Raw genomic sequence first — 58626 nt, forward strand, 5'->3', positions numbered from 1 at the left:
GGCAAACATTTTATTAAAAAACTTTTGTTTCACCCGACTAGCGGGCTGGCAAGGACCTTGAGGCCTCGGCAAAAGTTTACACATAGAAATATGATTTTACATTTGCTTTTAATTTTAACTCTTGCAATCATTTTTCGGCCTGGCCACCTTTGCGAAAAATATTATAATAAAAATAACTTTTGCTTTTGCTTTGGCTTTCCCAACCGTATTCGCCAAACAAAAGCCATAAATGTCGGACCGGCCGCGTAATTGATTGTTGCAAGTCGGCGAGGCAAAAAAAAAATTTAATAAAAACTTCGGAGAGAATACATGTGGCGCGAGAAATGCTCTAGTCAACAGAGCAATATTTATTTGAGGAGGAAAAAACGGAAATCTGCTAGTCAAGTCTCACAGGGATTTGCTCGGATGAATTTTACAGCACTTGGCGTGAAAAATTCAAATGCTAATGAGCTTTTAATTGCTCACTTCAGCTACGGAACTGTGTGTGTGTGTGTGATACACGCATCGGGCAGGCAAAGTTGCGTATGAGTAATCTGCGACGTGTGAGGCGAGAATTAATGAACCTCTTGAGTGTGTTTTAAAACGTGCAAAGATAAATCATGCACATCCATCTAAAACCCTTCACAATGTTAATTACCGAACCCCGTCACATGCCGCCCACCCCTCACAAAAAAACCTGGATAGAGCCACTCGTAAGCGGGCGAAATCCAAACACACAACAATTGCAATTTCCATTGCAGCAACTTGATAAAAACTTTCCCAAGAAAACTATTTGCATGGAAACTCTGGCCAAACTAAACTCAAACAGACTCGAAACAAAAACTTCGAGCTGCTCGAACCCAAAGGGTGGAAATCCGGTGTGCGTGTGCGTGGCCAGATAAAAGTTTTAATTAAATAATTAACAGGTATTGTATATGCATCTATATCGCCCACTTGTTGCCCGGAATAGAGGAGCTGGGTCCGATAGCCGTTGCCCATAATTAAATACCCACACAATGTGTGGTAAAGGTAGTCAACAATGAGATAAAATGCAAAGATAGAAACCCCACTTGGAATCCTTAAGGCTCATTTAATTATGACAGAGATGGAAATTGAAAAAGGTGTATCAGATGCTTGGTGGCACCTAGATTAGTTTTGGCAAATTGTTTCAATATGGATAACCTACAAAGTGTTTTCGAAGTTGTAGGTGTTCTTTGTGTGAAAGTTAGGTTAAGTTATATAAATACGCCTTACAATTATATTCTTGTTTCATGCACATCTATATTAAGAAAGATCGCTAGCTCATAGTGTATTTGTTTCATATATAAATCATATTTTAGACAAAGGATTTTCTGCGGAAAAAAATGTTAAAATTTAATTTAGTTCAAATAAAAAAGAAAAAAATTAAATTAAGTTGAGTTAAAAAAGAATAATAAATTTTTGATAGTTAATTTTAAAGAAACTAAGAAATATTAGTCGATCGAAATATTTGCGAGCGATTCCTTCACTGGCAGAAAAGTAGTAAATTTAAATATATTATGTAATCAATATTATTTGATTTGATCCTTTGTAGTCAAAATAATACAAGATAAAGATATTACAATATTTTTTATTATGTATCACTTAAATAAAATGCATTTAAATCAAATAGGATATACTTTAAATCTTACATACCGATATTAAACAACTTAATGAATTACATTTATTATTCTGAAATGTATTTAAAATATTGAATATACAATTTTTATCAGTGTTAATCCTAGTAAATTCTAAAGGGAATTATTTATGCCGCAGCCCATCGATCATCATTGTAAGCCACTTTTCTGTGCACAAAATAGTTTGGTTTGGGATTACCTATGAGTAATTATTAACAATATGAGGTATGGTATAAATTTTGCCCTGATATATAATGTGTATCAGGCAACGGATTCCGCAATTTGCGCTGCATAGTTTGGAACTGTCGACCGCCGTTGAGCCTGTCCTGGCCCATCATCATCACCATTATCGTTATCGTCGTCATTCCGGGGATGCATCATCTGGATGCATTCCTCGAGTGCATTTGCAGCTCTGTGTGCTCGCTGCATTTCGGCGGTTGTCGCTGAATTTGCGGTCCGTTGATATGCGTAATAACGCAATAAATACAAATTAAACATGCTTGAGTGCAATTATGCAAATTAATGGAGTTCACAGGGCGCGACACCAATCGCCCCACATATATGTATAGTGCATATGCACAGGACGGCCCTCGAAACGGATTACGGATCGATTGCCGAGCACTAATCTCTTGTAATGAACACAAATATGTAGAACAGGGCGATAATCGCACTTGTACATTTAACAATAAAGTGCTTACGAGTGTAACCCCTGACACCCTGACACAGGCTCACTAATCGCAGACACAATTTCTGTCCGCCATTCACCATCCACCATCCACTGTCACGTTATGTTTAACGTTTATCTGCGAACAATTTCGATTTAGACGGCGACTAAACAAATACTCGTGCCCATCTCAACTTTTATGGCCGTGTCCTGCGTCAGCGGCAGCTGTTGGTCCTTGGCGAGCTGGCGAACTGGGTAACACGGGACAGGCTATTTCTTCTTAAATTTCTATAATTGCTTGTGATTTGTTGGCCACGAACGTGCCGGGCAACTGCAATTTGTTCGCACTCACACACAAACTCCACGGTGGGTATACTATACTATAGTATAGCATAGTATACAAGATTTCCGCTCACATTTGTCTTTCCTATAGATTTTGCCATATATTTTTATTTGTCTCACGCTTTCAATAATTGCCAGTATTACACGTGGCTCTAATAAATTAGTCTTTCTACTACGCTGCCTGGGCTTACGACTAAACCGAGAATAACAGACGACAAACTTGGCAACAGCTTTTGACTATTTTGGTGCGTCAACCATACGCCCCATTGTCTCGTTTGATATGGGCTAAAACTTCGCTGGGATTGCCCATTTTAATTGTGATTTTTACAGATATTTGCATAAAGCATTTACCATGAGCCCCGGCAGCTGCGTCACTCACAACCACGATGTCCAAAATTATGCAATACCGAAATGCAAAATGATGCGCCACATCAATATGCAAGCCGCTGCACATTTAAAATTTCTGCCCCCACGAAACAAAAATCAAATGAAAATGATGCGGAAACGGTCATATATAATGGCTAAAATTCTGTTTCCCAATATCTCGTCCGGATATTGAACGGATTTGAGCTGCATATGTGACGGCGAGGAATGATTGAAGCCATTGTCAGAATATCACACATTGCATTTCGAATAGTTGTTACGGATATTGATGGAAGCACTAGCAAATAAACTTGATATCTATAAATTGATCCGAAATTACCGTCTGCAATTGATGCGAAGTTTATGCTGCAATTTAGCTTAATATAACTATTCAGTTCGATTACTTATTCAGCTATATTCCCGTTGTAGTTGCTTTTCAAGTGATCCTTAGACAACGGCGGAATTTAAGAGGTTGCACGCTTAATGGCACATTAACTCATCAAAGCAACCGCAGCTTTTCCCCCACATTTTCATCCCACGCATTTTCACAGCCCCCACTACTTCACACTTTACCCCGAATCATACAACATTTTAACAGCTGTCAGTTTTATGGCGCGTGACTTTTACGACAGTAGAAGGTGAATGGCGGGATGGAGGGGTGGATTGGTAGAGGGGAAAACACACAGTCAGCTGCCGGCAAATTTCAGAAATCGGTTTTAATTGCCAACTAAAACAAAATAGCTGTAATAGCAATAACAATCAGCAGTACACCAAAAAGTGCGCTGAAATTTTTGGCAACAAAACATGCATAAAACAGAAATGGTGGGGAAGCGTAAAAATAGTTTTATTTTAATGTGTTTTGCGTGTTATTGATGTAGCCGTGTAAATGTTTGAGTGCTGCGTTTTATTACATTTTACCTACTAGCTAACAGCAAAACAAAACTCGTTTTGATATGCAACTCGAAGCGAGTTGATTGGTTTTTGTGACATTCCCCCCCTGAAATGCGTGAAACGATTTTCGGAAAATGTTGCTGCTGCAATTGTGGGAAGTTCTTTGGCAAAAGTTTTTAAATGCATTTGCCTTTGCATTTATTTTGCAATCAGGCGACCCCTTCCCCTGCCGGCCGACATGCGAGAATAATAAAAGTTTCTTAGCAATTTTGCAGTGCGAGGCGCAAGAACAAAAAGGATTTTACACCCTCAACTGAGTCGTGGGCATGTTGGTTAACTTAATGAGTTTGTGATGGGTACTTGAGGGCCATTAAGAAGCCTGCAAAATCAAAGAAACATTTTAAGCACGTTAAGAGTTATCAATTAAAAAATTTTCAATTTTTGCCAACTTTGTTGCGAAAGCTACTTAGTAGAGTATATTAGTTTTCCGCTTCCGCTGCAGCCTTTCCTACATAACACGGCATGTTCTTCGTGCTGTTACTCGCACTTTTCTCCAGCGCACAAACTTTAATATTATTATCAATTTTCGCACAAGCTGCAGAAAATTGCATGCAATTTCCACGGCAGCGGCAAATCCTCTTTTCCCAGACCTGCGAGAGGCAACAAAAGGTGCAAAATATTGCAACACATTTGGCGGACGGCATAAGTTATGGCCCCGACCGCAGGTAATTAAATACCAGGCAGCATGTAGTGGAGAACTGGAAAGAGGTCCTTGGTCTTTGGCTTTTGGGCGCTTTCAAATTTCGCTTAGCTTTCGTTTAACTGCCGCTGAATTGCATCCTGTGTTAATGAGCGACTAGATGTTGTTGCTTGTCTGCGGTTTACATGCGCCTTGTAATTGCAAATTCATGGAACACCACTATTAATTTAACTAAGAAGTTTCTCTGTACAGGTTTGTTTGTGCACCGAAAATAAAAATCACACTTTGATTTTAATTTAAAGTCAGATTATTTTTTTTAATTATATTTATAGCGCCAGTCACAAAAAGTTTTATGTATTAACTATACGCAGTTTCAAGTAATCGATGTCCAAAGTAAGAACGGAAAAGCCATTTTTTACCATTTTGCGTTAACTGCTTTAGTTTATTGCTTACCATTTTGTCAATTTTTATTTCCAGAACATTTGGCTTTAGTTGAATGCCATTCCCTGACAGAAAATAAACTGCACCCAAAGAATGCCCCATAATCAACTGCAGAAGGAGTGAGCGGGGGTCAATCGAATTCGAACCTTGTTGCGCACTAAATTTTCAAGTGTCAAACTAATGGCCTAAGAAATACTTTATAGCTAAAATTTTAAACAATATAGAATCCGTACGAAACGCATTTCCAAAGGCACAATTCAATAAAATATCCATTGTCCTGGCGCTCAGCTGTAGGATGTATCTGTGTCTTTTGTACTACTCTTGTATATATGTATGGCACTGTATCTGAGGCGGTATTTGCAGGTTTAGCTATAGATGTATCCGCATCTGTATGTGCACGCATCATTCATCCGGCGGCCATATTGAGGCAACATATCCGGCGACAGGATGCCAAGACAAGAAAATTTCATGCTATGCTTTGTACGTTTCCGCAACGCCCCCCTTCGCAATCCGCCCTCCGCCTTAACCCTTGGCTGGCCACCCGGCCCCTTTTCGACCCTGCTGCTGCCCTCGCAGGATTCTTGTTGTTGACTGCCAGTGCTTATATTTTATTTCATGCCAACAGCACTGTTTAATTACACACAAAAGACAACACACACACACACAGACACACACACATACAGATGCAGAGCGGGGGAAGATGCATGTTAGCCTGCCACACGGACACACATCCTTCTTTCCCTTTGTACGAGTGGCTATGTGTCTGTATCTGTATCTATAGCTGTATCTGTATCTGCAAATGTATCTGTGTGCATCAGGTAATAGCTGCCCTTGCTCGCATGCAATTTATATTTTCTGCTCTTGCTGTCGCTTCTCCTGAGCCTGAATTCGGTGCAGAGCAGGTCCTGTCGTTGCTCCTGGCCAATGTCCTGGATGTTTTCGCCCATTCCCCACCCATTCCATAGCAATTAAGTTCGACTGCAAAACAAAAGGCATGTTGTTTGATATCAAGTTGCCTTTCTTCTGCTCTCCGCCTTGGCCAACTAATTTCCCAATTGTTATTTTTATGGGAAACAATTTCACAGCATTACAGAAGCATATAATTGCGATTCGCGGGATAATAACTGATTAAGGGGTTTTCTCATAATAAATGGGATTTCTTTGGAATAAAAAGCATAAAGAGTTCGGCGATTGACAGCGCTCACTAATTGATATTTGGCGAGGACACTGAACTTTGAACGCCATTCATTCGTTCACACACGCTCATCAGCTCTCGTGTGTGCTCGGCAATAACAATAATGCCCCTTATTAATGGCGTTTTAATACTCTTTTTTGTGGCCAGCGCTGTCCCATGGAATCCATTGAAATTATTTATCCGATTCTTAACAATTGCATCATAAATTTTATTAAAGAAAGAACTCTTTGCTGTACAATTTATCATCTGGTAATTGATAATGCCAGCGCCTAGGACTATGCCGCCATGTTGATTAATTATCGCAATGACAACAGCAAGAACAACAACGTAGCACAATGCAAAGTTATCGCTGCAAAAATATTTTTCAAAATTTCAACGCCGAGCATGATTTATGTTGAATCCTTGGCCTGGAGTGGAATGGGGGAAAACAGGCTCGCTGTAGCAAAGGATGGCAGGATGGGTTCGGGGGAAAGGCATTGAAAGGTCTTGACGCAGTTTTTGCTCTTTGATTCCGTCACTGTTGCTGTTTGTTTAATTAAAAACGCAAAACTTTTGCGGTTCACAGCCAAATTAAATTATGTTCAATTTAACTTTACGGCCCCTTCCATTCTGCTTTTCGGTTTCTTTTATTATTTTTCCAGTTGGGGGTGGCGGCGGCGTTGGCGGGAGGGCAAAACCATTTTGCATTTGCAATAAGTAAGTATTGAGTGTGACCCAACCTGAATTTGTAAAGTTTTCAATTTCACGAGCCTCCAAAGAAGTGGCATCATCAAATGTGTCGAAAGCGAAACAATGGCGCAAGTTTACCACAGCAAGCAGAGCTTGACTTTGGTTTTATGGTCGGAGTTTGTTGCCGAGTTGTTGACAACGCGGCGTATGCGCAATTTGTGACAAGTTGCCCTTTGTAGCAACTTTCTTTTGACATTGTTTCAAGGTTCTGCGAGCCGAGATGGAAAACGAGAACTTACCCAACATTCTGCGTGAAGTGTTTGTTAAAAAGTTACAGCCCCTGGCCAGGCCAGCGGTTTAAGCCGCTTTAAGTGGCCCAGCTATTTGATGGAAATGATTGACATTCGCCCATACAAGCCAGTGCCAGAATGAGCCGTAAGTTTTGGCAACTTCGGCAGGCCTTGCCAGTTGGTTACTAAGTTAAGTTAACCGAACAAAGTGCAAAAGTCGTGCCAAAGTTTTAGATTTGGGCTTAGCTGTTGCAGGTAACCGAGCAGAACTCTATTCAAAGTCAAGGTGCAGGCAACTAATTCTCTGAAATGTTTCGGAAAGGTTTGCCATCGAAGTTGATTGACAACGGTGAAGGAAATATGCCTACTAGGCACATTGAAACTTTAGAAAATACGGAAATTTATAGATGGACCGCTCTCTATAACTGGACTACCACATCTAGGGCCATAGGTCCCATTAATATTGTAATTCGTTCCCCTCTAATGATTTTCAATTAACTTTTTGAGAGACGTACCTTACACTGTTTGTTGCTTATTGCCCTGAAAATCAACATTGCTTTGCTCAGCCCACAAATTAAATCGATTGATAACTTTAGGGCCTTCAGCCTTGTAGCCTTCTCGAAATTTCATAAACTTATCTGGGAAAGTGATTAAAAAAAACGAAAAGCTTGTAACCATTACTTTTGGTTTAGTTTTTTGCATCTATTTTTTTTCATATTGTATCAGTTTTTGTCATTTGTATGCTTTTAAACTGTATAAAATGTTTGAAGTAGGCTTTGCGCTTGGGCTTACCACTACAATCTGAATCGATAACCTTTAAAAGTTATGTTCTATAACTTTTCGATAGCCATTCAAGGCTGAAACATTAATAACCACTTTCGCGTGGACACTTAAACTCCACTTCACTCGGGATTGGTAGTAGGTAAATTTTTGTTAGCTGATTGCCTGGCACTCGAAACTACCGCAAAATTGCCGCCACTCACGTGTAATTGCGCACAAAAGCTAATAATGCGATGCCGATATGGCCGATTCCGACTATGGCCATTGGCACTGCAACAAATGCTGGCCAATTGAAATGGCAAAAATCGAGCAGTCATTGCTGCTTTCTCAACCTCCATGCTCGCAATGCGGCTATGTAAACTTATATGGCAAGGCAAACGTTTATTTATAAATCATTTTATTGTCGGATTTTATTCGCAGTTGGGCGACCATTGAGCGTCGGAGTTTCTATGCCAATAAGCAGCTTACCGGAAGTTGTAATGCTGTAAATTTAGATTTCCGGCCGCAAGTGGCAGCGCCATGGCTTGGCAACATTTGTAGCCCTTGAGCACAAAAAATGTAGGAGAAAAGTCTGACCAAAAAATAGGAAAACTTTTCCATTGAATGCAGGCCACTCCCCCCGTTTAGAGCTATTTTTTGTAGAAGGTAAGCAAGGACAAAAAGTTTGGTGGCTTTGCCAGCCCCGATTGCGAAAACCGCAACTCAAGCGAATCCTGTGACCGATTTGCAAGCCAGAAAGCTGTCGCAGAAAAAATAGTTGCACCAATAAATGGAGAAGAAGGCAGGGCCAAACACCGACTGGGTACCGGGTAATTGACCAGGAGCAGAGCTGATTGTCCAGTCTGGAGTTACTGTCGTCATCTGTCCATTAATCACGTCCTAATGTCGGGCCACACGAGTCTGTCGGAGCACACTAATGATCTGTGCTTTACACATGTAGCCTCTATATGGATGGCATGGCCTATGGATGTGCTCCTCCTCTTGGCCTGGTCAACGTCTGCTGGTCTCAACGTTCCACTTAACAAACGTGTTTCATCTTTCTCTGCCGTCTCCGATTGCTCTGGTTGCCCCACAATGCCATGCCACTATGCCACCATAGCAGTGCCACTGTGGTGCAACGTTCTTTATCGATAAAGTGCAATCAATTTTTACAAATGGGATTATTTTCTCGACTCCCTCTGTCTCTCTCTCGGCAAACGAATTGTAATTTGTTTTCCCATGCATTTGTTATTGTTCTCCGACTGTATGTTTGCCTTGGCTTCCCTGTCGCAGGAGTCTTAGTGAAGTCGCCGCATTATCTTACGGGTATATCTGCAGCTACATATGTACTACCACCACCACCACCGCCACTGCCCCTACCACTGCCAGGAAATTCAGGTGGAATGCTCCACACGATGGCAATGCAAAGCAGCTTTCGATAGAGATTTATGCTTGTTGGTAGTTTTGCTCATAAAAATGCATTTTTATTGCTCTGGCTGCGCTGCTTTTTGGCTTACCCTCCTTGATTTTCCCTCATTCTATTTTTTGTGGTCTTGTTTTTTTTTTCTGTGACTTTTGAATATTGAGTTAGGTTTTCGGTTGCTGCGCCAAAAGGTATGCAGCATTTTCCGGCTTTCGCTTTGTCGCCATCGCCTCGTAAAAACTGTAATCAGGCAAAATAAATAGCGCCATAAAATAAGTTTCTATCGTTTATTGCCGCCGAGCCGGGGCGGTATAAGAATTAAGCAAAGCCAACGAAACGGAACGGAACGACAAATAAAAATAACTTAACTCATACAATTTGTGCCTAATGGCAATGCAATGTTAATGGATTTTTAATACTTCTTCTTGCTGGAGGTAATTTTATTTAATTGTTTTCGCCGGATTTCTGGCCATAAATTGCGCCTAAGAGGTTATAAAGGTGGACATTAATTCGTCGGGAAAATACTCCTTTTGTATTTGGCTAAAGCTCATCCTGCAGCCCATCTTAAAAATCTATATTCGCTGCTGAATCAGCGTGCCATCTAAATAATAGCTAAAAATCAATTGATATCCATTTTATCAATGCAGTTGCCGTTGCAGCTAAATTGCATTTATGGCTTTGCGCTTTTATTTAATTTAGCACATGCAATTTGGGCTCCTTTCCCTTCGTCCCATCTTGTTCCCAGCTGCTTCTTGACTGTTCCACCTACGCACACCGAATCGCATAGAAAGAGAAATCCTTTCAAACATTTTTCTATACAAACCACCGCCGTGCTGCACAAATGAAGCAACATTTTCTCTCAAGAAAATGCGATTTGTGCGCTTTTGAATGCAAGCGACGTACTAGCCACGCCCCTACTCCTGCCAGATTCCCTATTCCCTATTTCCTGTTCCCTATTCCCGCCCCCACAGGGACGCTTATCCTTTGATGATGAAAACTGCACCGGCAAGCGAAAAACTTTGGAAGCTCAAGACGGCGGCTAATAAAGAGGCGTGCCCCGCCTCCAGTAAAACGTGTGTGCGTGTGGGTCTGCTGACCGGGCACAATTGAAATGTTTTAAATTTCGTTAAGCTATTTTAATCTCTGCCCAAATCGGCAAAAACGATATTCCTTTTTTTGAATATCCAACTCAACAGTACACTTTTATTTGAAGTTGAATTTGTACATAACATTTTTTTTTCATGCGCCTAAAAAAGAAACACACAAAACACAAAAATTTATGGAATTTAATATTTGCAATTATTTTTATTGCACTTTTTAGAGATTCAATTTTTTTTTTTCCTAAAAATAACAATTTGGATTAAAAATTTCAACAAAGTAAAATAAACCTATTGTGTTGATTTCCCTTAAAAAAAGATACAATTTTAAAAGTTTACATTTCAAGAAATATCAATTTTATTTAGTATAGTAGTATAGTATAGGAATAGTATATATAGGAAAGATTATCAGCTTAAGATAATTATTTTTATTTAACTAGTTATACAGTTAACTTTTAAAAAAAGGAGAAATTCAATAATTATACTACAATTGATTCCTCCTACAATCTTTATTTATTTATTTGCTCTCTCTTTACTCGGAGCTTTTATTGTTATTTAAAATTTAAAGCATTTCATCTTCGGTTATTTTTTCAACAGCTTTCTAGCTACAAATAAAGCCAATTATATTCAATTCGTCACAATCTTGATGACAGTTCGTTCCAACAGAATGCGTTTAATAACTTATTTCCCAAACAAATAAAGTTAAAATGTTTTATGGCATTACTTTAAACAAAGTAGGTATTAAAGACAGCTTCCCAAAACCTTTAGCAATATGGAAAACCACCAGGTAAATGCAATTTTGGCAAGGCGCATGTGGCTGGCATAAAGTTTTACAAGTTTAATTATGCAGACAGCAGCTCAATGCAGACAATGAAGTCCAAGCAGAGCGGCCATATGGATGGCCAATTAAAAAAGTTAAGTTTTTCGCATATTCATATCAAGGACGGACCCACAGAAAACACAATCCGTGGCGGTACTCAAAATGAATTTTTTAATTTATAAAAGCGTTAATTGCAAGCGGCCGGGACAAAAGAAGAGGTCTTCTCATTAACTGCACAAACGGGGAAAAATTAAAGCCCTCTCAGTCCATTGTGCCGGTTGCTCCCTTCCCTTTTTGCCATCCTGTCACCCTCACCTCACATACAATTAAAAAGTCAACACCTTGAATTGAACTCACACATTTAATGGCTTGAGGCCACGGGCTGTGATGTCCCACCTTCGAAGAAAACAAAAAAGTCGCACGCTGCGAAAATTTTCACAGTAATTAGCAAAGTTTTGCGCCTAAAAACAAAAGGGCATCCGGCTTTTTTGTAGGCGCCTGTCAGACGGGCGGATCTAATGAAAAGCCCTCTCGACCCCAAGTACGAGTGAATGATAGCCCGGCTATAGTTGGTTCCGACCAAACCGAACAACCAACAGCAGCCAGGGCTTAATCCAATTTATTTCAAAGAACTTTGAGGGCTAGATGAGGGGAGAAATTTGCATAACTTTGATATGAGCAGCCATGTGTTTTTGGTCTGCGATAATCACATCCACTCCAGACTTGAACAATATTTTCAAGAGCCACTCAGTCAAACTGATTGCCGCTGAGAATGAATTAATTTATTGCATGCACATAAAGAAAAATATAATAATATAATACTTAATAAGTGGCTCTCTAAGTAAATTTGTATGTATTTTAAATATTTTTCATCTAAAAGTCTTCATAAAGTAAAAAGAAAAGTAAAAAATACAAATAAAATAACACAATAAAATAAAAGACTTGATTTTCTTTTTTCTACAAACTGTCTTTTAAAACGCAAAGTCAAATTATAAATGATACATATTTAAAATATTAGTTGGCTTTTATATCCATAGATAAAAACGTTTTAAAGCTTATTACTTGCAATACAAAATACTTTGAATAATTTTTTCTTATAGTGTACGTTTCAAAAGTATTACTCATTCAGTGAGGCGACACCTCTAGCCATATTTCAATTATATAAGGCCGAGTCACTTCCATCGTTTCGCTTCGAAGCGCCAACTTTCAAAATGAATAAATTGCGAAGAAAAAATGGCTAGCTTTTACCCTCAAATGTATGCAATGGAATTCATTTATTTACGCCTACGAAGCAATAAAAAATTCCACAATATAACAAATTAGCATTGAAATGGATACGAATTTTTCATACAATTGACAGGTTTTTATCGCTCAAGCTTGAGCCAGGGGTGACGCATCAGGGAGCACGATCTGAAGCTGGACCGCCGTGGGTAAACATCACAAATCAGAGGGAATGTTTATGCATGAAGCCAAAAGAAGAGAATTTCATAAAAATTAAATTGTGCATTCGTGCAGATTTGTACGCTGGAATTATGACACAATGTGCGACAGTAATAAATGCTGGGGCAGACAAAGGGCAGTCGAGGGGTGAGCGGTGGGTAAAGGGTTTGGTGTGTTGCCATGGAAAACCAAAAACCAACTCGGGCAAAACAATTTTCACACGTGCAAGTTGCAAGAGGTGCAGGCAAGCTCATAAATTGCCACCGCCATGCTGATGATTATGATGATGATGATGATGAAGGGGTGGCAGTGGAGTGGAGTGTGTGGGGCACAGTAAAATCCTTAAAGAGCCGCGTCTCCCTTTCAATGTCTGTTCTGCGGGTTCCCTCTGCTCAAATGCAAATGCAAATGATCAAAATAATTACATGTAGAACACTTTTTTACCGCTCCTCGCGCACAAAAGACAAACGCAGTCGCAACTCCAGAATGATGAAAATGAGTTTTCTTTACAAACAAAATTAAAAGTAAAAGGGCGAAGGACGAAGGACGTAGGACGATGGAGATGGAAAGAAAATTGCACACCAAATTCAACGATGTGCAAAGTTATTTTTCACAAGTGCTTGCAGCCCGCCCATGTCGCCTGCATGTGGATGTGGCCATGTGGTTCTGTGGATTTCCGTTAACTTATGGTTAGCAGTCTCTATGTGTGCATCCTGCCCCCATCCTGCTGTTCTCATTCTCATTCTCTTTCCAGAATTTTCCTATTTTTATGCTGTGCAAATGACAGCAATTTTTCATAGGGCAAAGCGCTTGCAAAACTCCCCCCAGATCTCGTTTGCCATCGCTGTGCCCACTCCCCGTTGTTTCCGTTGTTGTCTTTTGCGAGGTGCCAAGTGACAATAATTTTGTCTTTCCCTGCCAGCCGAAGAGACAAGCCAGACCCACACGCTAACCCTCTGTAGGGGCTTTTGTTTCGCTGTCACTGCCTAATTGCCAAGATTTTGTGCTGCTTGGTAGACCGAGAGAGGAACCCCGGTTCAGGCCAACGGCCCCAGCACCAATCCCCCTGCAAAACCTTAAATCGTGAAGTTCAGAATACCCCAAAGCGCAGCTTCCTTAGTTTATTACACATACGCCCTGTGGTTTCACAAAAAAAGTATTTAAATGGAGTGCAGCGTAATCACATTATTTGTAATCGCAAGCTGCTATCATTTGTAAAGCGTGGCTGCTTGGCTGTTTTTATTTCAAGCTGTTATTACATTTAAATGTTTAATACTATGTAAAGCAAAAAACAAAAAAAACACTTTACATAAAGCTATGTACATTCCGAAAACCCTTAACTAATGCTTCAAAGTAACACCCACACCCAAATTCCCTTAGCTTGTTATTTACAGTTACGAATCTAATGCATAAATTGTCATTATTACCATAGATTAAGAATGTGTTTGTTTCCAAACTTTCTGCACACTCAAACCATCCCTGACTATTGAAAACTAGCATTAAGCCACTTTAGCTTATGGTCCCCTATTAATTTATATTTCTATTTCGATGGATCTTTTAAGCCCTAGATCTCAAAGATCTCAAATTAAAGCAACAACTTGTGCGTTATTTTTATTGAATCATCAAAATCAGGCGCTGAATAAGTCGAACGCTTAAATCGCTGGCTCGCAACTACTCATAACTGTTTGGCTTGCTGTGAAAATATCAATAAAGAAAACTAATGAAGTGCGCGCTGCCTTAAGTGGCTTATTGTCACTTTGACACCCACACATGCAGTGGGTCCTCATATATATACATATATGTATGCCTGTGTGTGCGTAATGTCAAAGGGCAGACGCATGTCGAGGACTCAAGGGGAAGAAGGCAATAGAGTCACGCTGTGCCTGTGTGTGCGTGTGACTGTGACTCGTCGCATCATAAAATCCGCACTTATTACTCCTTTTATGCAACTAAATATGTACACACAAGTAAATAGCCAAGGGGGTGTGAGTGTGTGAGATTGTTCGCCTGTGTGTGTTTACTTACTTTCGGTTAAGTGGACACTGTCACTGGCTTTCTTCCTTGAAGCTGGATGTACTGAGAAAAAGGTTATCACTTTGAAACTAGCTTTGAATAGTTTGGTATAGTAACAAATTTGTTTACACATATAAAGGGACAATGAAATATAAAATTAGTAAGTAATATTTTAAAAAATCTTTTTATTTATATTTCATTAGGAACGGATTTTTTCGTAAGCAATTAAAGAATGCTTGTTAAATGCAGTGTTATATATTTTTTTCACAAATTTAAATCGGTATTTAAGTGACTATAGCCATTTCTTTCTTTTAAATTTATTTTAGATATTACAGATAATTCAAGTGTTAATCAACTTTAAAATCAAATCCATAATAAGAAGATTTTCTCACAGTGTACCTGCCCTTCTGCTCTTAAGTTTTGGGGCTATTAGCAGCCAGCCAACATCCTTCGGGGTCAAGAAGCCGCCATCCTGTGGCTCTTGTCTCGGTCCTTCCACACAAGGACTCATATAGTATAATGGCCGGTCAAGTGCTGGCAAAATATTTGCACTACGTCATTGACTGAGTAAATGCAATTCATTGGACTCATAAATTGCAAATCGCGGGGTATAAAAAGAAAAACAAATAATTAAGAAAGGCGATGGATTTAAAGAAAACAGCTTTTCGTAAGAGAAAAGCTTGTCAGGGAAAAGCTTCAGAAAATCCCTTATCTAGCTTTTCCGAACAGCTAAGTTCCATTTAAAAGGTCGTTGTCTAAGAAACATTTTTTTTCGGAAAAAAGCCAAATGTAGATGGCGCTTCACCATAAAGAAGTCCAAAGGGGCTTCCTCAAAACTGATCTGTCTAAGAGATTAAAACCTGGATTACAGCCAAATTACTTCCGCATTTACCATGATTATATTTTCCGCTTAACATTTCCATTTCCTCCACCAACCCACCAAAAAAACTTATTCAACAGTTATTACGCTTAATTTGAAAACATTTAATTACCATTAATTATATTTTTGTATAATTACATTTTCTGTTTTATTGTTTCATTTATATGCTCATAGTGCATCATATATTATGCTTAGTAAAATCACGCAAATGTTTCATTAAAAATTGATGCCTTCATTTTTGTAACGTTGTAAAGAGAACGACGTGATGTTTGGGGAAGTCGTTATTGCTTTTGCTGTATCCATGGCTATTGTTGCAATTATAGTCGGGCAGTTGATGATTTTGGTTGGCCTTTTGTTTTAGTCAGCTTCCCCATTGCGGTTTAATTAAAATTATGAACTCGCTTAGTTGGCATTAAATAACAAATAAAATAAGATCTACATGCGATTTATGTAAAAAAGTTCATTTTTTGTTTTCGTATTTATCCTCTCATTTGTGGTTCTTCCTCCTGGTGTATACACTTAGCAAAAATACGCATTACAAACTATTAGCAGTGTTGCCCTCAAGCGGGCGGGGGGCGGTAGGTGGAGGAGGACGAGGCGTGGTGTACACACATTTAAAACCTAAGAATATCATTCGCACTCGATTTGAGAGAGGCGGAGCATTGGTGATCCATGCAAAGAAGAAATTATCCATTGTTCTTTGAATTTCCCACTGTATTTTAGTATCTAAACTGTCCCTTCTTCCCCCTCTCGTTGTGGTAGACCCTCAGTGGTGAGTAGCTGCCATTTCCGTTTCCATTGAGTGACGCTCCGGCTCCGTTTCCGTTTCCGGCTCCATTGCCATTGCCAGCCCCGTTTCCAGTTCCGGTTCCAGTATTGCCAAAGTTCTGGGATGCTGATCCGGAGATCAACTCCTCGGAATGCTGTGGCTTGGCGGTGCAGCGTGGAGCCAGCACCAGGTTGTAGATCCCGAAATAAACCAGAGCCACGACGCAGGCCACCACGGCCAGCCATTGGTAGGTGCAGGACCAGGCCCCCAATTTCGGGTCTCTCTCGTCGCGAGCTAATCCAATCAGAGCTCCAAAGCCTTTGCCTGAAATGAGTAATAGAAGTTAGAAATAAGTATCTCAGAAAAATAGATAAACAATATTTGTATACGGTTTTGAGCATTCCTTAACTTTGAGAATGTTCAAAAATCAGATTATAAGCTCACAAAATAAACATACCGAAACAAATAAATTTATTTTTTTCCAAAACTAAAATCATTAATATCTCTATTTTTTTTTCATTTTCTGATTTATAAAGTATAAAACCAAGCCGGGTCATTAACATTTCTCTGTTTATACATTTTACTAAATTTTAATAATGGGTTATTACTTTATTATTATTATTATTTTAAATCATATTATTTATTACTTTTCAATACATTAAGAGTAAAAAATCTTTTCTTAAATATATATATATAAATTTCCCTTAAATTTCCGGCTTAAATATTTTGAAATTTTTGTTTTTACAAAACTTACCCAATCCGAAAAAGGCCAAAACAGCGATGGCCTGTCCAGTGGCAGTCAATTTCCTAGGCATGGCATGACGCATGTACAGGATGATCGTGATCCAAATGAGACCGATGGCAGCCGGTTCGATGATCTCCATGATGACGGTCAACCAACGAGTCTGGGGATCACTCAACGCGGTGAATCTAATGACATAGATAGCCAAGCCGCCGATGAAGATATTCGAGTGGCCGCAGTACTCGATGAACTTGTCCACATTGAAGAAAAGGACCACAATGAGGAGTAAGCCCGAATAGCACAGGGCGTTCGGATCGTAGAAGGTCCAGCGCAGGAAGCTGTGAATGCTGCTCCAGAAGGTGCCAAACAGAATGGACACCATTGTGAGAACAAAGATCTCGGGACTATAGCGCCGGATGGCGGACATGGGCACCACCAGCATTCCGGTCTTCGTGTGCCACCACCATTCTGGAGGACTCAGTGGCATCTGAGATGCACAGAGCAGCACTATGGCACCCAGAACAAAGCTTACAATAAATATTATAAGAGCAACAAGAGCAGCATCCTGATTCGGTTCGTTCTCGAAGAAGATCAACTCCAGTGGCGAGAAGAGCACCACATAGCCAATGGCACCCCAAACATACTGGCGGCACACCTCTCCCCTGCCCTCGGAAGTCTCACGCACGGCGATCACGATGGCTGTGTTCAGCAGGGTCAGTGCGGCCATGGGGAAAATATCCCCAATCAGGCGAATGGTTGTATAGCCCACCAGGGTTTCCTGCACACTGCCAGTGGTCTATTGATTTTGGACAAATTAAATTAAATTTTTACAAAAATTAAATCAAATACTCACATTTGTACACTCGCTGTCCGAAAGCACACTCTTCTCATGGTAAGGACTTACCACCTGGCACTCGATCATCGGCTTGCAGTTACTGTCGTTCAGGCTATATTGTTTAAAGTCCTTCATGTAAGTCACCTGCTCTGCAGGAATGTGGCATTGGAAACCCTCTGAAAAAGAGAACATAAAGTTAAAATTATTAAACAAAATTTATACAAAATTAAAATTATTTTATAGATTATAATTTTCAATAAATGTGGCTTTTCTTTTTCCTTTTAGCGATTTTTTTTAAACAAAACCCAAATTGGAAATTTCTTGATATATCTTTAAACTGGTTTTACATTTAACTCACCCAGCGGATACTGACACCACCCTTCATAGTCATCATAGTGCTCCTCCTGACTGATTGCCGAGCCCATGACAGCATCCATGACCACGCTGGTGGTGTCCTCGGTGTAGGCGTGGCAGTGCTTGACCACATCCTTGCCGTCCTGGTTTCGCTGAGTGAGACAAACGTGCGGGGGCTGGACGTAGACCTTGGTGGGGGGCCTCTTCACCTGTCTGGTGGACCGGTGGAGTGGCAACTCGCCACTGATGCTCTCGACGCCAGCACTGTCCGCGGGGTCCAATCCCTCCAAGTCCCTCCTGACGCGCAAGCTTTCCGTGACCGCAGTGCTGCCCTCGTCCTCGTAGTCAAACTCTGAACTCTGCTCCGTGGAAGGGGCCACCGTGGGCACCTCCGCCAACCAGGCAACATACAGTGGCTCATAGAGCTTGGGATTCTGGCAACTGTAGGTGCAACGGGTCAGGTTGATGGCACCCTCCTTATGCTCCCACATGCTGCAGCTGGAATTCGAGCCACAGCGCTCTTGGAACAGGAATCCTCCGGTTTCGTCGCAACCAAAGCTGACCAGTGGCTCTCGGATTTCTCCCCGCCGGCTGACATCCGGGACAGCAAACAGAAAAGCATAGATTAAGGCCGAGATCAGCAGGAAAACGGCAGTCATCACTCGCAGCGTGCGTCCAAATGTATTCGGGTTCCTGGCCGCTAGGCGATCCGCCCAAGGACCAGCGATCAAAGGACCCAAAATGGAAACAAACGGCGCCAATATGGTGATCGTGCGGTACTCCGAGAAGTCCAGACCCAAAAGCAATGGCTTTGTGGAATGCAAAACATGCAAAGCTGTTAGGCCTGTAATATATGAATGATTTTAGTAAAATATTTAACAACATTTCATTGCCAATTAATATAAATTGGGCCACCGAAAAATTTTTTTTATAATTAATTGAAGCCCACCGACATTTGCATACTTAAATTATTAACTATATGTTGAAATTGTTTAAGTGCCAGCTTAAAGCTTTTCTTAAAAACTCACCGGTGATGACAAAGAATACGACAAATTTGAGCGATATCAACGTTCTGTTGACACGCGGTTTGTGCGCCGCAATGAAACCCATTTCCTCGATTTGGGTGTCTACAAACTATGTATAGATAATCTCAGTAATTAAGCCACCTCTCGGGGGTCTCGTTCTTCCTCGTTAATTTCTTCTTCGTTTCGTTTGGATTCAGTTGCTCATGTTAAACTCGATGGGTTCTGTAAAAAAAAGAGACGCAGTTAATAATAATTACCTAATAAGAAAGATAAAATGTCTAACAATTTCTGAGATGTAAAGAGAAAACAACAACACATCAAGACATTGAAATAGTAGGGCCTCACGCAACCACAAAAGTCACAGACACCAACAGTAAATAATACCAACTTGCTGGCTCCCAACTGAAACCGCATAAACAATAAGATATCAGAGGCTGTAAGCCCTATTTATGCACTCTCTACCAAATTACACATGAAGCTTCTCTGCCCAATTTGTGGGGATATCAAAAAGCAATCAAGCCATTTGATGCCACCCATCATCGATGATAATCGGCGGGCAAACACAACATGCTGAAAATCGTTCGAGAGCTCGTTCAGAGACCCCCCGTTTCAAATATAACATAAATATATGCGTGTCACAATGGGGTGTCAAAAATAAACAAGTGTCAATAGGCAATAGGCCACAGTCGACATTCATAACACACATACGCACCATTGCACAGCAGCATTCGGGGCAACAACATAACTAAAATAACACAGTAATTGAACACAATGGCAGCAGCAAAACAGTAATGAAATCAATATTGTATCTGCCCTAGACATAAATTTAAATTAACTGTCAACCAAATTGTCAATGACACGTAGCTTTAATCATCAGCAAACTATTTGCTGGAGATTATAGTTAAAGGAAAGGCTTCGGGGGTTATTGTGCTATAAACAGCTGCAATCAATGTTATAGCACTTAAGATGCCTTCCGCAAAATGCAAATATCTTGCAAATTGTATTATATTTTTATGAACTGTATGAGTTATTATCAGGATAGTAAAACATGTTTGAGTTTTTCGAGTATACAGAAATATTCTTAAAATTAATCATAAATAACTATAACTTAAAATCTTTAAGAATTCTAGACATTTAAAGTGAAAGAAATGTTTTTTTTTTTAATTTTACTTTTTAATTTTACAGATCTGCTTTCTATGAGTAATTGAACTTGAATTATTAAGTGCTGAGAGTGACTTCTTGTTTTGTATGCTATTTATTGGACCCCTTCTGTACGCTTAATGCAACCACTAGACAGTGCGTTAAACCCACTCGACAAGTAAATTGCTTGATAATGCCTAAAACGCATGTGTCGAGAAAGAAGCCCACTCTTTCGCCGTCTGAATTGCAATTTGCAAGATGATACTTAAAGTGAGCTCTGTTCCTCAACATTGACAATGGGACTCGGAAAGGAAAAGGAAAGTGCCAGACGACGGTGATCATATTTGCCAACTGCGCAGCCCCGCGCGAGAACTCAGATGGCAAGAAACGAGATTTAAGTAGTTTGTGGCAAAACCGGTTGTTTGGCTTGTCGGCTAGGCAAATTACATCACCCCGAGCAAAAAGCGAAACATTTGACTGACTCTGCGTGTGATCTACGCCCCCAAAGGCAACAGCCCAGCCCAACCCAAGCGGAGGAAGGTCAGGCAGATGGACATCCATCCAGCTGCCATCTGCAAAATCTCACAGCGACCACCAGCTAATTGAACAACTCACACAGACTCCAAGGTCTGATTTACATACAATTTATAAAGTGCTAAGCTCTTAATGCTACACCGCCGCTAGGGCCAATCAATAATGTAAAATACGTCTGCCTTGCCAAAGGTCAAACTAAACAAAAACCAATTGATAAGTAAACAAAACATTTGGACCGGTCAATGAATCATCTAGTAATGCTCTGTTATCTTTTAAAAATAGATGAACACAAATCTGGGTTATCAGTTGATGGCTGCTAAAAATTTCCCTATCAACAAACATAAATACAAAATATTGCCGGCTTATCTAAGCATCAGTATTGAATTCAGCTGAAGGTACTACAAAAAGGTCAAACTGCCAAACAAAAGCCAACAAACTAGCAATGCATGACGTAATCCAAATAATAACGAAAACAATACGAGAGCAGCTATAAAAAATGTCGCTGTGTTTGAGACCGAAATTCAAATTAGTAACCAGCCAACGACCAGCAGCAAAAAATAAAACAACAAAAATGAAGCTTCAGTTTCAACTTAATGACAAAACGCCCCGCACGCACACACCCAAAAAAAAACAGAGCGAAGAAAAACTAAAAACCCCAAACAAAACCATCCAAATCCGAGCTCCACACACACACACACACCCCGCACAACCTGGACAGCCAGTGATTGCCCCACATGGGCACTACGTATGACACAGTGCGCTTATTTATGACCTAAGGTAAACTTTGGCCGGCGCTAGCCCCAGAAATGCCATAAGCTGGGAAATGGAAAAACAAAATGGCTGGCATTTCCCCATTGCGTGTTCGCTTGGGGGGCTTGAGATCGGTGGAAGAGGTGCCATCGGAGCAGTCCAAGGGAACTAGCCCCAGGCGAACATGCCCACGGGCATTGACAATTAACCATGCTGTATATAGTACACTATGCTACACATATGCGCAGGCGACAAGCATCTGGAAGTTGCCTACGAAATTAAACTTTTCTATTTTCAAAATAAATAATGCTTAGGCTTTTATAAATCCATTTCGTTATCTTTGGGACTGCGCTGCCCTTGACGCCTACGCATCTTTCAAGAAATTCAGCGGTGCCTTTCAAAATAATTTCATATGAGTTCCTCTTACAAAAAATATATTTGTTTTTTTTTTCTTTGAAATAAATAAAATGAATTTTTCCTTATAATAATTGAAATAGCTTAACCAATTAAAACCGAATTAAAAAACAAAATTATTGAATACTATCCACAAATAAAGCTTTATAATTTTCTTTATAACATTTCCATGATGGTTTTTACTGGCCATTTAAGTTGTATATTTTACACTTCAAAAATTGAAAAAGAGGTTATTTGTGCGTTTAAAATCACATTTATCATCTTTAACAATTCTTTTGTTTTGCCTTTTAGTTGGAGTATTTTCCTATCTGGTTTCCCAATCGACGGCTTTGCCGCCTGAGCAAATTATCCGAGTTTTCTTTTCGGTTTTTCGCCACACGTCCGCTTGCAACTTTTCCGCTTCGGTGGCGGCAGTGCCTCTGCCTTTTGTTTGTACTGCCAAATAAAAACCAACTGTGAGAACTCTGCGTGCATGTTGAGTTTTTTTTTTTTGTTTTTGGCGGGGAACTTGGTGTGGTAATTATGTACGAATGTGCCACCATGTAGCCACCCGAAAATAGAAATTTAATTACAAACGACGACAATCAGCATGACCCTCTGTTTATCAGTTGCCTAGTAAATCACTTTGTAAATGTCAATTAGTGATAAGGCCAAAGCCAGAGACCAAAAATCAAAAGACAATGAGGCAATATATTTGCGCATGCCTTATGCAAATCCTATTTGTTAGCATCGAATTGGCTGGGTTTGCAGTTGTTTGTTTATTCGTATTGTTTGCACAACAATTTTTAACACCTTTACGGGCAGCTGGAAATTTCAGTTTTTGGCAGCGACTAATATTTTTTCTTGGGTGCAATGTTTAGCCACAAAGTTGCGCCTTTTGCATTAGATCTCTCAAGACATTGTGGGTCAATTGGTTTTTATTTAGAATTTGTCTTTTTTTGGGGCTTGTGCTCAGACAGCGCGCCGCCCGCTTAATTATGCGTAACACGACTACAGAAAAATAGAAAAGCCGCAACAAAAGCCGCAACAAAAGCCGCTTGCATTTGGTTAAATTTATGAATGAATGCAGTGGCCTGGGCACACTGTGCCGGCTTTAATTAACATTTAAAATGCATAAATTGTGCGACCGTTCGAACTGTGTCAGCAATTTGGCTCCGAACATGGGCGAACAGAGCCTACGTGGGCCGATCGCCTCGGCAAGTGCAGCGTCATTGAAGGTCTAGACTCTAGACTCTCGAAAAGGTTCAATGAAAGTGAGGAAAATTTATTGGGGAACATTTGCATAGTTTCCCCTGGATGTCTGCCAGATTTTTCGGCCAGTCAATACACTGTTAATGTCTTGAATCGCCAGTAAACGCAACATTAACATTTTTCCCCATTTTCATTTCGGTTTCGCTCGAGCGTACAAAGCGTTAATTTCAATTGCAAACCAAATGGTGTATTTGCACATTTTGTGACACTTGCCTTCTGACATTTAGTCAGCATAAATTTCCCAATACGCAAATCAGTTTCGCTAACTTAGCTAAGCAAGTAACACATAATTTTGGATTTTCTATACTATTATACTTTGATTTTTTTTTGCATTTGTCTTCAATTGTATTGTTAGGTTGTACGTTTAATTGGGGCTCTCCGTTTGTTTACATTGTGGTCACGTAGCGAGGTTCTGGTTTATTTTCAGTTTTACTATTGCATTGGAACAACCTACACTCATAGACCCACACATTCAAAAATCTATAGTTGAATGAACGAATAAAGTACCGCACCGTTAATCAATTGGGTAAGTTATAGAGTGACTTATTGATGAATGCGTCGGGGAGTTTTAAGGCGAGGCGACATCGCACGCCTTCGGGACAAACCTTGGCGGTAGTTTATAAGGCCCATTTCCGTTAGGGCTCTGTTAATGATATTGTGCAATAGCTCATTGTTTTTGTGTGTGGTCTTTTTGAATGCGAGATTTGCATTGGCATTGCGAGTCTCAGTCCCCTGGGCATTATGGAAATGCCATAAAGACATTTTCCTGACTCACAATCGTGTGTTGACAACTTGTCTGGAATGCTGCCAGCACAGATCGGCCTTAACTTTTACACGTGGCTACAAAAAACAGTATTTATTAAAAAAAACACTAAAGTAACTTGAATAAAAGATTTACGAAGTCAATATTATTATACAACGTTACAATTCCATGACCTTTATTTTGTATTGTTTGAGCCAGTCAAAAATATATTGCAATGTTTTTTGGCACTTAAAATATTCCTTCATTTAATTTTACTTAATATCCAACTTTTTTTATTTAAAATCTTTAAAATTTATAGGTTTATTAATGTTTTTATTGCTCTTAGTATTGGCAGATCAAAGCGTGTTCAATGTACGAAGTAACTGCAGTCCAGTGTTATTGGTAATTCAATGTTTAGATACATCATGGCTATTTATAGTCATCCCACCCACTTGTCTTCAAGCAAATTACAATCTACTTAGCATCTTTCGGCCGCCTGATATGCACTTAAAAACGCATTCCCATTAACAATATAACAACATAGCCGGACTCCCCTGAGGATCCATTTGGTCACGCCCCAAACTGGTGGCACACGCAATCCCTTCTCCCCTGGTGCACCTCATATGTTGGCTCGTGTTCGCTGCCGGCTAATTAATTAAGCCGAAGAAACTGGGTCAACACACACAGACCAAACAGAACAGAAATAAGGCAAGTGCATATGGGGGAGAACGGATGGGGTAGTGACCCGACCCTCTGAGATCTTCATGTTTCCTCGAATCGGAAAATTCGTAAAATTTCCTACAGGCCAACAAGAATTTATGTGCAAATGCAAAACCAGCGGAGCCCATGATTGAGCAATTTATAGGGCAGTCACACGCAAGTCACCATTTCCCGGGGCGAAGGGGAAAACTAGACAAGTTCCGTTTTCGAGGAGTGGAGGGGCGGAGGTTAAGTTATGCAGATGAACAAATCCAGTGGAGAAATAATTTCCACATAGTTTATGGCGAAAATTCTCTCAATTAGTGCCAGACACAAAAATAGAAAATTTGTCTTCGCCGCCAGGCAGAAAAATAAATTCATAAATATTTCGGTCTAGCATGAATTTATTGTTGTTTATATTTGAATTGAGAATCTAGTTTCAATATGGACCACAAGCCCCAATTTTATGGCAAAAATAACTAAACAAAGCAGATTGCTGAAAAAAAAATTTATTTTATTTGAATCAAATTCTTATCAGGTATTTAATTCAATATCAGGTATTTAAAGGAATTCCCACAATTGTTTGCTTGAAATTCGTTCGTTTATACACAAGATATAAATACAAACATCAAAGATTCCCCTGCTGCCAGAATAGTGAGTCTTCCAGACAATTTTATTGTTATTTTTAGACCACACAATATGGGAAATCTGTGGCACATGTACGCTTTCAGGTGAGCCAATAGAGGAATTAAATTCTTGTTTGGATTATCGTGGTGAGAGGTGGAGGCCATCCAGCACTTGAATGCAAATGGGCCGGCCGGCAGCAACTGCAACTTGTTGCCTTCCAATGCACTTTTGTTTACATCACTTGTTTCTTGTCTGTTTGCCCATGTCTGCTCAGTCAGCTGTCCGCCAAACTGGTCAGTCGAGGTGGGTGGATAAATTGCAAAGAATATATTCTCATTTAATTTGGGTTGCTTTGGGTTGCAGTGCCGTCAGCGGTGAAGCAAGTCCCATTAAACTGTCCGAAACTTATTTCAGCTTCAATTTGTTAGTGTCATGACCCCAACGACAACGAAAACAACGCGAGATCGTCGACGTTTCTCTAGAGATATTTGGAGCGATGCCTCGATGACATCATCTGGCTGTTTTGACGCAATATTTTTCGGGGCGATCTATATTTAAAAAACTTTTTAGCACTCAGATCATAGAAAAGCAGGGGGAGAAGGGACATGTATTTGAATCACATTCGAGTGGTTCCAATATATTAATATACTTATCTTGAAGAACGTGCTAGCCTGGCATTTTTTTAATCAATTTTCCACGACGACTAAGAAAGAGAACTTAAAATAAATACGCATTAAGGTACAAAGGCTTATTTATTTCTCATACATTCATGTGCATGCCCCATTTCATATTTCTTTCTAAAACAATTTTCTACCTTAATGTATCCACACCGCAAAGTTCTGATAAACTTATTTACTTTTCACGAAGGACGTTCATGCCTTTCAGATTTTCTAAATCAATTTTCCGCCATTAGGCAAATTATGATATCATGCCCCGGAGCATGCTGACTCAACGTATTAGATATTTGCATATAACCTCGTATTTTCCCATGCATTTTGAACGCTCCACTGCAGCGTGAAAATATTTGTGCCGGCCAACCCCCCTTTACCACTTTCTAAAACTTTTGGAATAGTTTTGCAAATTGATATTGCAGCATGTGATAGGAATTTAATTGAATTGTAAGCGTAATGGTTTCTGTTTGGGTCTCAATTAATTATTTAGTGCGCTAATTGCCTTTATCCGAATACAGAATTAAAGAGACAGTGCCGACAATTGAGACATCAGTTGCGCAGGCGCATTGTGGGGCCACCATAAACGTATGACAACCTGGGTATTTACAAATTTGGAGCCAGGGAATCGAAGACAGCGAGGCCCAGTGGCGCTGACACGACCCAGAGTCCCGAGGAACGGACAAAGTCAAGTCACGCACTGCAGACATTTCCTCAAAACTTGATTTCCAATTCAATGCCAGCAAATGCAATTCTCGAAACCGGCCCCCAAGAGCGGCAGTTACAGCTCCACAAAAGGAGGTACCTAGATACATTTGTAGCTACAAGTTGGCTTTGACGATGGCCTGTCACTCAAGCGGCAGATACTCGTAAACAGGAAAACATTTCCTCGAACGCAGCATTAACTTGAGCATGTTCTTGGTTCTTGGTTCACAACATTTCCTTTGTCTGTTTTTCGACGCCGAAAAGACATAGCAAATCCCTTTTCATTCTGCGTGGGCTGTTCTCGACTTCACAATGGCGCCGTCTGACATTGAAATTTTCTGTCATTTAACTGCCTTACTTCTTTGGTTATGTTGGTCGCCAAAAATCAAGACAGAACAAACAAAAGTTTGCCCTAGTTTCGTTGGTCCGCCAAAATAGTGGTGCGTCATAAATAAAAACAAACGGAGCAGCTACTGTAAATGCTTGGGGGTCCATGACAGTTGCCGAAATAGCCCGAAAGAATCTGGCTCTCGGTGCATACATATATTTTTAGGTATATTGCTTTGACACAGCCCGAAGGAGGCGTCGTCGCCTCTGAGTCATCAGAATCTTGCAAAAGCTTTGACACACATAAATAAAAAGTGTTTGCTGCATGTATAAGAAGACAAGACAATCTAAATTCAGTGTATGCTAAATACAGCAAATAAATCGATCGAAAATTGTTTGCTATGTTTATAATTTCGACATGATTATTATCTAAAACAAATCCTACAAATATAAATTCATAGAAAATAAATTTAAACAATTTAATTATGACAATATGTTCTATGTGAATACATAAAATCTATAATATAAATATATTTAAGACCAAGAAGATAAAAGACCTTCTTTACCATTCTCTGCATATCATCTTACCATTTGGAAATCTGTTTATGTGCTCAAATGTCTATTTATTTATAAAGGGATAAGAAAGTTTGAAGGCCACTGAAGAAATTTTAAATATTTTTGTACCAGTTTTGTGACAAAATCCCCCTAAGCAAAACAACTTCTTCAACACAAACAATTAGTGATCCAAGGAAAACAATCGAAATTTAAATGTTTTCTTCCGTTTTTCGTTCCTCCCCTCTCTTTATTTACATTATTTTTATTTATGTTTTGCAAATTATTTTGGTCACTGTGGATTCGTTTATTTGCCCACATGCCTTGTCGTTTATATAAAAAACACCACACATTAAAAGTATCCTCAACAGATGTGCGGACGGATGAGCTCAAAATGTCGACAATATAACCCACAACATAATACACATACGTACACATAGCATGTGCAATTTGAAATTCTGGAAAATCAGCACAGAATTTGAGTTTAGCTAACATAATTTCGATACGAGGGCAAATAAACTGACAGACTAGCAGAGAGATCAGCAGAAGATCATGATGAGGTTATCGCTGATGACGCCAAAATGATGTCATATTCGGCCGACACACTCGAATGCCTTATATCTAAAGCTTGTTTCGGGTTTTGTGTTTCAAATTCAAACACACACCAATAAATTTAGGTACCGCCTGTATATATATCTTATGTGCCTTTATGACGCCCCCCTCTGGTCCATTGATTGTGTTATTTGTATTTGTGTAGCTCCATTGTTTGCCATTAGAATGTCTTGTCTGCCGGTTTTAAGCTCTGAAGTTGTTTGTCGGGTTTTTGTCTGCACAGATCGGCAAACTACCTCATCGACTGTGCTGCTTTCTGCCAAATTCAAGTTCAAGCGACAGACGATGCGGGTGTATTTTTTATTTTACTCTTTTTGTGTATTGAAAACATCAAGAACTCGTACAGAAAGTATGGCAAAAACAACAATAGCAAGGTGGAGATATCTTGAAGTTTCTACGCTTTCTTAGAAACAGGGTGGTTGTCTAACGTTTTCCTATAAGGGTGGTTCCCGACACTTTCCACCTTTCGGGGTGGTTTCCCGCCTCTTCTAACAGCGCTTCTTGGCCTTCTTTTGCTTGGATTTCATTTTTGGCTTGATTGACGGCAACGCCTGGCGTGTTTTAATGCCTTTTTCCTCATTTTATTGCAAAGGGTGGTTGTTATTATTTACGTTTTACGTACCGGCATTTGTTCCACCCTATCGGCATTTTTTTCGAAATCTCACACGCATAACTTCCTTACTTTTTTGGCTACTTTATGGTAACTTAGGGTGATGATAAATTGCTTAATTCATTGATAGATCATGAAATATGTAAGAGTATCTGGGTCAATGGATTGCAGAGGGCTGTTAGGATTTCCATACATTAAAACAACGACCCATTTCTTTCTTATGATTTTTTTTCGCTACATAGAATTCTACACAAAGGGCAAGGGCTAGATTTGAAATTTGATATACCATTTATGCAGCAAATAAGGAAATACACTGTATGTATGTACATAAAACTCATTCATTCAATTCATAAATTTAAAATTTATTTAAATTTCTAGCCTTTTAATTTTGTTATTGGAATAACAATATTGTACGAGCTCATAAGACCATTTATTCGATATTAGGTCATTCCCATAAAAAGACAACTCTACAGGGGCCCGTCTGCCACTGGCAGAAGGCATAAATGGGCTGAAAGAGAGTGCAATTGTAGTGCGCCAAAAAGGAAACGCAACAGTTGCAACATGGTAAGTAGTAACGATTGCCGACGTCATGGGTGGAAAATAAAAATGTCAATAAAAATTACAGCAAATTGCTGCCTGCCGCGCCCCCTATCCACCGTTTATATTAGGGGGCGGCAAATGGTAGCACGCAGGGCACATGGTTGTGGGACACTTTATGTAGTTACCAAGGTTACTATCCTATCCCTAGTGTCCTGGCGTCAATTGAGCGCTCGGCTGATTAAATTACCCGAATGCACAGTGTGGGTAACGGACAAAAGGACAATGGAGAGGGGGATTGCATAGAGCATTAAGCAATTGTCCTTTTTATATATGCCATGGCCATGTCGCCATTCGGTCTCCGCGTCAGTGAGTCGCCGCGAAAATTGCACTTTGCAGTGCTTCAACCCAAAAACTTTGTCCCCACAATTTCATTGATTTTCCCTTCTCTGAGCTGATGATTTCATTCTCAGACCAAAACACACAAGAATCACGAATATCCTACAAAGCAAATGCAACACGTGACGGAAGGCAAACGAAGTCCTACTTTGAGTTCAGTAAGTCACATCATTTTCGCTTTTAATTTCGCCCTTTGGCTGCCACCGATGACCGCAGAAGCCACCAAACCAGATGACATCACAATTTTTTGAGTGGGTTTGATTGTGTGTCAGTGTGTTGTGTGTGCGAAAAGATTGATGAGTAAGCCTTAAAGAGGACTTTGGGGAGTGCTAGGAAGGATATTCAGAAGAGATATAAGAAGACATTTAACTTAAGTCCTTTTATAAGTATTATACGGAATTAAAAAAAAAAGTTTTCTATCAACAAATAAAGGGTAATGTATTACTTTAATAACAATACCTTAATTACATTTTTGTTGTTAATTATTTAAAGTGCTACCTGTAAATTTATAAAAGAAATTGTAATTTTTAATGCTTTCCAAATGTATTTAAAAATAACAATAAATTCATTAGATGAGGTTCCTTTCTTGTCGATGTGCAATTTATTTTCTATTTCAAAACTAAAATTTATATGAAAATTAAGTTTTTACTGTCCGCAATTCCATTTCGAAATGCAAATAATATATATAATATTTTTATTTAATTTGCTTTGTTGCCTTTAACGTTTCCAAGTTTCGGTTAATAATGTTTCCGTTCTTGAGGCAATTGCTTAGGATAATTATTCAGTTAATCACCAATTGGAAGCTTTTTATTTGTTACGGGTTCATTATTTGCTATTTATACATTCTCCATTAACCAAAAGCACACACAACCAATCACGCATATAGAGTAACAACACGGGCACTTGTTCGTATGCGGCCAAATGTCGCCAGGGAATTCGAAATCGTATTTGATGGTAGTTTTATTTCTCTCTTTTCTTTTCAAATTAAATGAAAATATTTTAAATTCAACACTGGCTGGCACAAGAATAACAGCGACACTGCCGAACTAAACGCGCAACAATTTCTAAATGCGAAGTGTGACTACAAAAATAAGTTTTGAATAACAGCAAGGCAAAGGAAACACTATTATTATGTATAAGTAGCTAAAGGAAAACACACCGAAAAGCGCGAGTCGCGCGGCTGCTTCAAATAAAAACGTCTTTGTTTTTATTTTATTTTTTTTGGCGGCAGCTGCCAGAAGTCAAAAGATGCTCTGGCGTGGGTGACTTCGATTCACGATTTCGATTTCGATTTCGATTTGATTCCGTCTGGCAATCCGCGTGCGCGTCCAAACGCCTCGCCGTTCAAAAGAAAACTAAACCCAGTGGTCGGGTCGGGAAACCAGAGAATATTCAGCCAGCTGTTCCGGTCCGCCGGCCTTCCTACTCGCGGGGACGCGACTGTGACTTAAGAGCCGGTCGAGAAATAGCATTGCATACTTTCGGCTGCCGGCGCAAACGGTTAGCCCTCTATTTATGCTACGGCTTTTGTTGCCAGCCACTTTGGCATTCGCAAAGATTTTCCCGGCTAACGAAATGCTTTCTGTTTTTTCGGCTGTCTGGAATTTTCAACCCTTAGGCACAGTGCACACATTTGCACGGAAACACCCCCACAATGGGATTTCCTCGGGGACACACACACGTTTCGAGGGTGTTTTGTCTGGCTGATATGCATATGGGCAGACCGTTTCCTTAATGAACTAGAAAATATTGACCTAATATGCATAACTAAAAGGTCTTTAATAAGTTGTCAACAAGGGGAAGAAACGTTAAATAAATACAAATATTATTTTCATGATTGTTTTGGTAGATTTTAATTGACTTTTAGTGTCCGTTACATTTAATATTCAAGATTATTTATTGGGTATCCACGTTAGAATATAAAGCATACTTTTTCTACGTCCTGCAGTTTTTCCCACGACAAAGTAAAATTGTATCAGTGTTTGGGATTTCCTATAACCCTTCCTTTTATAATAATAATGTTTTCATATTTATATTAAACAAAGTTTTTATCAAAATATTTTAATTTACACTTGATATTGAATTTGAACTTAATATTTAATATTTTATTTAAAAATTAAATCTTAATGCAAAACACAACGCATATTCAATTGCATAGTTTAATATTAAAATATATTAAATTTCGTGCAAAATATTTCAAAAATGGTTTAAGCTTAAAATACACTTTCAGTAAAAATATATAAATCGAGTATATAAAGTGCATTAAGCCATAAATAACTATTTTATTTATTATATTTATGTCATTTACTATAATAGTGCTTCATAAAACATATTACTGTGTTTTTTCTGTACTCTACAGTCTATTAAATTCTAATGTAATGAATAGTTTTATTAATGGTTATCTTTACTGTTCTGAACTAACCTCCCCTAAATGGTAATAACTTAATTCCTAAGCCAGGTGCAACCACCTCGAACAGCCAAACAAACTTTTCGTAACTGTCTTTCGAAACAGCTGCAATTGTTTTAGTACCTCAATAGGGCTTTTTTTAATTTGGTTAGGAGGACATCCATATCCATATTTCCAGAAACAGTTGCTGCCCCACAGCTGCTTTAGCCAGGCCCCAGTGTGCCAATTAAATTTAATTTAAGGCGACGTTTGCCGCAACTCAGCAACTCACATTAGCATTTGTCTTGGGAGAAATGCCACAAGAGTGATGATGATGATAATGGTGCTCTCGAAACGATCCCAAATCGCCGCAGATAGCGATCTGATGTGCCACATCGATGGGGCTATTTTCGATGGCACCGATTAGCCTATTGGCCGAGTGAAATCTTTTAACCCTTTGCAGGGCGCGTGTCTGGGAATGGGGCTCGGAATGGGATTGGAATTGGAATCGGAATTGGAATTGATCGCTGCTCTGCTCTTCGTGCTGTCTATTTTTGGTTGGTGCCCGCTCGCACACTCGCGAAAAGCTAGAGACATCGGGCCGATCGGACGATCCCATCTACACTCCGGCGTAGCACAGATTCCGCCGCTCTTTCTTTCAGTAGAAATCCGTTGGCCGCGCAAATCGCACGGATGCGGGCGGGCTAAAATCCAAGAGATATCGAAACAGATCAGTCAGAGAAAATAAAAGAGAATAGGTAGAAAAGACATACTCCATCGGATCGGCGGACTGGGAAATACGCAAAATTGATGGTTTTAATAAATAAATAAATGAGTTTTCGGTGCGCGTCGAAAGTGCAGTGCGCGTTTTACAGGCAGATCGCGATTCCTGTATCCATAATAAAAATGCCCAAAAGCATAAGACACAAGTCCGCAAAATTATTTCGAAAATAACCTGCAGCAACAGCAAAAGGCAACAGCAAAAGGCAACAGCAGCAGCAGCACAAAACTCATTAATTTTCCAAATACCCCCAAAAAACAAATGAACGTATCTCACCGATGCGAAATTCGGTGTCCGGCTGTAATTTTAAACGCATTTCTTGCGCTTGTTTTGACATTGAAATGAAACAACAATAACAATCGGATAATTAAAGCGGAGAAAACACACGCCAACGGATATACACCTGCTGTCCAACCCGCGAATTAATCTATCTGCGAAGAAAAACCAAAAAAAACTCAGGGAATTTGGAGAACTCAGGGAATTCGAGAAGATGACCACGCGTATTCGGCGCAAGAAGTCCACGCTGACGGAGTTGAAGATAGCCGTGATCGGGGCACCCAGTGTTGGCAAGAGCGGTAAGATTCGAAATACCACGGCAAGTGATTCCACAGCAACAACACACCGAACACCAAAACAATCCGAGCAATAGCAGACGTATCCGATAGATACTTGTAGCATGGATGCCGAGCAACAACAGCAAATTAGTTGAGCAATCGCCGATTCGTGTATATTTAGACTTTTGTTTGTTTTGTTTATAAAGTGGCAGCATACATATACAGATGCAGATATCCCATACCCCATACCCCATACTTACGCACACACTCTTGCAGCCGGGAGTATCTGTGTGTGGCGGCTGCTGGCACTTTGGCATTGCCTGCCGCTTTAATCGCTTTCCACCGTTTGATTTGACAAGCGGCTCTGGCCAAAAGACCAGGCCATGCACTAATTTATGACGACCCATGAGCACATAGCATAGAACACCGAAAAAAATTTATTTCTTTTTCATGAAACAAATAAACAAGTAAAACCTTAAGTTGTTCCACCAACTGATTGCGGTAATCAAAATAAAATTCTATTAAATGATGAGAAATTACATTTTCGAGAACTTAATAATTATTTGTGATTTTTCCAAACAAATATGGAAATATAAATTATTAAAATCAGCACTAGGTCATTGGTTTTTCAGATCATCATTTTCTAGAAAAAAAGGCAAGGAAAAGTGCTTCAACTTAATTGATGTTGTTCATATTAGAAAAATTTTTATTTTGCTTATAGAAAAAAAGATTTGATATTAAATGTTTAGGAAATTCTGGTTTCTTTTGGTGTATGGGTTCAGATCATATATAGATACTCAAGAGATCACAGATCATTGGCAGCAAAGTCGTTGCATATTTCTTCGATTCGGACGACTTAGCATAAATTGATGTTCCCTGTCAGGCATCACGTATACCGAAACATATTTAATTTGTAACATTTTGGTGGGCCCTATCCCTGAGCTGATGCTAATGATGATGATGGCTTTAGCAGGAAAATTTATTCCCGCGGCTGCCAAATTCATGTCACCCCTGCATGCTATTCGTCCGCGTTGTCAAGTACCCACTCTTTGCTCCAAAAATAAAGGATTCATTAAAAGCTGAAATAAACTTTCGATCCATGTAAACCAAAGATTGGCAGGAGAAAAGTATTTTTAATTTTTATCAGACGGAGAAAAAAAAGGAAAGTCTTTTTGAATCGTGTTAAGGTTAATTTTCAGGGGTCTTTAAATTCTATCCTTAAATAGTTATCTAGGTTTTTGAACAAGCATCATGACAGAATGTCAGGACCTTGCCGACATACAGAAAAGCATATCCGATTGCCACGGCTATTGATTTTATCTAAAGACGTCTGTAGGTATCGAAGCATTAAGTAAACCGTTTTACAGTCCTTACAATCTTTAACATCATCTAGCACACCGATGGTCTCCAAAAACTTAAGCTGGCTATGACCAGCTGGTCACCTAAAAGCTCATTTATAATTTCTATTTGCCCATTTTGCAAGACCGCTTCTTTTGCAAATACATGGTCCTGACAAATTATGTTCCGTAATTTACAAGTCTCTACTTTGTTATTGTTTAAGAAGTTTTGCAAGCAGAGAAAATGCATATTAACACAGACTAACGACATACATCTTTTGCACAGATGCATTTTGTTTAATACAGTATTTAAAAAAAATTATTTTGTGATGGCAATTACGGCCTAGAGGGCAAATTTGGTCCGGCTGTCCACTTCAGGTAACACCTGTGTACTATATGTCCCCGGTCACAAATTATTTTGAGTGCAAACCAAAAAGAAAACTGGCGTGGCCAGCCGAAGACTGTGGACAGTGGAGCCGCCTGAAATAAGACTAGAAAATATGCTTCACTAATAAATATAGCGATAAAAAAAAACACGAAAAAGAAAACGCATGACATGCAGAAAATCTACAACTGGGTGTGTCTTTGGTGACAAACGAATGAGCTACGTCTAGTTGTGTTATGGATGAGGACATAGAAAACAACACTCTTATTTTTCACAATTTAAGCTTTTTTTAAGTTCTAAAAATAAATTATCAATTCCTTACTATTTTAGTATTTTAAATTATATAAAAAATTTTGATTTGAACATATATTATTATGTTTCCATAAATTATTTAAATTGCTTACGAACTTCTTCAAAACAAACAACTTAATACTAATATTTATTAACGCTTAAATTAACTTTCTAAAAATCCTTAAAAACTAGTTTTAAAAGTTTATACCAGATAACTTCTTAGTGAGCCAAACAAAATATCACAAAACACTCCATTTTTCCTGGCCCATAAAAACAAATCAGCCTAAAGCAAATGGAATTCCTCCTCAATAGCAGCTAACACATAATAACAAATGCATATATGTTTAATAAATTTATTGCCACATATTTTAATGTCACTTCGCCAAAATCGCTGACCAAATACCAGAGAAGATATTTAATTCAACTGTGTGTCCATGTCTGTGGATGCGGTGGGGCAATTAAATCGCCCACATCCACCTCCGCCGGAATTTGCCGTGCAGCCACACATACGCACTTGGCCATATAGACATATAATAAGAACACAAGACATACATATAGACGTAGACGCGATCAGCGCCCAGCGGGCGGAGAAGACGCCATCCCCATTGCTATTGCGGCGTCGTGCGTCGAAGAATTTAAACGTTGACCTCGCGGAAAACAAAAAAGAAAATTCGGAAATCATACATTCTGAGGGAAAACGCTGGCCAAATGTACGCGGTGTTGGGAAAATAAATGATGGAAATGTCATTAAAAAGTCGCGAGGCAACCAAGGCAACCACTAACCACACAAAAAACACACGCCAACGGCCAAAGCCTTAGATACAGTCAAACTTCATGAGCTTTAAATTTGAATACGACTATGGTGACTTATTTAAATTAATTATCTAAATTGCAATATAAATGTATAAATTTTAAGCAGTTATATGAACAGCAGTGGCTTGGATTCAAATATTTATCTAAATTTCCGTAAATTTATAATCGCAAGAGACATTATATTAAATACAAATAATTGTCACCTCAAGTTGTTTTGCCTAAATAAAAATTAAAACTCATTTAGACATGTGAAGGAAACTCATATATTTTATTTATGATTTTAATGAATAAATATACTTAAATCAGAAAGTTCAAAAATCAGAGGGTCCACTGTATAATGTAGACATTGTCATCCTTGCCTGAAGTGGCCCCTGAGGTTGTAGTTTCCCAGCGCTGCTGTTGTTGTTGCTTTGACGCGAGTTCAAAGGACTTGCATGGGAAATGACCAAAGACCAGGTCCGAAAAAAAACTTCACCCCCTTGTCAGGACACGAGGCCTACGGATGACGGAGTTTGTTGGCTCGAGACACGCAACTTTAGGGCTCAGCGATTTGTTGCCGGGCAGCCGACTCGGGTTTATTAACCCCACAAGGCGCATTTCCACCTGCCCCGGTCTCGAGTCCTTCTGCATTTGTCCCTGCAATCGCATTTGGCATTTTGCTACTCGTACTTCACGCTCGCTTAAGTGCTGACCCAAATCCTGAACGAGGGTTGCTCGGGACTGTAGGGCGTTACCCTGGTTTACACCTGATCCCGCTGATAGCCAGCCCGGCAATAAATTAAATTCATGTTAAGTAAATGGTTTTGGCTATTTAATTTAATTTCAGCCCTAATTGTGCGTTTCTTGACAAAGCGTTACATCGGGGAGTACGATCATCAGACTGAGAATCGCTACAAGCACGAGGCGATGGTGGATGGCGAGCCAGTGCTCTTCGAAATCCTCGACACATGTCCCAAGGTGGGTAAAATCCCAACATTGTTATCAGAAAATTCGCTTGAAATTGTAATAATCTTTTTCCCATCAGGCTGAGGACGAATACCCAAATGCAGCTGAGCTTGTCCAATGGGCCGATGGCTTACTTCTGGTCTACTCTATAACAGATCGCAAAAGCTTCAACTATATACGCCGTGCCAAATCCGATCTTCAGTCTGATACTCCCGTCCAACTGTGCGCCAACAAAGTGGATATGGTGCACCTGCGCCAGGTGAGCCGCGATGAGGGCGAAATCCTGGCCAAGGACTTCGAGTGCAAGTTCAGCGAGGTCTCCGCCGCCGACCATGTGGACCAAGTGGCCGAGGTCTTCAACGAGCTGTGCAAGGAGGTGCTGGCCTCCAAGCGCAAGTCCAAGCAGAGTCTGCTCGAAAGGATGCTGGGCGGGGCACGCCCCTACAGCCGAGGGAAGAGCGACAGCAATTTGCCAAAAGACTGATAGCGATGATGGGATTTTAATGTAAATAAATGTAAATTTTTTTTAAATTAAAAAGAATTGATTAAAGTTTTTCTTTATTTATTTTTTTAAAAAGTAGCCTTTTGGTGTATGTAGTCTTGTTTTGAAATGTTTTTTGTTTGGCCAGAAAATGAAAAGCTTTTCATGTATAAAATAGTGTTATAAAAATACATTTAACATTTTTTTCTAAGCATTCACATTCTTGGTTAATATTCACAGTGGATTATTAAACTGTATAAATTTATTTACTTGTTTTAATACTTTTGAAAAATAAGGAAATTTGTTTCGCAACACTTCATTTGAAAAGAGCTTTTTGGCTGGTTGCGTTCCGTGCTAAATATAATTTGTATTACAAAAATAGTATTAGTAAAAAGCTTAGTATAAGTAAAAATATACGACTTGTGAGGGATTGAATAAAGGCGGGCACACTTTCTGGGCGCTACTTTTTAAGTTTGTTATTTATTTTTTATTTATTTTTGTTTACGGAGCTTCAGTGTATTTAAAATATAGGAAGCAGAATAAAGCAAAAAAAAAATGTTTTATTATATTGTACAAAAAACGGACTTTAAATTTGTACACAAAATGCTTATTCACAAGCTAAAGGGTGGCCCACGAAAATGTATATTTTTCAATTAGTTTTTAAAATTTAATTGTGGAATTTTGGTGTGTTTGGGGAAGACCGGGAGGTCTTCTTATATGTATATAACTTCAATCGAAGTTATGTCGCCGATGTCTTTATCTTCCCTTTGGGGGATGAAAAAGTCTTTTCCCTTTATCTTTAGTGAGATTTGAAACTCGTGCTTTGTAGCGTGATTTCCTGAACAGAAAGGGTGACCAGACGGTTAAGGCGGTCATATTTTTTATCTGCGAAGTCTAGGAAGTTTTCAGCGAAGCCAGATTCTCACGATTTAAAATAGGTTTTTGTAATAAATACCTGCTAAACCGTAATTAAACAATCAAAAACCTATTCCCTATTCCAGCACCGACCTTTGCCATCTGCCCCAGCTCTAGGCAAACTTCCGCTTTGACGGCGCGTGTGCATGACTTTTAATTAGCCAGAGTCAACAAGTGGCCCAATGGAGCGTGTAAATCTACTTAAGACTTGCCGTTCCAGACTCTATATGTGGTCGCAGGTCCAGCTCACGCTCTGCGGCAGCCACAAGATGAATGAGATGATGAGATGGGGCTGGCAAACAGATCACTCCGGGCATTGTTGACATTGCGTCAGCTCTCTTTTTGTGGGTAACTGTTACCCGATCTGTTTGCCCACTTAAAACCATAATATTGACACCCATGAATGGATACAATGATGCGCAGAATCAGGCCCAAAACAAGTCGATCCCGATTTCAAGCCAATCGCGTGCCGCTGGCTGGTGTGCAATCATTATCGCTCATACGCCCCGCTGTCCGGGCTTAAGCCCGACTACCACGACCATCTGGCTTTAACATTAAATGCCAGACAGGGCGGCTGCTTGGCAACCGGTGATGGGAAATTATATGCACGATTTTCTTGCAATTGTTTAACAACATTGACGGCTTTTGGCATGAAATCTCACAGGTTTTCTCCACTTACTTTTAATACCTATTATCTCTACCTTTTTTCTGCAGTTTTGTTTAATTAGTTTCGCATTTAAAATTCTAATTTTAATTTATGATCGAAAGTGGTCTTGCTATCTAAGCCCTTAGCTACTGTTGCAGCACTTATCTGGGCCAGGTGTTGTGTTCCAAATCGATTGCTTGGACTATTTAGCAGTCGCGCAGCTGGCACCCGTAGCCGTAATTGTCTAGCCATTTAATGCTGTAATAGTTTTAATTATAGCCCCGTGACTTTAACTGTTCTGGAGACAGATTTTGCATGCCCCTGAGAAAACAGGTGGAAATCAGGAAGGTTTGGTGTTGTGTTCTTTGCTTCTTCTAATTAAAAAATAAAACAAACCTTAAAGAACTAGTACTATAATTAAATCTTAAAGTTTTGTAACCGATAATCGGGTCTGATGGAAATGTTTGATTCGGTAGTGTTATACGAATAAGAATAATATTTGAATTATGCAGCTATAAGGTAAACATTTCTAAATAAATAGTTACTGATCTTTGCTAGTGTTGTACATATAATTTTCAAATGCAAGCAATATATAAAAGTATTTGTAAATTTATTCTTAAATAAAATTTGGGCCACTATTATGGGATTCCCCTTTTAAAAGACATGGCTAGATCGACTCTCCTTGTGATGCTAATCATGAATATATGTACAATATTACAAACTTCAGGATGAAATTATAATACCCCCTGTAAGGGTATAAATATCGCAGCTATTTATGGGGGCATCTCTCACGATCCTAGATATTCATAAGACCAGCTGTTGCGGCATAGACATGCAAATGAGGGGTTCTACGACCAAGCCTCACAACCCCTGGAAGCACTGCATCCCCTCAAGAGGCGCGGGGTGGAAACCTGTTCATACTCTAATTAGCCCTAGAGCTATTGCAATTATAAATGCCCGATCATTTAAATTAGAGCCGGCCAACAGGTGCACCTCTGGCCAAAGCCCCGTGTAGTTGACAGTGGGCTGGCTAACGGTTTGGCTGCAGATATTCACACCTCCAGCAGACACACTCGGTTCCAGCTAAGTATGAGACTAGATTTAGTATCTCTGAAAAGTTCAAGACTCGCGTTTCAATTTCAACTAATTGGCACGAAATGGCGGCCAGAATTTGGCCATGCCAGCTGTAAGTCATTGACTTTGATATTCGATTAGACAAAGCTAAATTTCAAATACCAACTGGTAATGGCAATAATAGAGGTAGACATGTTCTAGTTAATTCCTTTGGCTACTGTCAAAGCCAAGCTTCAGCTAACCTTGGCTTTTGTATTTTGGGTTTTTTGTTTCGTTGTGTTTTATGCGGCTTTAATTAGCCAAATTTGAAATGTTGCGGCGGCTGTAAATGAAACGTGTTTCGCTCTGTGCTCTGCGTTCTGCGCACTGCCACTGCCACTGCCTTTATTCTTGTTTATATTTTTATTTTCTTTTCGGCTGTGTAAAACAACCTAAACAATTAATGAAAAGTGTTTAATTGCAAAGTGCATTGGGCTTCCGGCAATTACCTCGCCGTCGTCGGTTCAACAAACCCGTGCCAGCCTCGCGTTTCCTGCAACCCTAACCCATTTGCTCAGTGGCCTTGACAGAAGACCATAAGAACCTTATGCCAGTGGGCCTACTCGACCAGCCCGAACTGACGAGCGACACGTAGTCCGCCGCTCTTGGCAATCGAATCAAGTGCAAATGTTTGCCCAAGCCAAACTCAGCGCAAAGCATTCGGCCAGCCTTTTAAACCTGACCCAAATCAGTCGGACGATTATAGCCAACTAAAGTTGATAAATGCCCAGCCTTAGCTCCAGCTGAACTTTCATATTTTTTTAGTATCAGGCAATAGCTATAATAGAGATATATCGGCAATAGCATACCAAGTGCTAAATGGGTATATCGACGCATGGGATTTGTTAGACATATTAATTCACCCGTTAATTTTTAACATTAATGTCAAGTTCACAAATAAACTTTATACATTTTATATGCCTAACGGCTACTACAATTATTACTGCAAACACTAAAAACTTCATACAAAATTTTAAATATTCATTATTGGATAGTTAACTTTGGTTGAAGCTAATAAATGCGTTAGGGTAATAAACTACATTCCAGAACACCTGCTAGAGTTATGATCAATCAAATTAATTATAGAATACTACTTTTAATAAACATTGATTTTCTAAGCCTAGTTTAAGTAATTTGCACACTTCATATTTGCAATATGTTCCTAAGTCAAGTTCAAGCTCTAAAAAAAAATATAATTAAAATTATTCCTATCTAGTCATTACAATTTTGTTTTTAAATTATCTAATATATCTCACATAAATTCAATGACATTAACTTATTGGAATTCCCAAGACTTGGTTTAAATATTAGGTTTAAATAGGTAACTCCAAAGAAGCATTGAGTTTTTAAATATAACCATATTGGCTTATTAAATTTGAATTTGTACATCATATTGTAATTTTTAGCCAATTTTATAAGCACAATATAATAAATTTGTTATATATATAAAATTTAATCAAAATGCTTATATGTACTACATGTGCCTTATAAATTATTCTACATTAGCACAAGCATTAACTGTTTAAGTTAGTAAAGCCAATATCTTCTTAGCACACCTGCAAGCCAATCTATGAATTAGAATCTCGAGAAATAATTAGCCAATAGAGAACCGCTTAAGGGAAATCCCAAGCCCTAGTTCATATATTAGCTAAGTCCGTTTTGATGATCAGCACACCTGCGAGGGCATTTTAGCTTCGATACATTGCCATGTCCCTTGTCGTTCTGATTCTATATTAATATCATTATAATTGGACGACACCGTGGGCGTTCCCACGAGTCCACTCCATATCGCCTACATCCGATCGGCAGTTGCTAATTGTCGTTGTTGCTGGCCGCCGCTATTCGAAGCTATTAGCACATTCAATTCCAATTCACACAGCCAATTATTATATCACAATAATCTCGTACTCGTACTCGTACACGTATTGTAATTGCCATATGATAAATCCGCTCAGGTGTTATTTATTGATCGGATTTTTTCCTTTCTTAGATTAATAGGCTGAGGTAGGTCATGTTTTGAAACAGCTGTCGCTGTGTTAATCAGAAAAAATGTATTAAAATAAATACGTTACATTTATCAAAATCGCAAACACCGAAAATTGGTCACATAAAACGTGGTTAGGAAAGAAAAGTTCTATTGTGGTAATTATAGCATGCTCGTGTGTAATTACGACTAATTACTAGAACTCGCTAATTAAAATAAATTGGCATAGGTTGAGAATAGAATTAAATAATTCCACCAGAGGCCCCTTTCCAATTGTTAATCATGACTACAGGATCTCCGGCAAGTCAAGGTGTGCAAAAAAAATGAACCATTGTCAAGTGCTGGGGGCGTTTTAAAAGTGCCACAGCCCCTCCCAGAAATTTAGTTCCTTTTCAAGTTTAAACGGTTTCAACTTTATTCATATAGTAGCGAATAAGTATACATACATATAGAGATAGAGAGACATATATATATATCTGATATCAGCACGTTTTGTGCACCACTCATGCTAGTAATACTTTTATGTATTGTATTTTTTCAGAGCCAACGAAGCCTGTCTTGGGGACCAACTGCGCTTTAACTTGTATATATATTTATATGCGAATATAATTAGTTATAGTTTGGCTAATTGCTTGCAGAAATGTTAACACTTGGTTGGCTTTCGATTCAATTGCAACTACATCGAACAATAACAATAAAATTCCACGCTACGTTAACTTTAAATATGTAATATTCTTGATCCCAATGCTGAATCCACTTTAAAATGTTTGGATATTAATTACTTTATAATGGTATATATTTGGTCCAAGGGTTTTTGATATCTTGATAGACATTAATGATTTAATTTACTTTGTATATACTATATAGCTCGATTTCATTTCAGTTTTCATATTTCGTTCACTTGTTCTCACCCGTAAATATATCATTTAAATTCAATTATCTTCTCATTTCATTGCTTTCAAATGTATAAATTTTGAAATAAATATTCCCCTTTTATGTCGTAAAATGTTCCCTAAACAGAATCAGACTTTAGAGTTGCTAATTGCCAAAGAACATAATCAAATGAAGAAACCAAAGAGTAATTATTTTTCAATTGCATTTTTAATTTTATTAATACACAAAACTTAAATAAAATAATAATGTTTAAACTCTACATACCTACAATACAATACGTAATAGTCATAAGTATAATAATAGATAATAATAATAATAGTACACAATAGTAATATTGTCGTTTACAGTTATTGTACAATGTAAGAAAATTCTATTTTGTTTTCCGTTTCAATTTGATCTTTACCATATTTTCTCGTTTGTTTGAAGTTGTATTTTTTTTTTTTTTGTTCATTTTTCTTTTGAAATACTCTCTCCGAATGAAGTTTCAATACCGGGTATACTATATCGCGTGTCTATATAGTCTAGGTAAATATTGTGAGAGACAAAAAGAAGATAATAATAATACAAAAACATTTTGTGTCTGAGTATACAAGCGGTTTTTTGTGTGGTACTTTGCCTACTAAGTGCGGATGTATATGAACTTTGCATTCCCAGCTCTTCACTTCACTTCACTTAAATCGCTTTGCTTTGCTTGGCTCGGCTTGGCTTTGTTTTCACATCACTTAAACGTCTAACGATTTTTTGGTCCAATAATAGTTGTGGTGATAAATATGCGGGTCGGGTGGTGTTTCGGGTGATAAGCGAATAAATATGCTTTTACCATGTGCGCGATTTGACAAATAGAACTTCAGATGACAATAAAATAAAATTAAACAAAAAACAATAAACAAAAAATTACAAAAATAAAAATAATGCGCGATGCCTTAATTTTGGTTCAAGGATTACGTGTACGAGGGATTGTGCGGTATGTCAATTTAAAATTAATTTGTATAAATGAGACCGTTGCACCTGTATGTGAGTGGGGGGTGGTGTGGGTGGTGAGGGGGATTGTTTTGGACGTTGTTTTGGGTGCTTCTTTTTGTATCCCCCCCTCCGTTTAGAACGGGCGTCGCAGCTTGGAGATGGCGTTGGTCAGGTGCAAGATCTCCGTGTTCATCTGATGCACCAGGGTCTCCAGCTTGTCCACGGAGTCCAGAACCTCGACGCGTTCGGTGTGCGGATTGAAGCGCACCTCGAAGGGACGCGACATGGTACTGACCCAGCGGCGGAACTTGTCCTTGGCGTCCTCGAAGCTCTCGGCCACGTAGTAGATGGGCTGGTACTCCTGATCCTGGTACGGCTGCACGGCCGTGGAGGCGGGCTCGAAGGCGCGGTGCTCGCACTTGTCGCTGATGGCGTGCAACAGCTCGCCGTAGGAGCTCAGGAGCCCAGCACCGTAGGCCTTGATCTGACCATGTTCCTTGCAGAGACCGAACTCAACAGTGAACCAGTAGACCTGGAATTGTCAAAGAAACACCCAATTAGTTACTAAGGCACAGAACAAACAAAAATGTATCATATTGTTAAAGAATTCTCATGTTGGAAAGGCTAACTTTAAGACTTTAAAAGACAAAAGTGTTTGGTGCTCCAATTTGCAGTTACAACATTTAATGTTTCATTAAAGTTAAAATAATTTTATAACTGAAGTGAGACCCATTTTGTTCGTATTAAAAATCATTGAATTGAACTTTTTCTGTGCGACTTTGACAGTGACTAAACAATGATCTTGGCTGTGAACAAAATACGAAAAAAACCAGCTTTGTCATAGCTGCACTTGAGGCTAAGGTCATTAAATTGCAACTCAATTAGAAACTCACCGTGGACAGCTTCTCGATTTCTTCGTCGGAGGCACCCAGCGAGGCCAGTCCAATCTCCTGCGAGAACTGGGCGAAGCTGGGATCGGCCAGCAGCGGCATGTGACCCAGCAGCTCGTGAATGGAATCGCTGTAATATGGCAGAGGAGAACGAACGCTTGTTAAAAGTGTGGAAAATGTGCTCCGCATAAAGCAATTAGCCTGGCTAAATGAGCTGGCCAACACGCCGCAGTTCCTGCAGCCAATTTGCCTGAGTTCCAGGGAAAAGTTTTCCACGCAAAAGGCGGAAAAGGAAATGATGCCAGCAAGGCAGGCAAATGCAATTAGGCTGGGACAAAGAGCTTTCCCCCTTTTGAAGTGATTTTAACCCCCCTCCGAAAAGAGTGTTCATATATATATATATATAAGATGAGGGGTACTTACGGCTCGGGGGTGTGGTAGGGCGAGTTGACGTGGCGCACATACTGGGTGCTCTGGAAGATGCGGAAGGCCAGGGAGGCGAGGAAGTCGCGGGCGGTGAGGAGGCCGGCGGCCGGACGCAGCGAGAAGCCAGTGTTCTTGCGCAGGAAGTCGGACATCTCCTGCAGCTGGGGCAGACGGGTCTCTACGAAGATCTGCTCGTCCTGGAGCTTCTGGAAGGCGGCACGGTACTCGGCACAGGCATGCTTGGGGGCCAAATCCTGGACGGTCTTGAAGACCGAGCGCCAGGTCTTGACCTCCACGTCGGAATACTCAATGTATGGGATCGGATCTCCATACTTGTAGGCGAAGGCAATCTCGGCGATCTCCTTGCGACGCTGGCGGTACACCTTGTCGGCGAATCCGGGATGGTTCATGTCCAAATCGGGCTCGTACTTGGTCATCAGGTGGTTGCAGTTGTCCAGCTCGGAGGCGTGCTTGGGGAACCAGGGAGCCTTCACGTTCAGGTTGTTGTCGGCCATTAGGTTCATGCTGCTAAAGGAGCCCGACTGGCGCAGGGAGCGGATTAGCTGCAGCAGGTTGCCGCGTGTCATGTCCAACTTGATCAGGACATCGTGATCCACGCCCTCGACGCGCGACTGCCGGGACTCCACATGCTGGACGGCGCCGTGGAAGGTCTCGATGGCCTTGAGAATGCGGCCCAGCGAGGAGATGCCCTCCTTGAGGCGCACCACCAAGGCGGCGCTCTGCATGGCGGCCTCCGCCTCCGGCGACTCCGATGCGGCATTGGCCAACAAAATCTCGTCCTCGGTGAGACCGTAATCTGCAAAGGGGCCGAAAGGAGGAGAAAAATATGGTTAAGATGCAATCATCCAGGGCTTAGGGTCACGTAAGCGATAAGCGGGCTACGTGGTGATTGACGGCGGCACTGGTTGCCAGGCAAACGCATTTCACTTTGCCCTTACTAAGTCGAGCGTAACAAATGAAAAAGGGAAATGCGACATTTCAACTGCTCGACTCCCACTCAATTGTCCGTGTGGCTGTGTGTTGAGTGCTTTTCCTCTGCCCCCGACACTTTATCATATTAAGCACTTAAATCAATGTCGCACGCTTTTCAAAAGCCCCTCAGAAGTTAAGTACTACTTATGGTTGGGTAGTGGCCCCTGCTCACCGTTCTTGGTTGCTGGCTGCTGGCGTTCGCCTTCTGGCTCCTGCGATTGCTCCGGCTCTGGCACGGCGCTCTCAAACTCAACATCCTCCTCAACTAAAAGCGAATGAAATAAAAATAATAAAACCCATGAAAATCATAATCAAAATCAAATCAAAGATAATAGGCTTGACAGGGAAACGGAAAAAGGGAATAAAAGGCAAAAGGCATTGATATTAACCTGCAACATATTCGTTATCCAAGGGCAGGTTCTCCAGATTGGCCTGCTCGTCCTGCAGCTCCACATTCTGCTCGGCAGGAATGTGCTCCTGAGCCTGCAGAATGCACTCCTCCAGGGAATCGTCTTTAAAATTAAAATTAAAACAAAAGGAAATCATAAATAAAAGGCAAGAAAAAATAATAAACTTAAAACTAAAACAAAATTTAAAAAACAAATTAAAGTTACTTTATAAGGTGTTTCTTAGCAAGATTTAAGAATTAAATTCAAAGCCCCAATTAAGTTTTTTTGAATATTTTTTAACCTTCCACTTGTTGAATTTGCAAAGTTTTCAGACCACTTTAAAGCTACTTTGTTCACTTATTTATATATATTTAATAGATTTTTGAGACTCACCATTTGCCTTGCTGCGGGCCTCCTCGAGGACGGTTTGTTTGGTCTGCTTGACCACCAGGGTCTCGAAACGGGCATCGTCCACCAGGCTGCGGCGACGGGATGGATACCCATTCTGGAAAAGACATGGAGATAGATCCGTGTTAGTGACACTTGCAGGATATGCAGCGGAAATTAGACCGTTGCCTTGACCTTCACGCGTGGTTTGGTTTTTTGCTGCACGCTTGGGTGGTGCTGCTAAGCAGACTATTGCGCAATTTTCGAGGCTTATGTAAAATGCCTGTGAAAGCGTAGTCTTCAGATCTTTTCTTTAGGTTTCTTGAATAGAGCTCGCTATTCATGGAACTCTATTGATTGTGATTCAAAGCTCGGAATGGTAATTTAATGCGATGTCACCGATTCGAAGACGGCAAGGTGCGAAGATAACTGATAAATATGAAGTGAGTGTGTGTAGCTGAAAGCCATCGAAAATCCCCATGCGATTCTGGGGGGAAAAAATGCAACTGGCAACCGTTAAAGGTTTTTTTCTTTCTTTTTTTTTGGGGGGGAAAGGGGGAAAAAGGTTTTCATCAGTTGCAGTTTTCACTGTCATCTTGTTTTTGTTTGTTTTTGGTGGTTTTTTTTTTGGGCCACCGCTTTGGCTGATGAAAGATGCCCAACTCATTGAATCATTTTTATTGATTTCATATTTTGTTTTGGTCGGCCGCAGCATAAACATAAACAGAGACGAGTCAACAATGAGGCGCGACTGTTGCGACCAGGCTAAGTGCAGGGGCATAAAGGCAGCCACTTTCACTTATTTGTTAAATAATAACTTAACACACGACTCGTTGTGGCCGCTGGCTGCTGGGCCTTTCGATTTGGGCCGCCTGTTCTTAGAGGTGTGACTTTTTGGCCAACTGATTGGGCCACCTGAATTTGCGAAAAGAAATGCGGGATCACCAAATGGGCCGATTGCCCGGCTAACTGGTTTCAGTTTCGATTTCGATTTCGATTTCGGTTTGTTTTTCAAAACACAAAACCTTTGGCTAGTCACGTAGACCAAAATCTTGTCTCTCTATTTGGATAATTTTCTCTGAATTTGTTTTTTTTGATTTCGAAAACTGCGATTTTGTATATTTATTATGTGGACTCACCTCAATACTGTAGGATTTCTTGATGGCGAACATCTCGCGGTTCTTTTGGGCTGCTGCAACGGCCATCATTTTGTTTTGTGTGTGTTTTGGTTTTTGTGTGGTAGTTGTATTAACAAAAATTTACGCAAAGTGTTGCCAAAAACACTTAGAATACTATTTGCTTATGTGCTTGGTTACGCTTTTCTTGTTTGATTTGCAATAAGCACTCGAAATGTGTTGACACTTTCACTGCTTATTGGCGATCTGGCTGATTTGAACTGGGACTGGCAAGAAATACGCTCCTGATACTGAACTGTTTGCGTCTAGAATTGAGCTGGACAAGAACTATCAAATCTCGAATCTCGACTCTCGATTCACGGCGGGATAATTGGGTGTATAACTTTTGTGGATCCTTTCGCGAACTCGAAACTGATGTGATGATGGTTATCCTTGTCGGCTAATTGTATTACAACAAACAGAGTCAGCAAACTACTTGAGGCTGGGCACAAGTCTTTAGAGCGAATGATAGCGAATCAATGCATGCTCCAGGTCGAGTTGCCGCCGCTTAAATACCCCCAGATTCCGATACCGACTCCGATTCCGACGGCCAAGTTAACGAACGTTTCAACGAACGACGATGCCAACGACGACGACCACGACGATGACTGGTTTTCGCATGACGCGGCTGTGACGTAGTTGCCCAGCTGGAGCGGGTTAACACCGAGATGCCAATACGCCGAGATGCCGTGGGGTTTCCTCTCACCAGCAGTGGGTCGAGAATCGCGGGGCCTGACTCGACCAAGTTCAAGTGCGGCAAAAGGCTAGAACGTCGCATTGGCCATGTTTTTGTTGCTTGCTTGCTCGGTCGCTCGCTCGTTCGCTTGTTCGCTTGTCACCATCTCTTGGCTAAAAAGCGGGGTTAACCATTAGCGCGTGCGCGTCAGTCGGTGGATTGGTAGAATACCCAAAAGCATTTGGGATTGTCTCTCGGCCAAGTAGAGCGTCATTAGAAAAGCCTCAACAGGTCATATAGAAAAAACCAAAACAAAACAAATACAAGACATGCCAAATGTTAAGTATACGCCGCGTGCACGGGGAAAAATAATAAAACTAATGCTTCGGTCAATTTTTGGACAGAAATCACTTTGAATACATAAATAAATCGTTACTACATGCAATATAAACATATTTTTATTATCTTGATCAATTTATTTTGATCTTATAATTCTTTACAAAATCAAGAAACTTTCAAAATTATCGACTGTCTAGATAATATAATCAGGAAAACTTTTTTATATTAATTTATTTATTTTTATATTTATTTGTGTTTGTATTTATTTTATGTTGTTATTTTTATCTTCATTTGTGTTTGTATTTATTTTATGTTGTTATATTTTTGTTATTAACAAAAATACCTAAAATTAAAGTACAATGAGTTCATAATTATCGAGCTAACTAGGTAAGTAAACATTTTGAAACATATATATATATATAAAACTAAGATATTTATTGTACTTTCACATTTTTCATAACTAGTATTCCTAAGTTCAATATTTCAATATTATGATCTATAAAAAATTGTTTTGCCTATAAAATTCTATTTTAGTACTAATTTTTCAAGGTGTTATTACAGTCAAAGCCCCGAGCTAATGCCCGTAGATCCTGAATGACTCAACTGAAATTCTAGAACTCTTAACCAGAGCGGATGCAGAAGCGGATCATATAGGGACAAAGTGAAAGTGAGCAGAAAAACAAACTAATGATAAACAGGAAGTTCCGATCACATGTGTACGTGCGTGGCCGAGTATCGAGTATTGAGTATTTAGTACCGAGTAGGCGGCACCCGACCATATCGATTACATTTTAAAAGCACATTTAACAACTAATTTGCATGCGTAAATGTAGCACATTAAACTAAGTCCGGGCGATAAGTGCTGCCATATTATAAGATCTATGGCATAATTGAAAGCAGCGGCAAAACATCTGGCGAACGGTATTAGCATATGGCAACTGACGGTTTACGAGATCGAATATGTATATAAACACATATTCCTGTAAGCTGATAACGCCGGCAAGGCTGCCGACGCTGCTGAAATTGGATTCGGGCCGCCATCGAATGACATTTTCAGTGGCAGTGGCAGTGGCAGCTTTATATTTGAGCGTGTTAGCTTTTCAACCAAATTCAGTTAGCGCCGCTTGAGATCGACGCGATTTGCCATTGATCTACATATGTGCACTCGTACTTGCGAGCAATCCGGTCATCCTTGCAGCCTGCATCTAGCGACTAACTAACTAATGCCGATGTTGCTACGGACCAATCAAATTAGTAGATCAAGTCGACTGATTGAGCTAACGAGCCCGATAATGAGCTAACACATCATCTAGACGTCTATCCAATACAATCCGCACCGATCGGACAGTAGCATTAAGTTATTAAGTGTACCGAGTAGTATAACATCTGGCGTAGCAAAAACATAATCATAACAACACTGATAGATATATTATACAAATTGGATCGATAAAGTGGGCTTTATGATTCAGTTCGGTGGCAGTTGTGGGAGCTAGGAAATCTATCACATTTAATCACATTAATGGAGATTAGTTGATGGAAAGGCCATTTCAAAACAATGTTAGGTACTTCGAAATATAACTATATACTATAATTTATTTAGTGGTTTTCTTTTATATCATTTCAATTTATACCATGACATTATATTTACAAATGTTTTCATTTCCTTTTGTATTTATTTATTCAAAAACTACTATATATCTACTGTTTAAATCGGAAGTATCGAGCTTAGATTTTTACTTGTTATGCATGTCAAAAGGTGATTTAAAAAGTAAGATATTTTAAAACAAACACATTTATATATCAAAAATAGATCGGAACCCATTTAGCCTATAAACTAAACTGCGTACTATATTAGCCATTAGTCATGTGCAAAAGTTCCCACATTAGCCTCCATGCCATTCACATTTGGCTAAACATTTACTTCCGATTTTCGTGCAATCTTTTAGGAAGCCAATCAAACCATAATTTCAGTTTAAGGTTTTCATAGATTTATGCCAGTACATATCTTAATCTCTCACACGTTCGAATGCCCTCACGGCTGGGACAAACTTTTCTTCCGACACTAGTTTTCTACTATTGTTCTTTGCGCTGCATAATTAAGGCACAGCCTCTATTTTTGCTATTTAATTCTCTTATTTTTTTTTTTTTGATTTCATATTTAAATTTAATTGTGCACGGCGCATACGCTTTGCTCATTCTAAAGGTAGTGTTAGATATAAGACGGCAAACAATATGCACACGAATATACGAGCACACGCCCAAGGTTTCAGAAGTCACAAAATTGTTTCAGATACATGGAGTCTGAGTTTTTAGTCGTGATTCATGGAGGCGGTGGCCGTTCACTGGGATTTCCTTGTCCTTGGCCGTGAACCTTTTAACGGTTGACTAGCTCCTGAGCGATGCCCCCTCTAAAACTCTTTCCCCATCCCCTCGCATTTGGCCAACCAGTTTGTTTGTTTGTTTTATTGAAGTCTCATGATCAAACCATAATCAGTTAAACAGTCTATATAAGCGATCCCCGCCTCCCTTGATGTTTCTATCTCCCTGCCATTAAACAATGTTTAATTGTTTGCCACGATTAATTTGAAATGGCTCCTTTGAGAACTGAATTTGGCTCGCGCTTGAAGGTCGATGATATTGGCTTTTGCAATTTTTAACTTTTGTTACATAAGACGGATTTACTTTTTTCTTTTCGTTTGTTTTATGTTTGTTTCTTTTTTGGTTAGACCCAATGATCAATCATCGAGATAAAAGAGCGTTCAAACAAATTAGATTCTATAATTACAAATTTCACAGGCGGCAAGAGCTGGAAACGACCTTTTCGGACTTTATTGGCTTTTTACTGTGCCACACACATTCATTGTTCTATTAAAAGGTGTATTTATTTTTGCCATGGTCACGTAGTCCACATTTCTGCTTAACTTGGGAATATCGAAGTACAGTTTCTTGTGTATCGATTCCATCAATCATAATTGTCAGCATGAAATGCAAAAAATTTTCGAATTTTCAAATCCGGGGAAAGCAATTCCTGTTAGTTATTTGTTTGAAACTGAGAACAAGAATGAAGAGAAATTGGTACCGCAATTCATAGATATGTTAATAAGATTCTTCTACTTAAGGTATATGAATTATGCATAATGCAAAAAGCAAATGGATAAACAAGACGATACTTTATAAAATCATAAAAACCAGTTAAAGTCCTTCTTTAAAGTGTGGTATATTTTAGAGATAATTTATAAAATTACTGCAGTCATTTAATTTTGAGTTTTAAATATAATATATAAATTAAACAAACCTGAAAAACTGTCGTTTGAATCATTTGGATCAAATCTTTTTTAAATATCTAAACATAAAAAATACTACAGGTAACATAAAGTTGTTAGTTCATAGTTTCTAGAAATTCCAACAAAAATAAATCCTATTTCTTAAAATAATTTCAATAAATCAAATAAGAATAATTATGCATTTAGATACTATTTTTTGAGAATACATAAATTATATGCAATTTATAAGTTTATAAAAAAATTATATTATACAAATAGGGCACTAATAGGGCACTATAAAGATCTTAAGAAATGCCGACCAAAAGGTAAAAAAAGATAAAATACAATTTATTGAGAACGTTGTAGTAAAAACTAAATAAATATATAAACGATTAAGAAAATTATTAAGACCAGAAACCGCAATGAGAGTTTTTCCCAACCTTCCGCCCCGGATCGCTTTGTTTTTCCGTCTCCGAATCCCACTCCGAACCGCACAATCTTGCAGCCTTGCGGCGATCCACTTGGGACTGGCGATTTCCCAGCCCTCGCTGGATGCCCTTGCCGCGGACTTCCGAGAACAGAAATCTGTGCTAGGACTGTACCAGCAGACCAGCACTTCCTATGGGGCAAATAAATATTATTCATAATTCAATTAAGCGCAATTAATAAATACAATTACGAGTCCATTTCAAAAATTCTCAATTTACTTATTTATTTATTTTTTTTTTTTCATTCCACTGAGCCACATTCTATACGGCACCAATCTGGCCAAGCAATTATGTGCATTAATTACAAATGGCAATCATTTTTGTTGTTAATTATTGTATAATATTGAAGTTTTGCTTTCCCAAATCGATGTAGTCGGTATCGGGGTATGTATGTAGTACAGTATTAGCCATGTCGATGAGCTGTCGAAAGGGGGAGTCCGATTCCGAGTCTGGGTCCGATGATATGTCAATCACGTGCTGGAAATTGGAATCGGAATCGAAGTTCGGAGGCGGGGATCTCTCCGCTTTCTAAGATCAGCTCGTTTGCGGCTGATTCACTCTGGGGCTGGAGCCCCAAAGATGACGCCGGCAGCTGTGGTGGCTGTGATTTTATTGCCCGCATTTAGCACTTAAATTGTTCATTTGAATATGCAAAATAGCCGCGCGCCTCGTTCGCATTTCGTTTTGTTTTTCGTGTTTGTTTTGGTTTTGGTTTGTTTTTGAATCCAATTTTTTTATCTGTTTTTGTTTTTCTGTTTATTTTGCGTCACGTGCGATGCGGCAAACAAAAAACATGTTCAAAAAAATCCCAGAGTCACTGCAGCGTAGCATAAATTCGAGTCAGGGGATTTTCTTGGCCAGGACACCTGTTGACGTCACTTTCGGATGAGTGTGCCAGATAAAATGATGGCTAACAATTTAAGCTACGTTAATAATTAAAGTTGATTAGTGAATTCGTGGGAATTGAAACTATACAGGGGAATGGGGAATTCCTGCAATCCATTATGGAAGATTAGGTACGCTTTGGAAAATTGACTGGATGAGTGTGGAATACGAAACTACTCATTAAATTAAATAACTCATTTAGCGCTGCTGTAATTTGATGATGCATTTTTCGCCTGGATACTTCGAGAATCGTTTAGACTGGTTACTTAGGAGACTTACGGATTCTGGCCAGGACTCCGGCTCGTGTTCCGTGCTGCCAATCACAACTTTATATTTAGCTGGTCGTTGATTTTAACGACTTTGCCTTACTTAACCGTGAATGTGTTCCAAAACATTTCCAGGGCGTGTTCGCGCAGTGGACCAAAATAAACACCAACTTAATCACCAACGTATCGGAACGAGCCCCCAAAAATAATCGGTAAAAAGTAGCTTTTCTCAGGTATGTATATATATTTCCATTATTATCACATTGTCGTAAAAATTCGGCTAAAGTTGAACAAAGCGGCGAGGAACTAAACCAGTTTGTTGCACCTCGTCAACTATACTGCACAAAGAAAGTTAAAATTAAAGCGCCAAAGAAGCGCGGAAGATTTTGTACTCTGATTATACGGATATATAGGAATTTAAATGCAAAATATACGCATACACTTGCATACATGTGTGTGTTTAATAGGCCAATTTAATGGTGTCGGTGACGGGCCCTTTTGGCCACTTGAAATGTTTTTCTCTGGCCACACACTTGACCCGCTTAGCAAGGGCATTGTGGGGTGGTCAGCTCAAAAATCAATAGATACCTGTCGATGACAGGTATGGGATGGGGATGAGGATGGGGATGAGCTGGTGGTGGTCACAAAAACCGTAAACGGAAGCCCAACTCCTGGCTTTTCATTTTGCAAGTGCGTGTCTCTGGTTTTGATTCGTTAGCTGACTCGACTTGGTCTTCCCCAACGCACTTGCGTCAAGCGCGAGTGTTGCTGCCTACAACTGCTATCTGAGTCATGGCCGATTGTCAGCTGAGATACTTTCAAAAAGTGGATATTTTTCCCAGTTACAAGGGGTTTTTTTTCGTGCGAGATCAACATTCTGATTTGATTCTGGCACTCTTGTGCTAATTTCCAAATCGGAAATGCTGCGGTTGATCTGGCAAAAAAGAAGATGCTTTGATTACTTTGGGATTTCTGGGTGATTTGCATAATTCTTTGTCGGCTATTTCCTAGGAAACATTCTACACACGAGTATTTTCACAATGGTAAGACAGTCGAATGATTTGACAGATTCTTTTTTTGCCATGGGCTTAACGCCACCAAACGGGTTTTCCCCAAAGCTATTTAGCATAGTTCGCTTAAAATGCTCCACTTAACGCCCAGTTTTGTTTGCTACCGTTTGAGAATGTCCAAAATCCAGCCCGAAATTCTTGTCTCAAGCTGTCAAGGCAAGCGATACGAAATTCTTAGCCAATTGGCTTAGACCCAACGAAGGTCAAGCACTTTCTAAGGCCTTTTTGTGCTGGAATCAGGGGTGCCAGCTAGTGGGCTCCTGTATATTAACATAAATTACGATTCAATCGAGCAGCTGCCCATAAAAACAAGTAACAATTTCATTAGACCAGCTGCGATGATGTTTTGAGCGGTTGTCACACCAAGATACTTAGATACTTTCAATGCTTAAACGAGGGTGAAAAGTAGCGACTAATTAGCGTCAAGTGTCAAGAGTTGCCGACGGGGTGAGCTCATTTGTTTGCTTCACTTCGTTTTGCATTTTATGATATGTAATGCAATATTTAATCAACTGCCATTGCATTCTAAATTTAAATTTCTCGCTTTACTTTGCGGCGCGTGCACGAAAATTCCATTGAACTTGAATGCTGGGTAGGTTGGTTTTGGTTTCCACCTGTGCAGGAAGTCGCGTTCGCCGCTTAAGTCTTTTGATTATATCGGAAACGCTCGAATAAACGTAAACGGCAATGTAAATTTCAGCGTCTACGCGATCGTCGGCCCTACAGCTACATAATCCTCTTCTAATGCCCCATTAATCATCAAAGTGTGGCCAAACAATGTTGTGATCAGCGATTATCTAATATCGAAGATGACAGGGCGCGATCTGTATTACATTACCAACTTACTATTAGGTATTGAGCATAGGCAAATGCTCACCATTTGTATAATCGCTCATTCAAAGGCCAAACTCAAACCGCACCCTCTACAAAGCATTGTCTTAATGGCAAACCACAAACATATTGACAACTAAGGCCGGCAGCTCCGAAAAAAAGAGAAAAAAGCCAGTGGCACAGGTTCAATGAACGGGGTCCAAGGGAACGCTATTTTTAAGTTCGATTTAATTTGATTTGTTCGCATTAATTGCGCGGATATCTTTCTCCCAGTTGATTCACAAACGGAAGTCCAAGTAAACGCACTGACTAACCGACTGAGGAGATTCTTGCAAATTGAACGACAATGCAAGGTATGGGAAGCAATGCGGAGCAAGGCTTGTAATTTAAATTTAGAAAGTAAAAGGTGCATTATGTGGGATAAACAAATGCTAAATACTGTACACCGGCTGACTAAGCGACTCGGCAAACTGATTGCATGTTATTTGCACATTTTCCTTGATTTACACCGCCGCTAACTACACACGAAATCAATAAAAGTCATTTTTAACGTGCCCATTACAAAAGTAACGTAATAATTATATAAAGCCAAGAACCATTTGTGACGGTGATTATATAATGCCCTAAACAGTCGATCGTGAAATTTAATATAATTGGTATTTGATTGGCAATATTTTCTAATGAAACTTCTTGGGAAAAGAAAACTAATTGAAAGTAATTATATAATAATAATGATAGAAAGAATTAAAATATTTCCTTGCTGAAATTAAATCCCAAAAACATTTGTTAAAAATTGCACAATTACCATTGAATAGTTAATAAGTAAACATAAATTATATTGGTAATATTCTTTTGAAACCAGTTTTTATATTAAGAGCTTATTCGAAAAAAGTCCACTGATTTTAGCTAAGAATTATAATTATTTAAAACTGAAATTAATATATTATTAATATATTTGTAAAATACAGTGTAAGCCATAACAAAGGTTCAAAATTATTTTAAAATTAAAGCAACCACCTTCAACCAGACAACATACTCAATTAAGTGGCATGTTCTCTTCGATTCGCAGTGCAACAAAATTGTGGCGGGAACTGAAAATATATATATCTTGCCTATAGAATATAATGCCTTAACGCCATAGCAACAATTACGAGTTCGACTGCATAAATTGAATGACCTTTTTGGTCAGCAACGTAACGACGACGCACAATATTGAATTAAGTTTTTTTTTTTTTCACTCTTTCAACATGATTATTATGTATTATTTGCTTAGTTTCAACTCCAGCTCCGAGCTCGTAAATTATGCAACACTGCAACACATAAATCTCGGGCCGGAGGCTATTTTAGAATGCTGCTACTTGCCGGCAGGTGAAAATCGCAGCGTGACTAAACACAATGACGGCCCATGTACGGAATGCCACGCCTATTTTCGGCCAATTAGAATATATCTGAATATTTGAAATTCTCAGGTTAATCGACAAAGGCAAATCCAAAATGCTTGCGTGTCAATAACATCGAAAGAATTTCGAGCTCAGAATTATAACAATCGTTACGCAACTGCCGGCATTTAATTAACAAATTGCAATTTAAATATTCTCGAATTTATTATGCACACTTTGCCTTTTCATTATAATTTTAAATGTTTGCGCGCCGGTTTGACTTGATTTTTTTTATTTTGGCGCTGTGTTTATTTTAATTTCCATACATTTTCAAACTGTTTCGATCGCTGGTGAATAAACCAATTAGCATGCACACACAGCAATTACAATAAATAAAAATCAAATCGCCGAGTTCTAACCGGATGAAAATTTCGCTTACCACCGGCAAGCCAAGTGGGTTCAGATCATTAATCACAAGAACTTGGGCGCCCCGCCTAAGCCATTTATATATAGATGAATGACTCAAAGGCCATCTTTGATATAGATTACGACGTATTAATGGGTGTTGAAAAGCAATGTAATGGCTCCGCTAATTGCCGGATAAACCCAGGCAAAGAAGAGGGCATTGGATCAGAACAGGGGCTACAGGGGCTATTGGGGCTGCGCGTTAGTCACGCAGCGTGTTTTGGGTTAAGATTTTTATATTTAATTAGCAGCATGTTTGGGGTAATTGGGTGTTTTTCCTTAACCTGCTTTGCACCACGTCAT

The 58626-nt window shown here is 39.5% G+C and overlaps 3 protein-coding genes across 5 annotated transcripts; 1 reads left to right on the plus strand and 2 right to left on the minus strand.

Moving 5' to 3' along the window:
* Positions 1 to 15710: 15710 nt before the first annotated feature.
* LOC108142564 lies at positions 15711 to 31273 on the minus strand. Of its 2 annotated transcripts, none has more exons than XM_017266512.2 (6): positions 31073 to 31273; positions 19350 to 19568; positions 18326 to 19165; positions 17986 to 18143; positions 17145 to 17928; positions 15711 to 16714 (listed from the first exon to the last, which is right to left on the minus strand). In XM_017266512.2, exons 2-6 carry the CDS (start codon positions 19429 to 19431, stop codon positions 16341 to 16343), a joined length of 2238 nt encoding a protein of 745 aa, XP_017122001.1. In that variant the 5' UTR covers positions 19432 to 19568; positions 31073 to 31273; the 3' UTR covers positions 15711 to 16340. The 2 variants fall into 2 exon arrangements, with proteins under 2 accessions (XP_017122001.1, XP_017122002.1); XM_017266513.2 differs by lacking the exon at positions 31073 to 31273 and adding an exon at positions 30373 to 30391.
* A 1674-nt stretch (positions 31274 to 32947) lies between these two features.
* On the plus strand, positions 32948 to 37946 carry LOC108142832 (ras-related and estrogen-regulated growth inhibitor). 2 transcript variants are annotated; one of them, XM_017266895.2, is made up of 3 exons: positions 32948 to 33655; positions 37287 to 37417; positions 37485 to 37946. In XM_017266895.2, the coding sequence occupies exons 1-3, from the start codon at positions 33571 to 33573 to the stop codon at positions 37887 to 37889; spliced, it is 621 nt and encodes a 206-aa protein (XP_017122384.1). In that variant the 5' UTR covers positions 32948 to 33570; the 3' UTR covers positions 37890 to 37946. The 2 variants fall into 2 exon arrangements, with proteins under 2 accessions (XP_017122384.1, XP_017122385.1); XM_017266896.2 differs by lacking the exon at positions 32948 to 33655 and adding an exon at positions 35843 to 36357.
* Positions 37947 to 42933: 4987 nt separating this feature from the next.
* LOC108142727 (tyrosine 3-monooxygenase) lies at positions 42934 to 49141 on the minus strand. Its single transcript, XM_017266751.2, has 7 exons — positions 48626 to 49141; positions 47493 to 47604; positions 47100 to 47222; positions 46883 to 46975; positions 45715 to 46534; positions 45295 to 45421; positions 42934 to 44933 (listed from the first exon to the last, which is right to left on the minus strand). The coding sequence occupies exons 1-7, from the start codon at positions 48692 to 48694 to the stop codon at positions 44535 to 44537; spliced, it is 1743 nt and encodes a 580-aa protein (XP_017122240.1). The 5' UTR covers positions 48695 to 49141; the 3' UTR covers positions 42934 to 44534.
* Between the last annotated feature and the right edge of the window lie 9485 nt (positions 49142 to 58626).

The sequence above is a fragment of the Drosophila elegans genome, unplaced genomic scaffold, assembly GCF_018152505.1.
Source record: "Drosophila elegans isolate 14027-0461.03 unplaced genomic scaffold, ASM1815250v1 contig_208, whole genome shotgun sequence".
Lineage (NCBI taxonomy): Eukaryota > Metazoa > Arthropoda > Insecta > Diptera > Drosophilidae > Drosophila > Drosophila elegans.

What these genes read in the sequence shown, in the direction of transcription:
- LOC108142564 (XM_017266512.2), bottom strand. Translation starts at nt 19,431, where the DNA reads ATGGGTTTCATTGCGGCGCACAAACCGCGTGTCAACAGAACGTTGATA. An exon ending in CGTATTCTTTGTCATCACCG is followed by an intron (nt 19,166 to 19,349) that starts GTGAGTTTTTAA and finishes CATATATTACAG; the next exon opens with GCCTAACAGCTTTGCATGTT. An exon ending in CGGACAGCGAGTGTACAAAT is followed by an intron (nt 17,929 to 17,985) that starts GTGAGTATTTGA and finishes CAAAATCAATAG; the next exon opens with ACCACTGGCAGTGTGCAGGA.
- LOC108142832 (XM_017266895.2), top strand. Translation starts at nt 33,571, where the DNA reads ATGACCACGCGTATTCGGCGCAAGAAGTCCACGCTGACGGAGTTGAAG. An exon ending in ACCCAGTGTTGGCAAGAGCG is followed by an intron (nt 33,656 to 37,286) that starts GTAAGATTCGAA and finishes ATTTAATTTCAG; the next exon opens with CCCTAATTGTGCGTTTCTTG. An exon ending in TCCTCGACACATGTCCCAAG is followed by an intron (nt 37,418 to 37,484) that starts GTGGGTAAAATC and finishes TTTTCCCATCAG; the next exon opens with GCTGAGGACGAATACCCAAA.
- LOC108142727 (XM_017266751.2), bottom strand. Translation starts at nt 48,694, where the DNA reads ATGATGGCCGTTGCAGCAGCCCAAAAGAACCGCGAGATGTTCGCCATC. An exon ending in GCAGCCAGCAACCAAGAACG is followed by an intron (nt 46,535 to 46,882) that starts GTGAGCAGGGGC and finishes GCCCCTTTGCAG; the next exon opens with ATTACGGTCTCACCGAGGAC. An exon ending in CCCTACCACACCCCCGAGCC is followed by an intron (nt 45,422 to 45,714) that starts GTAAGTACCCCT and finishes GCCATATTACAG; the next exon opens with CGATTCCATTCACGAGCTGC.